Source organism: Pimephales promelas, chromosome 11 (genome assembly GCF_988280905.1).
Source record: "Pimephales promelas chromosome 11, fPimPro1.hap1.1, whole genome shotgun sequence".
NCBI lineage: Eukaryota > Metazoa > Chordata > Actinopteri > Cypriniformes > Leuciscidae > Pimephales > Pimephales promelas.
The window spans coordinates 18,153,130-18,214,077 of record NC_142779.1 but is presented as its reverse complement, the minus strand read 5'-3'; the positions used below and the strand labels follow the sequence as shown (position 1 = coordinate 18,214,077).

General features: G+C 39.4%; 1 long non-coding RNA gene across 1 annotated transcript; it reads left to right on the top strand.

The window, feature by feature from the left end:
* Window positions 1–5,448: 5,448 nt before the first annotated feature.
* Window positions 5,449–57,682, top strand: LOC148977161 (uncharacterized). Its single transcript, XR_016145650.1, has 4 exons — window positions 5,449–5,820; window positions 41,190–41,248; window positions 55,606–55,777; window positions 57,512–57,682. It is a non-coding gene; the product is annotated as an uncharacterized LOC148977161 (long non-coding RNA).
* Window positions 57,683–60,948: the final 3,266 nt, after the last annotated feature.

The following is a 60,948-nucleotide window of genomic DNA, read 5'->3' as shown; positions in this document are numbered from 1 at the left end:
AGAGAAGACAGATCTGCAGGTCATTGATGCTCACACTGTGCCTTTACTGCTGTTTCAGTGAAGGCGAGGAAGATGATGGCCTCAGAATCCAATATTTGCTTAATCAGCAGCTTGTGCTTGTTTATCTGAGTCAAAGATCAGAGAACAGCCAATCACAGCCAAACATCACAATGTCAGCCAATATCTGATAAGAAGAACATGGCAGAGGACACAGCAAAGAACCTACCGACACAACCACCCAAAAGCAGCCGTAGATGTGTGTATCAAATCAAACAGGAGTTCCTGAAGAGATCGACACAGGTAACTGAGCTAATTGCACCTCGTTTTAAAAAGTTACAATTGGTAAACTTGTGTCTGTGAGGCAACAGGCTGAACGCTTTCACACTTTAACTTTCAGTCTCCTTCAAAGAAAGATCCTGGAGTTTCGTTCATAACCTTCAGAGAAGGATTGTACAATGCAGAATGATGTTACAGTCTGGTCAGAAGAAAGAGAGGTAGGAAAAACAGGGCTATACTCCTGTAGATGGAGGTTAGGGTTCCCCAGTTTATTTCATTTCAAACAGGTAATGGGCTGTGAAATGAATACACAAGCATTTTTCTTCCATGCAAGCCTTTTCATTCAACATATGGACACGAGAATGAATGTGTATGGTCTTCTCTTGCATCTGTCAGCATGTGTGAGAGCGATATTATTAATCAATCACATTTAGTCCTTCACACACTCACAATAAGGCTGGAAGGGTGCACATTAAATGTCACGAGATTGATATAATTCTGCTAGTATATGAATATGTGAGTTAGGACAAAGTGTCATGGCCCTTTGGGCCAAATGTATACAGTATGCATCTCACAGCTCTCACTCTCTCTTTCCCTTGCCCTCTTTGGATCAATTCTCATTTAATTTGGGTCTGAAAGACCCCCACACTCACAATGAAATGCACACATGTGAAATGGTTACTGATGACTAACACTTTCTCTTTATGGCCTCGTCACTTCTGCAGCTGCTGGCATTATTGCAGCCTGCACGATCTACAGTGTGTGCGAGGTGTTTCATAATGCTATGTTACTCAGATGAATTGACTTGGATGGCTTTTTACACATGTGGATGCTTTAGGAAAGTCGTTTTCCTTCTGTAACAATTTTAAATATTCATTCCTGTTTGAACTGCAAAGAACTAAACATTCAGAACTTTAGAAGAACTCCCAGAAAAATGGTATATTGTTCGCTAACACTTTATTTCAATGGTCCATTTTAGACATTCTACTAACTCTTAGTAATTTTGCAACTACATGCCAACTAACTCTCATTAGAGTACATACTGTCTGCTAATATCTGCTTACACTTTATTTTGATTGTCCCCCAACAGACATTGTACTGACCATAATTATCGTAAAGCTGCAGTCTGTAGTTTTTCCTCTTTGTCGCCATCTCTGTTCGAAATCTGCAATTGCAGTTATTCGTGGAATTAGCAACTTTACGTGGGTTGTGCCTCGGTGTGTGGGCACATTCAACAGTGGGATGAATCCAATGTTTTGAGCAGAATGTGCTACTGTCAGTCAACGCGCCGATTTCTATAATACTCCTTCCTGGTTGTCACAAGTTTCGGAAAGTTTTTCAAAAATGGGCGCATATGGCGTCAGATGCGCCGGAATTTCCTTATACGGTCCTAAGGGCACTTCTCTCGAAAGGGCGTTCGCACAGCTGTAGAGCGATAGCCGTAACCTATGCCCATCAAATGCATTGCAATATGTCACCAAAGAAGTGTGTTTTCGGTTGTCAAGGCAAGACATCACTGCACAGATTCCCAAAGAATCAAGCGTTAAGGGACCAGTGGATGGAGTTTGTTTTTCCAGAACATCAACACAGTTGTGCAAGTGTTCTTGTTTGTTCCATGCATTTCGAGGATGATTTTTCAGTTTGAAGCCGGATTGCTAATCGTTTAGGATGGAGGATGTCCTCAAGGATGGAGCAGTCCCAACACTAAAGGTTAACAGTCTTGCATTGGAACCGCAGGCGGTGAGTAGAACTGCTTCAAATGTCTGTGTGTCTATCGGCGTGTAACTTAAGCACGGGAAGTAGGCTAAACAACATGATCATGTATAGTTAATGTATCTATGGAGCATGGGATGTATGGTGTTTGTTTAAATACATTTGTTTAGGTGGCTACTCTAGGTGTCTGTTTGTTTATTGTAAAACCAAATCATGTCTTCATAAACCATAAGTAGACACACACAAATGTTCTAAAACTCGCGCATGACATGGTGTTCTAAAAACACAGCGCTCAAGTTCAAATCATTTATAATTTTAAAAAACACTCGAGACCTTGTGTTTTCCTCCCATTTCACTGCTCATCTTACGTTTTTGTGAGCAAAAACGTGTTCTGTATGAACGCGCCCTTAGTATTGTTTAGGGTGTTTAGTATTGTTTTGGGTAGTCACAGCTTCCAGACGCTCTCAACGTAATCTTTGAGCGCTCGTGATTATTTAGCTCCGCCCACACGGCACGCCTCCATCTGCTCGGCTTTTTCCGGAAAGACTCGGTACAGCCTATCTTTCTTTTATAAATATAATAAAACTAAAGACTTTTTTGAGACATGGTGGATGGAATATTACTCTATACTCAAGATTAACATGATTGACTGAGTCTTTCACCCCCCTTTAATTATCAAGTGATGTGTGAAAAGTTCAAAACAGAGTATCTCCACTAATAAGTATGGAATTCCTTTCTGGAGCTTTTAAAGCATTGAATCAAATAATAAAAAGATGGATTTTTTATTGCCTAACTAAGAAACCAGAGTAGTCCTTCGGTTTTATCCACTTGATTGTGTATTTAGAAAAATCTAAGTGCTAAACCAGCGAAATTGTAACAATCATTATGGATAAATTATTGTAGTAAGCAAAGCTCTCTTTGAGTCTTTCATTCTACTCTGAATGAAATTGAAGGCTGTGCCACTTCAATCTCACATAAGTGTTACATCCCTTTGTCAGCGTGTTTTGTCTCTGTCTTTCCTGGTAGTCAGGATGATGCGGGCAATTGGTGGCTCAATCTAGATGCATCTCGGCTGTGTTGCGTTTGCATGTTTGAACTCAACACAGCAGATGCATTTGGATTGAGCCACCAATTAACCGTAACTCATCCTGTCTTCCAGGAAGGACAGAGACAAAAGTGATGAGGATATGAGAAGGTTAGTTGAGATGTCTTTAGGGCTTATGCATGCAAACAAATACACCCAAGCTAAGTGGATACTGTATGCCTCTAAATAAATTGGACTAAATAAGGCTAAATGACCTCCTGCCTGAGTGATGTTGTACTGGTGGTCCAGCAGCTCTATAAATCAGACTTTCACCTTTGGGAGCAAAAAAAAAATGCTGACTGCACACAAACCAGCTGCTCTGCACAGGCATGTTCTCTGCATAGAGCAGCACTGCATGTCCTTCAATATCACAACAAGATATTGTAATTTTCTTAATTGACATGCAGGAATTGCATGTTTGTTTTGCTGTTTGTGTTCAGTTTGTGTTTTTTAGATGTGATTTATTCTGATCAATAAGGATGAATATTGGAGGCTGGTGAAACTGTTGCTTGCAGTCATATCCACAAAGTTCAGAAGCAAAGGACACATTAAATAAAAATTAACATAAAGGTTGATGCACACCATCACGTTCGATTTCATTTTCTCTGTGTATTTTTGACGAGAAAAAAAAAAACTCACTTAGTGTGCCTTTTAAAATGTAGGTTTAGACAACTGTTGAGTTTTAGGGAAGAGCGGTTTATGGTGTGTGTTTGTAGTTTAGGATGTGTATTTTAAATCTCTCTCTAACACGCTTTCTTATGCGAGGGTGACTGATGTAATTGCTTGCTGTTCTGTTGTGTTTGTTCTGATGAGCACGAGTGAGATGGTCATCAGGAATTCAATTCTAAACCCTCAAGAGATCCGAAAACACACTCCGAAATTAGCATTTTCTGTCTTACACACTAACACAGCCCTCACTCAACGCCATTAGGATTCTGTCACTGAAACACTCACCGTCAAACTCTCAACCTCATTACCACACACTGCATGTACATTCGCGGGCCGACGAATAAACCTGCCTGAGCATACCATCTAGAACATGACTGGACTTAAAGGGACTGGATTAACACTGGATACAATCAGAGTGAACCCTAAACAGGAAGGGATCAGGCTCCTCTGTGTAAATAGCTACTTCTTGGACTTCAGATTAGGCCTCAATAAAGAAGACACTGGTGAAGGAAAATTGGCAGGACTATTATGCACACACACCTTTCAAATGGAGATAAAAGATTTCTTGTCTAGGCTTTGGCAGGAATTTGGGAGAAGTTTGTTTCAAGATATATGTCTGAGTTTTTCATTATTGAGTGGTTTGATAGTTAGCCAGTAAGCGATGTCAAAGTACCGAGGGGACAGACTAATCGATTTCTGCTTTATCAGCCGAATGAAGGTCCTGCCAAATCATTGGGCAGCAAATGTTGTCAGTTTCCTATGAATCTTCCTCAAGGGGGTGCAATTTTTCTTTTGGCTGCAAGTGACATTTGTACAAAAAAAGTGTGCTTGTTCAGATCTATTAAATGACTTGAGATACAAATGCCAGTCCGTCCATGCAATCTCAAGAGAATGATTAAGTAAAATGCTGTATCCTGTAATCACAAACGAAAATGATTGCTTTATCCGGTGTAAACCAATACTCCTGAAAGGGAAATTTCTCTCTGTAAGTATACAGTATGTTATCATAAACCCTTTGGCCAGGTGCCAGTGTCTCCTCAGCACTTCATACACACATTAGTGTTATTTCCTCTCACTGTTATAGGTCTATCAGACTCATATCTACTGCAGCTTGTGTAGGTGGATGCCATATTATATACCAAATATTTGTTTTATGTTTGATCACAAACTATCACAGGGCCTAGGACCATTTTCTTTTTATGTGGACCAATCAACACACTAGTGCTCAAAGTTTTGGGGTTGGTATAGGTTGTTTTAGAAAAAAAGGTGTCTTATAAAATAGTATATTGTGTTTACAATTTAAAATAACTTTTCAATTTTAATATATATTCAAATACATTTATTCCTGTGATGGCAACGCTGAATTTTCAGCATCATTAGTCTACATGTCACATGATCCTTCAGAAATCATTCTAATATGCTGATTTGCTGCCCAAGAAACATTTCTTATCATCAATGTTGCTTATTTTTTGGGTGGAAACCGATTTCTTTTTTTCCAGGATTCTTTTATGAATATACATTTCAAAATAAAAGTATTTATTTTTTGCGACATTGTGACAAGTGTTAATTTCTATCCAAAAAATTATATTCTTACTGACCAAAACAGGCATGTTTATTTTTATAATCTACTTGGTAAAGGCATACCAAGTAGATTTAAAGTTAAAACTATTGATACCTAGTTTCTTGCACATATTTTTTTTTCATAGTTCCCACATGACGTCACAACATACGGGCATTTGCCGACCCGGCGCCATTGCTGAGGGCAAAACATAAGAAGAAGCAATAGGAGTTAAACAAGTGAAATGAGTTTCGTGCTAAAAAGTGAAAATGGTCATCTCCTGCTGTGTCAATGGATATTAAAATCGTGCCGGAGGTTCAGTTAAATTGGGATATTACAGTATACCCGTCATTAGACTCCATGGATGTGAGAAGACTAAGCTTTTGTCAGAACAACGGCGGAGAAACAGGAAAGAAACGTCACCAAACCAACCCTCGGCAATCTGATTGTACGCCTCGAGTGATTTCCAGGCTCGGAATTACTCACATGTGTAAAACCTCCTAGCCAGTATCAGATAAAGGTAACGTTACACATGAAAATACTGTATCTGAGGCAAAGCTGCATAATCAGTGCTTCCTTCGTTACTGCATACGGATCCACACCATTTATGAATGACATTTTCGCATTGTATCTCTCTCTGTCTTGTGTTAATAGTCTCTTTATAATCTATTTCACTTTGTCTCTTCATGATTTGCGTAACATTATAAACAGACAAATATTTGTTTGTAAAACGACATTCTCTGATAAAACTTTGTAAACACCTATGGTAAACACAGCAACTTATGCCTCAAAGATGGCGGCTCCGGGGAGGTCACGTGACATTAATTCGCCTGTGGGAACTATGTATAGATCTTATCTAACAGGTTGATCACGTCCTGTGACGTCTAATCAAGTACAAGTTGAAATTGTTATTTGGATCGTGGTGTTACTTTGGTTATCTTGACTCCCAGTTCTGTGCAGGCTTGTGATTCGATAATGAATTTAGTTTGTTGTGGCACAATTTCCCCAATGTTTAGACTGAAATTCAATGCAAAGGACATCACTCAGAGAAATAATTTGTGTTTGAGCTTGCCAAGTGTAAAGAGTTGCACAGTATAGAATGCAATATAGTTGAGTGCTTTACGTTTCAAGATGCATTGCATTTTGTTCTGGCTTGAATTCAACATTGAATTGTATGGATTGTATGGATTGGATTGTATAAAACCAAATCCTGCACATTGTTTTTTTTTTTTTACTGACAAGATTTATAAACGGCATTAAATGTTGTTTATGACAGCTTTGCTTTTCATTGTGAACAGATTTTAACTGTTAATAATGATTATTTAGGTGTCGCACAAATTCTGTTCCATACTGCCCAGTTCATGTCAAAGATTGCAGATGTTGCAATGATGTAATCTTTTAAATATTTAATTGATAGTGTTAGCAGAAAATGGTTTGCTGAATAAACTGGTCTTGGATCAGCAATCTGCGCTGAAATACGGCTATTTGCCCAGTGGGGAATGAGCCTGTTTCTGAGTCAGCGAGGTGGAAGAGAGACTCTGCCTAGTGTAATTAGCAACTACTCATGTAATGTACTCCCATGAAGTTTAATGATGTTACTCAGCGTTTCAGCCGAACTGATGGGCTACACTTTCTCAGTAAAAGCTTTAGATTGTGATTGGTCAGTTATATTCAGGGATTGCTGCAATGCAGTGGTACAAGAGCAAAATGCGCACGCACACACATGCACTCACTATTCCCTCAGAGTGATCGCTTTTATGTTCATAGATGCTTCTGGGCCTCTGGCTGCTCTGTAATGATGAATGAATCCATTCTGAAGCCACAGAAAACTTTTAGATGTGGTTTAGTGTGGTTTCATAATAGATTATTGGATTTGTCCATAATGTATTGTCCTAAGAGTTGCTGTATTCAATCAAGAGCAATGTTATTGTATTTTAGCAAAGTAGAAATGCTGTTAGTTATCATGATGCAGCTCTAAAAGAACCTGTTTATGTCTTTATACAACTGCAACCCCTCCTTCATTTGACCAATGATGCCCAAGTCAATTCATAAAAAATGAAGCAGTAGCCACACAATTCAACATCAGTGACCTTCTACTTTATATAGAGTCCTTGTATTAAGACTGTAGATTTCAAATTAGGACTTAATTCTGACTTCGGCCATGTGGTACAAGTCTTAGCTCTCAGTTACACGTTGTAATTACAAGTTCTACAAACACGTGAAGGCTTTTTACAGTTCAGAATTGTTACGGTAATTACGCAAATACATCTTAAATCTGCAGCGGTCAGGGTGAACAGTGGTCATGTGGTACAGGTAGCAGCTGTCACAATGTCTGGGTTATGTTCCCTTTTGTCCACTAGAGGTCCTACCGCATTCCCCACAAGAACCGCATTCCCCACAATTCTTGTCTGCTAGGGATGTCACGATTCTCCAAATCCTCGATTCGATTCCATTTTCGATTCTTAGGTCACGATCCGATTCTCGATTTTTATCAATTAGCCAATCAGGATGCTCTCTTCATTACATGTGCTTTATGCCTATTTCACACATACTCTGTGTGCAGTGCGTATGTTGCGGTGTGTATGGTACAGGAGCAGCATGCGCTATAGTGCTTTCACATATGCTGCATCTGCTGTGCGTAACTGATCCACGGCTGTACCACAAACACATAGCCTACTCACTATTTTTATTTCAAATTCAGATATGCAGCAAATTTTATTTAAAAAAAAGTTGTGTCAGCATTGTGATTCTCTTTGTACACTTATACAAACTTGAATGGACGTATGCATGTTTAAACTCAATATACATAGGTCTATAATTACATGCATTTAGGGCTGTCGCGGTAACCGCAATACTGTAGTACCGCGCTTCTGACATGTCAACCGCAGAGGATTGCACGTAACCGCAGCAACTGCGATATTCACGTTTTTTTTTAATAAGGCTATACCCTTCTTGTTTTGAACTTAATGCATTTGTATTGAATATTAAACAAGTTCCTAATGATAACAAGACTGTTTATCATGGTGATGTGTAGCCTACAGGCTTCACATGAATGTGAAGAATGAGAGAGAATGAGAATGAGAGAGATCGGCAGAGAGAATGAGAGAGATCGGCAGAGCGTGTGCAATTACCTGCGTCTGTCTTTGAAGTCGTGAAAGCTTGTCATGTCAAAAGGGAAGCGAAATATTTGTCGCATCATCATTTTAACGTTCTCTTCACGGGTATTTTCCCATAAATGCGCGTCAGCAGCAGCGCTGGTCAGCATCCCACAGCACAAGGAAGCCACGGGGTAATAAAATCAGTGAGTCACGCATTGAATTAATGCTATATGGATCTCTAATAAGTGAAGCATCAGCTTCAGCGTTGCCCATGCGACGCATTGCTGCTCAGCTGAGCCTTGAAAAGTTGAACCTCAAAGTTAAAAATAATTAACATCTTGTTTCTTTACATCTCTTTTAATGAATCAGCTTTTTTAAACGTGTTCATTGAATGAACGGTTCAATGACTTGCTCAAAGTCCGTTGTCATAACAATATGCGCGCTGAGTCAAAGTCTTTCAATGCACATACGCTGTTTAGTTTCGGTTACATTGGTTACTGAAAATGTCCTCGTTTTTGTCCACATCGTAAACTTTATTTATATAGCAACATATGCATATAAATTAAATAAATAAATGGCGGTAATACCACATATCGCGCTATTGAGCCACTCAACATTACCGCAAGGGAAATTCCATAACCGTGACAGCCCTACATGCATTACTTATATTTATATATATAAAAACTTTTGCTGATAATTTACTCACCCCCATGTCATCCAAGATGTCCATGTCTTTCTTTCCTCAGTCGAAAAGAAATTAAGGTTTTTGATGAAAACGTTCCAGGATTTTTCTCCATATAATGGACTTACATGGGAACCAGACGGTCCGAGGTCCAAACGACAGTTAATAACAGTTTCAGATGCAGCTTCAAATGTCTTTAAACGACACCAGACGATGAATAAGGGTCTTATCATGCGTAGGGATGGGTATCGTTAAGGTTTTATCGGTATTACTACTCTTACCGATACCGCTTATCGATCCGGTACTTTAACGTTATTCTTATCGGTTCTTTTTGGTGTTTTTTTTTTTTTTTTTTTTTTTTAAGAATTAAGAACATAATTAAACTCTATATTTTGAAATGTAAAATAGAAAAAGCAAAACGAAGAAAAATATATTTTTGTTATGCAGCAATGTGCAGGCTTTTTTGTTTTATATATAAAAAGGACACATAAGAAAAAAAACAAGTACAAACACAAAAATAAAATCAATCAAAGATACAAATTATATACAAAAGTGCTTTAATTTCAGGAAGGTGTACTAACATATCTTTTCAGGTAATTGTTTCTGTCTGAAAAGAAACCTAATTTAGTAATCAAATATAAAATAGCACTAGTTTATCATAGATAGATTAATGCTTATTTAATCTAAAGTTACTTATTCAAAAGCTGTGAGTGATTTTCTCTGCCTTTTGTTGTTTGATTTGCATTAATGGCTGAATCGTCAGCAGGTAGGCTATTAGACTGCTGCCCCTTTAAGACCGAGAGCAAATCTAATCGGTAACCGGCAACTGAAGCACTATCAATTTCTCCCTATTATTTACGTCCATTTAAGACATAATTGTGTTTAAGTGAATAAACTGTGTTTAAGCGAATCTCAGAGCTGGTAATTTTGACATTTGTATGTATATTTGATAGTTAAGGAGGACACACGAAGCCCAAAGTATAGGCTACTTTTCTTGTCTCGTTGCAGTCCGTTTCGGAGCGCGCACCGCCTTGTGAACAGGCTCTTGCGCAGGCTTTTGTGTTTTTAATAGCCATTTTTTGATCTTGCAACAGTAGAAGACTGCAACAATCGCCGATCGTGCTGACGGTACGTTTGGGTTTTAGGAAGAACTGACAGCGCTCCGCAGTGCTGTGAAGTAAAGGAAGTTAAGCTGGACAGATCATGCGTCTTGTTTTTTAACGGTTTTATCTCAAATATCTTCTTTTTATAATCTTTGGAAGCCGAAATACAAAATATATTAGAATAATATCCCACATCTAAAGTGTAACCACGTTGAATGTTTAGTTCTGTCCTCATTGTCACTCATTAAATGGCTGTCGTGTTGCGCGTGCTGTGGCTTTGCGTGAGAGATCGCTCTCTCTCTCTTCTCTCTCTCTGCTGAACTGCGAATTTCAAATTTGCATCACAGACAAATGGTTTAATTAAAATATAGTTTATATATAGAAAAGGCTGGCGATATAAACATGTTCAAGATAACGTCTTTATAGGAATGATAAATAATTTCTCCAGTACCGACAGCAGAACCGATAACGTCCGAGCTTATCGATACAGCGCTCTTTCAAAATTCAGCACCGGGGCCCGTTTAATACCGGGTTTCGGTACCCATCCCTAATCATGCGAAACGATCAGTTATTTCAAAGCTTATTCCAAAAATATAACTTTTTTAAGGACAAATGCTAGCCTTGCTCTATTCTGTGAGGTGCGTTTGTAACGTTACGTAATACGTAATTACGTTCAAAAGGTCACGGGCGACTGGTGTGCAATACCTGGAGTTTTCCTAGACGTTGCGCAGTGCTGCGCTTCTCATACGGTATGCGACCACCTAGGGTCTAAGTCTATCAAGTTTATGTTATCAAGTTTATGACCAACTTCTTGGTCAAAAAAACACATTTAACCAGAGTTTTTGAAATGAACCTGTGAACCACAATCCCAAACTGGTAGTTTGATTTTAGTATTGAATTTTTTACCTAAAAGTAAACTTGTTTGACTTTAATTCACATCATGTCTTTTTTTTTTAAATATGACTTTTCCTAAAATTATAGTCCTACTTAAAAAAAAAAATCCCAATATATCGCCTTATGGACAGTATCGAAATATATTGCAATAAATTGAATCGTGACCCATGTATCGTGATGCGTATCGTATCGCCAGATTCTTGCCAATACTACACATCGAATGAGAATAGCGCATCAGGCGCGAGTGATTTCAGTGTTAAGTCAATCCAAAGACGCGTTAAGCGTGTAAAAAATTCCTGTGGCGCGAATGAGGCGTAGAGCTTGGCGCGGTAGATGCGAATACTCCTCATTTGTGTGTCAAGTTGGCGCCTGGCACGTTGAGTGCGAATGATTTAGTTAGTGCTATTTGTGCATTCACGTGTTTACGCAAATTTGCACCTGTTGAAAAATTTTAAAAATCTGTTGAAAAATCTGAACTTTGGCTTCAATTCGCACCACGTTAACCAATCAGGAGCCTAGCTGCTTGCTCACGTGGTGAAGTATCTAGATGCTTCAATAAATTATTTTGTAACATGACTAAATGCCTGGTGTGGTTCTAATGCACAACAAAGCAAATATTTTATCACTTAAAACTTTATTTCATTATACGAGACATGTTAATTTTGTATTGAATGTTATTTATTCCATATCTAGAATATATGAAATATTATTATAATGTAAAGACTAGGGCTGTCGCGGTTATGGAATTTCCCTTGCGGTAATGTTGAGTGGCTCAATAGCGCGATATGCGGTATTACCGCCATTTATTTATTTATTTATTTAATTTATAAGTATTTGTTGCTATATAAATAAAGTTTACGATATGGACAAAAACGAGGTAATTTAACCAATAACCGAAACTAAACAGCGTCTATATGCGCATTGAAAGCATGATTGAAAGGCTTTCACTTCACTCAGCACGCATATTGTTATGACAACGGACTTTGAACCGTTCATTCAACGAACACGTTCAAAGAAGCTGATTCGTTAAAAGAGATGTAACGTTAATGAAACAAGATGTTAATTATTTTTAACTTTGAGTTCCACTTTTCAAGGCTCAGCTGATCAGACAGCAATGCGTCGCATGGGTAACGCGGAAGCTGATGCTTCACTTATTAGAGACCAACATGGCATTGATTCAATGCGTGACTCGGTGATATTATTTTCCGCAGCTTCCTTGTGCTGTGGGATGTTGACCAGCGCTGCTGCTGACGCGCATTAAAATACCCGTGACGTGAAGGTTAAAATGATGATACGAATATTTCGCTTTCCTTTGACACGGCAACCTTTTCACGACTTCATATACAGACGCAGGTAATCGCACGCGCTCTGCAGATCTCTCTGTGAAGCCTCTGTAGGCTACACATCACCAAGATAAACAGTCTTGTTGTTATCATTATGAACTTGTTTAACATTCAATACACATGCATGAAGTTCAAAACAAGAAGAAGCCTTATAAAAAAAACGTGAATATCGCGGTTGCTGCGGTTACGTGCAATCCTCTGCGGTTGACATGTCAGAAGCGCGGTACTGCAATATTGCGGTTACCGCGACAGCCCTAGTAAAGACAACCAACATACATGTGGCTCTATTTATCATCAAAACAAAAATAAATGAAATCCTCGCTCCGTTGCGGGACAACGGGTCATATAACTGGACGCGGAACAGGCGAAATTATCACTGACAGCGGCAGTCATCCATTGCTTATTTGTGCTGGAGGGATTACTGTCTGACATCATCTAGTGCGGTCATTGTTCCAACGTGGCTTGTCATCCAGGAGTTAATCGCACTAGCTTCTTAGTTGAGCAACGATTCTGGTGGATACCTGATGGTAACCATTTGTGCCACTGGTAAGACCTCCAATCGACCCCCAGATGGGTTACTCCAACTGCTGCCTGTCCCTTCGAGAACCTGGTCCCATATCGCTCTAGATTTTATTACCGCCCTTCCAGGGTAAAACAGTCGTTTTGACCGTGGTGGATCGGTTTTCGAAAGTGGCTCACTTTATTACCTTACCCAAATTACCCTCATCTAAGGAGACAGCATTGACAGTCGCAGATCCCGTCTTTCACATATATGACCTTCGCTAGACGTGGTCTATGACAGGGGACCCCAGTTTGTGTGCAAATTTTGACAAGAGTTTTGTAAATTACTGGGAGCGACGGTTAGTCTGTCCTCAGGGTTTCATCCCCAGAGTAATGGCAAACCGAGAGAGCCAGACAGGATCTGGAAAGGGTGTTGCGATGTTCAGTTTCCAAGAATCCCTCCTCATGAAGCCAACAACTGTCCATCGTGGAGTACGCCCACAACACGTTACCAGTGTCAGCCACGGGCCTATCTCTGTTTGAGTATAGTTTTGGTTACCACTTACCAGCCACCTATTTTTCCCAGTCTGGAATCCGAGGTCGTGGCACCCTCCGCTCACGCCTTCGTCCACAGGTGTCGCCGCACTTGGACTGGAGCCCATGAGACTCTACACCAGGTAGGGGCCAAGGCCAAGGCCGATCGCCACCAGTCAAATCCTCCATATGTCATTGGTCAAAAGGGGGGCTTTCCACAAGGAACAATCCTCTCTGCTCCGTTTCTAATAAACTTCAATTCATTGGCCCGTTCACTGTCACCAAGATCATTAGTCCGGTTTTACTCTTTACGATGGATGAAGGGAATTTGGTCTTTGTGTTTCCTAATACTTATACTTCTGTGAAACAAGAAGTCATAGCTAGACAATATCTGTATTAGTAACTCTGTATCCCAACTGTCTGCATACTAAGACATTGCTTCTTTATGAGATTACTTTATCAAATGTGACCTGTGACAGGGTTTCACTTAACACTAAAACCTGAGGTGTGTCTGGTGTGAATTTAAATTGTTTTGTCTTCCTGCTGTACTACAGGACAGCAGGACCATATAAAGATAAGATCCTGGGGCAGTGGAACTGGTCAAATGTTGAATGACCTGGATTGCTGGATCCTGGATCCATAATATTGAAACAGTGCACTGTAAATAAAACCAACACACCAAAGCACTGGCCAGAATCATCCGCAGTGCAGTGAATCCAACATCACATTTTGATAAAAAAAAAAAAGGTTTATATTTACGTTTAGGGCTTCGGAGTGGCTTTAATTCAAGATGTGGAAATAAAAGACACATTAATTCTCTCCCTGAGGGTTGATAATTAAGACGTGTTTGATCAGAGTTATGGATCTTATTTATGAGCAATATCTGGGAATCACCAAAACAAACACTAATTAGTTGGATTAATTGGCTGTTATGGTTGAGTCTGTCAGATTTATACTGATGAGAGTTTTATATTTCAGCTTCGTTTGATTCTTCAAGTATATTTTTATGGCATGTGAATGATAATGCATGCAGAAAAACTGGATCACACAGAATGTTTGATAACTATCTATTATCAGGGTTGAACAATTCCACAAATGAAACCATAATCAAATATTGGTTCGAAACATTGGTTCAACAACTGTTGCTTTGTTGGGTTCAGGGGGTCAAAGTTTTTGGCTGGGTGATTTGAGAGTGATTTAACATTGAAATAACTGCACATCAGCTTAAACACTTTTTGGCTGAATTGTTAATTTATGTCAGAAGCAACAGATTAGGTTGCATTGACTTTTTGCAAGAAATATGAATCATATATTCTGTCGGTAAGTGAAGTGGAAATGCTGCTCAGCAATCATGTCCTCCTATCATCCCCTGCGTTCCTCATTATCCGCAGAGTAAACAGCACCCATGAATAGAGAATATAATTCATTATTCAGAAGAAGCTTCTCTTTGCCAGTGATGCTGATGAATTTGGTGACAGGATCAGCATAATTCATCATATCCAGTATTAAATTACTCCACTAACAAATGCAAGATTGCTGAAGATTTTAAATGTTAGAATTACTCTTAAAATGGACAGTGTGTTGCAAAATAGACATTAAAGGGATAGTTCTCACAGAAATATAGTTTAGTCATGAAACTTTATATGCGATCTACCAGCAATCTCATCACCATAGCACAAGCTGATTGGCCTCTGTTGTGTCTGCAGCCAACGAGATTGCTTTCTCAACATTTAAATAGTCTGGTTCATTGTTTACTGTAAGCTAGTCCTGCAGCTCTATCAGAGTTCATCTATATAGCCCTATTCGGACAAGACTAGTTAAACATGAAGAGGTGTGGTAAAGTAATAATTACCAGAGCTTCTCTCTGATTTTAGTCCCGTCTGAATGTGCCATCTCAGTAATCATTACGGACAATGTCAGTAAAGATTAAGGCGACTTTTACCTTCAGTAAAAAGGTCTGGTAAAATAATCTAAGGTAATACTAATCCCTTGCAAATAGGGGTTTCACCAACTAGTCGACTAGTCGACTGTCACAACCACTAGTTGGCACTGTTGGCCTTAGTCGACTAGTCGGAAACAAAATGATGACCCATATATATATATATATATATATATATATATATATATGTGTGTGTGTGTGTGTGTGTGTGAACTATCCCTTTAGACATAGCCAATTCTGTTTATGTAAACATTGTGTGTATTTAACAGTATTAGCACAATAAGACTCGAAAGATAACTTAGTCCAGTATTCAGGCGCTGTTTGACAGGCTTCTAGTGCCTCTGAGCGTCGGGCACGTTAGAACAGCGCGTGAACTAATGTTTACCTGGCAAGGCTTATGCAAATAATGAACTTTTGTGAATTGCAGTGTCCCGTACCTATTCATTAACGTGTGATGTGTAGGCTACGTCGCGTTGTACAGTTGAGACCGAGGCGCCAGAACTGAACTGATAGAATGCACTGTAACACGATACTACGATATTTCTTCAAAAGCAGATCGTGGAGACATTTACTATTTGTGATATCGCACACCCCTAGAATAAACCATTTAACGACTAGTCGACTAGTCATTGACTGTTATGCAGAACTAATCGACTTGCAAAAATTAGTAGTTGTGAAACCCCTACTTGCGAATAGACCCACTGAAAATATGTACTTAAATATTTGGTAATTTCCTGTTTAAAAGTAGTTTTCGCATTTTTTTCAAGTACGGAGATGCTAGAAAAAGTATTCAGTTGCGTTCTAGATGCTGGGACAAGTCTGTGGTAAAACACAAATGTTTTCCACATACCATTCAGATCATAAAGAAGATCAAAATCACTTGTTAGAGGCACGAAACAGCTTTTAGCATTAGGTTAGTGCCTATTACCAACACAATCCAATTTTAAGTTAATTAATACATCATTTGACCGAACATTACTCTTTTATATATTTATATATGTGTGTTTGTGCACGTGATATCAGGAAGCAAAGTAATATGTACATGAAGAGTTACCCCACCCACTTCTACTAGTTTTACTGATATCTTATCCTGTGCGAATTGGCCATTAATATTACAGACGTCCTGTGGTAAAATTACATTACTCCATACCCTTGTATATTTAATCCCATCCGAATTAAAACCCTCCACCTCCCCCAGCTCCTCCTGCTCAGATCTGCAACTGGATTTATGGATTAATAGACCTGGACTATTTATGGAGAAGCAATGTCTCTTATGGAAGTCCATATTAGCAGTAGCAAGTCCATATTTGCTCTGCAGCAGCAGCGAAACAGATCTAGTCTGCCAACACCAAATATATTAACGTCACGTGCATATTCAATAACATGCTAAAATTATTTGAGAGTTGTCATTATGTAGAAAGGAAAGTTCTGTCATCAATAAATAACCTTCATGTTGTTTCAAACTTGCATGACTTCGGTGAAACACAAAAGGAAGAGGAGATTTTTAGGAACTCCTTTCCATTCAATTACAGTATGTAGACTGAGACTTTCAAGCTTCACAAAGGAAGTTGATCACATTTTATGTTGGAGACTATTACATACTCGTTGTAACCATCTTTACATCACCTGCACGGTAATGCTGCACTAATTTAAAAATTATTTTTATTTGCTGCTGGTGATGTTTAGCTTGAGAGAAAAAGAGACCGTCATTGCCTGTCATAATTAATCTTACACAGGTGTGCGCACTGATGAAGAGCAACACTGAAATGATTGTTTGAAATTGAGATAAAGCTTTTACTTGAGTTGTTAAAAATGTGTGAGAGAGACAAAAAGAGAGGAACTAGTAGTTGTCTACTGCTGTATTTTAAAACCATTGTCAAATACACTCTGAATACCTTTCCACCTCTGAATAAGGGGCCGTACACACTGGGACGAATATCAGCGCACGTTATTCGCCAGCGTTTTTCAACGCATTTTTTTGTGTTCACACCCAAGCAATTTTTGCCGACGATGAGCCGAGTAAACATGCAAATTCATTCACTGACATTAGATGGTGCCCATTTGCTCTGCAATACCACTCCATAACAGTTCTCTTTTATCAAGATTTTTGTAGTCGCTGTTGCGTTTGTCATATAGTTCTTTATGTTCTAACACCAACGAGACCAGCAGCTCTACATTCATCTTGCATCTTCCTCTTATTTCTTCCTGGCAGTGTAGACGGCCACGCTACTTGGTGTAGATCTTCTTCACCGTTACGTACAGTATGTGTACTCGGCAAGACCGTTTTGTGTTTTAGCGCCCCCAAGTTGTGTTTTACTGTAACTTCAAAAGCTCCAAACACTTGAGCAAAAGCGGCAATCTCATTGGTCGGATAGTTTGTGACGCGGCGTGTCAAACTAAAAAACAAACCAAGGCGTTTAAAAAAAAAAACTAAAAAACGCTTTTACGTGTGGTGTTTTGTTTCCGCGTCGGTGTGCACACTCACATTGGCGCCCTTTGTTTAGTCCCGAGGCGTTAAACGTTGGGGTGTGAACAGGCCTTAAGGTTCCACCTCTGCTGAATAAGTTCATAAATATAAATTCTGTAATGGCTTTTATTTCATACATCTAAATGTGTGCTGTGGCCTGTTTCACATTATATGTATAAATTGGGCATGTTTGTTTATTTTGCCAGATTCATGTGTTAAGTAGTCTCGGAGAGCCAGTGTAAATTCTGATGCACATTATAGTGTATTTTGATCAGAACATTTATGGCAGGTAAATGTGAAATTGATAACACGTAGCTGTATTCAAAGATCTGCGTGCAAGAAAATTGTAGTTGGTTCACATAATAGAGGAGTGCAGTCCCAGGCTGTACAGACAATACAGTGGAAATTAAGTGAAACACGTACAGTATTTTACTCTAAAATTTCCCAAGCAAAAATATGGGTACAGTACAGTATTAAAATCTGCTGTGTTTAAAAATGCTTATTTAATTAAAGCTGTGTTCTATTAGTTTAAAACCAGCATCAGATTTATAAACCTCTGCAGTTTTATGACACTTGATCCAGACAGAGGCCAATTAAAGCAGAGCTCACAGAAAAATCAGCCTATTCTGTCTGAATACCTGAAACTGAAAACTGTAACCAGAGTGTGCTGTTTGACTTAAGCTGCACTTTTACTGGAAATGATATTGTGGAAGAAAGAGGTATACATTGCATAGGCTGTAAATGTTTCAGTCAAATCAGTCAGGCAGTCAAACAAACAAAAAAATATGTTTTGAGAATGTTTTGCTAACACTCCCATTAAGTTGTGAAAACATTATTTCTGAATGTTCTTAGAAAATGTTTTGGTTACACTTTACTTTGATGGTTTAGACATTCTATCTACACTACAGTAGTATAAGTAACTTTGCAACTACAAGTCAACTAACTGTCAGTTTATTAGTAGGCTGGTGTTCTCTTACGAGAGGTTCTCTCATACTGCGTAATATCTTACGCTAGGGGGAAAACCTCTTTTCCACGGGATATTAAAGCCAAAAATTATCCTTCCATTATCCTTCCTTCAAGAGCTACTGGATAGGGGTGCACGATATTGACAAAAATGTGATATTGCGATATCGATAATGAATATTGCGATATCGATATTAATTTCGATATTTTTAAACGGATTTAAAACTATAAAAGTTATTGGAAAATGCATCAAAAAATATTAATAAATAAAACAAGTTCTTACAACATAAGATTTATTTCAACTGACAGACATATTGGACTGGTACAGCATTAATAAATAGGCCTAAATAATCTGTCTACAGAACAGGACATGTTAGTTATGTACACTACAGTGTAAAAGATAATAAATAAATAAATAACAAGTCTACAGAACACACTATGCAACATAAACGACACTATATGCGTTTTCTTTGACCGGATAGCTATGATCGTGAAAAGACCAGGTGTAATGCCCTGTGAAACGCATTTGTGACGTACTTGAATATAATCGCTCAAACCACTTCAGGAGGAGGTCTGGGCCGCATTTCAGTTGAAACTGGACAAATGTAAATGAATCTCGTTATTGAATAAACCACATATGTAAATTGTACTCCTTCCAAAAACGCTAAAAATGAGAACGTTGCAGGCTTGTCATGTTATGGCCAGTTATGACGACGCGCGTGACTGCAACACGCATCACCGCAGATGAGCAGCTGCTGAACATTTCCTTTTCATCAAGCCAACGCGCAAACTATCGCAAATCAAAGTGAAAGTAAGTCGCAGACGCTTTTCACAGTTATCTTCATTAAAAGTAAATAAACGAACTGATCTTATTTTACCTGATGATCATAAAACGCAGCTCATAACTGTTGCTTTCGGTGACGTGCACTCCATTAAATCTGTTAAATATATAGCGCGATAATTGAAGATCGTATTTTGATAAATCAGATAGCTACCCGATCAGTGAAGTTGCCAGGTGGACCGCGGCCTGATGTTTATACTTGTGCGCTGGTGTGCGCGTCGAGCCGGGGCAAGTGTGTGTGTGTGTGGGACTGTGTGGTTGGAGAGCAAGGGAGAAGTGAGAGAGTGACAGCGGTTAGCTTTGGAGCGAGTAGCGACTTTATATTGAGAAAAACAAAGTGTCTCCCCTGTTCTTTCGGACCACTGTGGGAAATCTGTAGCATGAAAAGTTAAACCTCTCTTGATTTAATATTGTTCATGGAGAAGGAGAATCAGGAAATGAGTCGGGGGGAAATGCAACGGTGCATGTCGGACCAGACGCATCATAAACAAAATAATGCATAAATATCGCGACACTTTCGATATGGATATCGAGCAACGTGATATCGCGATAACGATATTGATTCGATATATCGTGCACCCCTACTACTGGATAAGGGCAGAACCCCATCCACACTCAAAGTTTATGTGCCAGCTATAGCAGTGTTTACAAAACCCCCGACTGGTCAGTTCCCAAAAAGAGTTTAACGTGCATTCAAGGAAAAAAAACACTTTATTTGTCTTATAATATGCATTTATTTTGAACTGATTTGCTCAACGACTCCCAAATGATTCGTTCGACGATTCATTTTCCCAAACACCTCCTTTGAGTGACGCGCATTTGCGGCGATTGGTCAAATGACCCAGTCAGTTGTTATTGGTAAACCGTAGGCAGAGATTGTCGGCAACGGAACGCCCATAATCAGGATTATAGCTTGTCAAGTGTTGAAAATTGTATATAGTGTTTGAACAAACGTGTCAGAAAAAGTGCACTTTCCACATGGTCCACATGGCTCTCTCTCTCTCTCTCTCTCTCTCTCTCTCTCTCTCTCTGTGTGTGTGCGCGCATGTGCGGGCATCTGAGGAGTGTGTGAGCGTCTGAGTGCGGCGTGGTTGAGTGAGTTGTTATTTTTTTCCTTTTCCTTTTATTTAGTTTAGGTATTTTGGGTTAGTGTTCATTTAATTGTCGCAGGGTTTTTCACCCAAGGGTGGAAAATGGGGACAAATTCAGATGGTTGCGTTTCTTTAACCGCTCAACACGGGTGCAAATGTTTACCTGATGAGTCCATTACAGTTGAGGATTGTCTAGTTGCGATCAGCAGCGAAATTGGTGCTTGTAATATTGTGTCCGCGTCAAGGATGAACAAGGCTGTCGTTGTCTTTTTGAAAGAGGTCTCTTTGGTTCAGCATTTAGTTGAATTTGGTTTATCCGTTAGAGATACTTTTTTATCAGTTTTGCCATTGTCGAGTCCTTCTAAGAAGGTTATCCTTTCGAATGTGCCCCCATTCATTTCTAAAGAATCACTCGAGCGTTTGTTAGGACGCTATGGTAAACTAGTTGGGCCGATTAAAATGATTCCTTTAGGAACAAAAAATCCAGACCTCAAACATGTGATGTCATTTAGACGTCAGACTTTCATGATCCTGAATTCGGAATTTAAGTCCTTGAATACGTCAGCGAAAACCACAGTGCTGGGTAAAGATTACACCATTTATATCAGTACTGAATCAATGAGGTGTTTTACTTGTGGGAAGTACGGTCATACAAAACTGGTATGTTCAATGAATGATGAGGCTAACCCTAATGTGAATGAGCGAAATAGTTCTATGGAACAATTGCTTTCTGCCACAGTAAGTAATGATGGTGTCAGTGACAGAATTGACCAGGTTGTAGCGCCTTCTCTCTCTGTAGATAGAGAAGGCGTAGATGAGCCTTTAACGAACGATCATGTTGATGATTTGATAATTTTTTCCGTGAATACCGTTGAAAGTGTGAGTGACAGCACAGTGCGGGCTGAAGTTGCGCGCACTGAGGTTGAGCGCGTTGGGGTTGGGAGTGCTGAGTTTGCGCGCGCTGGGGTTGAGCGCTTTGGGGTTGGGAGCGCTGAAGTTGAGCGCGCTGACGCAGATCCCGCCGGTGAAATCGGTAAATCGGAGAGAGCAGTAGAGAGGGCTGAGTTCGTGATGCCTGGTGGAGAATTGGTCGATTCGCAGGCATCGGAATTTAGCCTGTCTCAGGGTGATCCTGGTGTGTTAGAAGGAAGTGAGATGGATTCTGATAGTGACACTTCTGAGATAGCAGAACCTTTTACTTTTGCAAATTCTCAGGGAGGGCCTGCAGAGAATGTTTATGATTTTAAATTAAAACATCCTTATTACACTGTCAGTCAAATTAATCATTTCTTGGACAATACCTTTAACCAGCGAAAACCAAAACTTGAGAAATACTTCCCAGATTTACAGCTCTTTGTTGATTCATGTACGATGGTAATGAGAAAGGCAACACTGGAGGAGCTTGATCAGCCTAAACGTTACAGGCTCAAAAAATACCTGAGCACTGTTAAAAAAAAGATTAAAAGCTCGGCTCAAAGATAACAAGGATCATGATTGTCAGTTTATTTTTTTGGGTTTTTGGATACCCTATAATTTATTTTTCCATGGCATCCCTAAATATTGGATCTTTTAACATCAATGGATGTCGGGACACAACAAAGAGACTTGCTTTGTTTAATTATTTACAACTTAAAAAGGCAGACATTATTATGCTCCAAGAGACTCATTCTGATTTACAGAATCAGACACAGTGGAAGTGTGATTGGAAGGGAAATATTATAATGAGTCATGGAACTAATCTTAGTGCTGGTGTCGCTATACTTTTTTCTTCATGTATCTTAAATCAACCAGTTATGTTCGAGATAATACCTGGTCGACTTTTAAGAGCAGATATTATGGTTGGACAAATAGGGTTTTCTTTTTTTAATGTTTATGCTCCAAATGTTGGGCAAGAGCGTAAGCTGTTTTTTGAAAAACTATCAGATGCCTTGTCACAGTGCCCACAGGATAATGTTGTGGTAGTTGGAGGTGATTTTAACTGTACTGTAAACCCTGATTTAGATAGGAATCATGATGAGCCTCACTCAAGTTCTGCAAAAGCTTTAAAAAATGTTATTGGTTATCATGATCTTGTTGATATATGGAGAGATAATTTCCCTGGGGTCAAGCAGTATACTTGGTTAAAAGTAAACTCAAATTCTTTGTCTGGAGCGAGACTTGACCGGTTTTACGTTGCCAGGAGTAATAGTGGTAGATTTTATAATAGCCTAATAGTACCATCTTTTCTATCTGACCACCATTATATCTCCGTCGCTGTCTCTGTCCTGTCTTCTAAAAATCACAAATCACACTGGCATTTTAACAACAGATTACTACAGGATCACTCTTTCATTCACTCTTTTGGCCTTTTTTGGCAATCTTGGAGAGAGGAGAGATGTAGTTTTCCTTTATTAAGTCAGTGGTGGGACATAGGCAAAGTGCATATTAAGTTGTTTTGCCAACAATATACTGCTCATAACACCAGAACTCTCAAAGAAAAAATGAGATCTCTTGAAGAGGACATTCTGAGACAAAGTAACCATGGTGACTCTGCTGATTCTATTGAGAGGAATAAGTTCCTACTAAAGACTTTGTTGGAGGAGCAAGGAAGAGCAGCCCTCTTAAGGACCAGATATTCTCAATTAAATGAAATGGACACTCCCTCTGCATTCTTCTTTGCTCTGGAAAAAAAACCAAGAGAACATAAGTACTTCCATAAACTGAATTTACCACAAGGAGGTGTGACAACTGACCAACAGGACATCCGCACTCATGCACTTTCCTTTTATGAGGACCTATACTCTGCTGAACCATGTGATAGATCAGCAGCAGAACAACTTTTATGTGATCTACCACAGTTATCAGAGGAAGATCAACTTATCCTTGAGAGCCCTATATCTTTTGCTGAACTTTCTCTTGCCGTCCAGGAGCTGAGCCCTGGGAAGTCGCCTGGTCTGGACGGTCTTTCATCTGAATTCTATCGTGGCTGCTGGAATTTGATTGGAGAGGACTTGTATGCAGTCTTCCTGGAAAGTTTTAATCGTGGGAAACTTCCATTAAGTTGTCGGAGGGCAATCATAACATTGATCCCAAAAAAAGGAGATCTTGGGTTCCTTAAAAACTGGAGACCAGTGTCACTGATCTGTGTTGATTTTAAAATTTTATCCAAAACACTAACTAATAGGCTTAAAAAATATATGTCTGAGGTAATCCATGAAGATCAGTCATTTTGTGTCCCTAAACGCACAATTTTTGATAATCTTTTTCTCGTAAGAGATATTATTTCAGTTGCACAAAGGCACAAACTGGACATTGGATTCCTTTCCTTGGATCAGGAAAAAGCTTTCGACAGGGTGGACCATCATTATTTGTTCAAGACCCTTGAAGCTTTTGGTTTTGGTGTAAATTTTATTTCTCTTGTCAAGCTCCTGTACAGTGACATTTACAGTATGTTGCGTATTAATGGGTCTTTAACTAGACCTTTCTCTGTGACTAGGGGAATAAGACAAGGATGCCCTTTGTCTGGTCTTCTGTACTCTATTTCCATTGAACCTCTGCTAGTTATGCTGAGGAAGCAGCTGTGTGGTATCGGTATCCCAGGTTTCCCAGAAGAGGCCCCAGTGGCACTTACAGCTTACGCGGACGATGTTACAGTAATAATCAAGAGCACTAATGATGTTACTAATCTTATTTCTTGTTTGAATAAGTTCCAGAAAGCTACATCTGCTCGTATTAATTGGGATAAATGTACATCCTTCTTGTTGGGAGACTGGGTGGATATAGGACCACCTCAATTGCCACAACAGTGTAAATGGGTTCAAGATGGATTTAGAGTACTTGGTGTTTTTTTTGGGACGGCCCAATATACTGAAAAGAATTGGGAGGGATTGGCAAATCGGGTGATCGGCAGATTGCAGAAGTGGCGTTGGCTTCTACCACACCTTTCTTTCAGGGGGAGGTGCTTGATTATCAATAATCTGGCTGCCTCAATGCTGTGGCACAGAGTAACTGTTTTAAATCCTCCTAAAGAGTTGCTTATTACCATTCAAAAAGCTTTTGTGGATTTTTTTTGGAACGGTTATCATTGGCTTATTCCTGGTATACTTTATCTTCCGGTGGCTGAGGGAGGTCAAGGACTAATACACATAGAGTCAAAAATATTAGCAATGAGATTACAAACATTACAGAGGCTTTTGTATTGTTCTACTCCTTTACGATGGGTAACATTTGGGCTATCTATACTATCAGATTTAGGTGGGATAGGCCTAGATAAACAGTTGTTCTTAATGGAAAAGCCTTTTGAGGAAAAAACACACGGTTTCTTCCCTAATTTTTACATGTCAGTAATTAAATCATGGAAGTATTTCAATTTTTCAAGAACAGAAGAGGTGCATTATGGGATTTCAGAGCCCTTGTTTTTTAATCCTCTTATAGAGCTACCATCTAATGTGTCTTGTTTTGTTCCACTTTTTTTAAATGCTGGAATTAGTAAAGTTATGGATTTAATTGATTTGACACAATGTCAGTGGCGAACTGTTATGTCACTTGCTGCACAGGTTAAATTAAAATCTCTAAGAACTGTGGATAGGATAATTAAGTGTATTAGAGATGCTTTGCCCCCTACATTAATGTCCTGTGTAAACTCAACCCTGGTAGATGGTTTTACACCTCAGAACTTCCCTGAGCTGAAGGTGACCCCCAAAGATGGAGGAGTTGGGGGTAATTTAAACCAGACTACATTGTTGAAGGGATATGGGGATTCTTTTTTTCATAATGTGGCAAAGAAAAATCTTTATTATATTTGTGTTAAATCTGTGCATGTTGGACATTTGCAAGGAAAAACAGATACCAAATGGAGGGATAAGATCTCTATTTGTGACAAAGTACATCCATCATGGAGAGTATTGTATAAACCTCCTATCTCCAAGAGATGTGGAGATCTTCAGTGGAGAGTACTCCATTGTGCTATAGCCTCAAATAGTTTGGTATCAAAGTTCAATAAGATTGTTCTGTCATGTCCCTTCTGTAATGCTCATGATACTGTCTTTCATATGTTTTTTGAATGTCCAAGGCTTGGTCCTTTATTTGCAGTACTCGAAAAATTGATTACAAAATTAGGGTTTTTATATAATAAAACCTTGTTTATATTAGGGTATCAATATAGAAAGTCATGGCAACAACAATGTGTTCTTGCCAATTTTTTAATTGGCCAAGCTAAGTTAGCCATTTTGAAATCCCACCAGTGTAAAAATACAGGAAAAGAAGTTGATATGAAAGCTATGTTTAAGTCTTTAATAGAATCTCGTGTGACCATTGAGTATACATATTATAAATACACTGATAATGTTGCTATGTTTGAATGGAGATGGGGTGTAAGAGAGGCATTGGTGAATGTGAGTGAGTATGGAAGTTTAGTTTTTAATTGGTAAAATGGCTGTTGTTTTATAATGTAATTTGTGTAAAAAAAAAAAATGTTTTTCTTAAAACCCTAAATTGTTTTAAATAAAAGGGGTTTAAAAGTAAAGTCTCTCTCTCTCTCTCTCTCTCTCTCTCTCTCTCTCTCTCTCTCTCTCTCTCTCTCTCTCTCTCTCTCTCTCTCTCTCTCTCTCTCTCTCTCTCTCTCTCTTCTCAGACTCTAGCTGTTTGGTAGGTATTCTAAAGTCAGAGCTGCTGTGCTGCTCTGTATTGCAGTGCATCTCAGGTCAGGTCCCTAGCAGGGAATGTATCGACCAGTCAAACATTACTGTCAGAGCTTTGAGGGGAACCTCATCTGATCTCTAATGGCTAAATATTGTGATTCCAGCCTCAGTGTCATATAAAAATGGCGCAATGTAACTTCTCTGTTCCCTGGATGTAAACTGTTCTAAAGTGTTTTAGAGCAGGGGGCAATGGCAAATATACTGTGGATGTTTTAATACTTTTATTTATATCATTTTTGGTTGTTAAATGGGGTTACACAATACTTTGTATGTTATTATTTTGTGCAGTTGCAAAGTATTACTGTGGTAAATGTAAGAAGAAATGAAATTGACGTCGACGATCTCAAAAATGTTTATTACAGCATTGCAGTGGCAAGGTACACGAAGCACCTTGGGTTCACCGGCGTTCAAAATAAACCCCAAAATAATCTCAGCTCAAAAATTTTATAATGTATTCCATTCGCCTTCCCCCTCAGCATGAAGTACAGGAGTCAGCCCGTTTCCACAGCCCTGATCTCATGAGCATAACAGTCTCATTCACATCTTGAATCAGCCCAACTGATTCATTTAACTTAAAATAGAGAAAAGAGGACTGGCAGAACTCTCATGCTTAACAGGTGACATCATCATCATCACAACTCCAAAGTGTAAAACATAATGTACATCACTTCAATGTAGAACGGTCAAATGTCAAGGTGATAACATGAATTTGAAGTCCCTATAATCAAGATGGTTCTTGATTGCTTTCTGTCACTCTCATGGTATTGGTGATACTGATAACCATGACTCGTCTCTATGATAAATAAGCTTTTTTAGTGAAGGAACGTTTACATATATGTATATATTGGAGTGGAACTTGGATCGGAGCAGACTATAATTTCTTACATAAATTATATATTATTATTATATGTTTAGTGAAAATCATTGTGTAATGTAAACAATTATGCATAGAAGACTTATAAAAAATTGTTTAAATGAAAGGAAAGCTAAAAAAAGTCAAAGAAGCAAGAGAAGCTCAATTACTAAAAAACAATGCAAACACGCCTGATGCTAACAACAATGTTCCTTCTGCTGCTTCAAGTGGATTGCGCTAGCACAAGTAACCATGATAGTGGTGATACTGAGGTGGCTTGTGATAACCAAAACGGGTCGCCACATAACCAAAGCTCAAAATATACATTTTCCTTAAGGGATAGCAGTCTGGGTGGTAAGGTCCACCCCCTTACCAATGATTTATGACACACCCACTTATACCAAAAGGTCATATTGTTTCATGAGGGTGGCTTTTGTACTCTCCATCAAACGGGACCGGAGTTCTGCTTTTCATGCAAACTTTTATCTTAGATGGATTTAGTGACTGAAAGCACACAGAATAGATTTCTGAACATGAGACGATCCCATATTGATCTCATATTGACTAATTAACATTCATCTTCAGATTTGTCAGAAAGGGAATTTAGAGTGATTTGTAGTTTTCTAGCCCATTTCCTGTCACACAGATGAGAGTTTGTGTGATTAGCATATGTCATCACAATGGACACATTCAACTGTAGAGGCAGTGTTAAGAAGGTTTCAGCCAATCAGAGAGTCGTTTATTGAATGACGTCAGTCAGTGCCTAGTCAGTAGAGACGAACGAAATATGAATGCTGATGCAGAAGACTAATAGCTCAATCGTTCCTTCAGAAGTGGTTTATGTGAGTGAGTTAATGACAAAATACCACTTACTGTTACCACTCACTGTTCCTATTCAACTTGAATCAAGAGTAAACTACAAACTTTGCTGCAAACTCTGAGTCGTATGTGTTCTTACCGACACACCAGTGCGGATACAAATCCACCTACTCCAGTAATATACAGTCCTTAATTAAACCTCAAAATATTTGGTCCTTCGAGCCGGATTGTGTGTTTACACTGGACTAATGATGTCAGAGGACCAGAATGCAGAGTATCAAGTTGAAGGAGCACGCCCTAGACGTATAGTTCGTCAACCAGCCTACTTACAAGATTTCGAATTACAGTATGCTGGACTGCCTAGAGCTAATGTCCTTCTGCCTCAGTCAACACCGCGACCACATGGGTCATATGACTTTCAAGAGGATGACGAAGACAGAGATATTCCTATGGCCCATCCACAAGCATCTATTTCTTATCATGATCAAAGAGAATGGGATGTTGGATCACCTGATTCGTTAGAAACACCACACTTGGCTTCAGAGGCCTGGTACCTTACCACAGATCATTGGAGTGAGAGAGATGAACACAGCCCTGACCGGTATGGACATTCTTTACCACTTGATATCCAAAGCACAGTGCATGATCTGGAAAAAGAGAATAGACGTCTCCGTACTACTCAACTTTCCATGAGGGAAGAGATTAGTCAACTGATAGAGATCCAGAAAAGTATGCAGAAGATGCTGATAAACCAGTCGCAAAGCCAGAGGTCAAGTCCTAAGCCTAAGTCACCGTTCCAAGTATTAACCCCTCCAGTTCCTCTGCCTAGAGTTGCAAGCAGACAGCCTTCACCAGCTCCTAGAGCCTTTCCAGTCCCAGCACCACGCCACCTTTCTACATCTAAGAATACAGACCCTTATGCAGATACAGTTAGCCATGCGCAGAATGCTCCTCCAATGCAGCCTTATACAAATCCCATTGTTCCGGATAATGTGGGAGCTCAGATTTCCTCAGGCACGGTTGACAATCACAGAGATGTGTGGAGCACAAGGCAGCCAACAACAGTAAGAAGAACTTCTATTAACTACACACCTCCTTCAGCTTACTCCAGTCAGCCGCTTGTAGCACCAGCTAACTTTCCACTGATCCAGACTAATGCTGCAAGACAGGAGATAGTTTATAGAGGTCCGCAGCCAACCATCCCAGATTTTACCCGTCGAGATCCTGGTGAATTTGCCCGTCTCAAACTTGCCTTGAATAACCTACTACCTGATGAAGCTACAGAGCTATTCAAGTACCAAATTCTGGTAGATCACCTAAAGTTAACAGATGCTCGCCTCATCGCTGATTCCTTTTTAAATTCATCCACTCCCTACTCCGATACCATGGCATCCCTCACTGAACGGTTCGGTCGACCTCATCAGCTTGCCCTGAGCAAAATTGCTGCCATTATGGATGCATCAGATATTCAGTCTGGCGACACTGTAGGCTTTGAACACTTCGCTCTTCAGATACAAGCCTTAGTAGGATTCCTTAAGACATTAGGAACAGAAGGAGACATTGAATTGCATTGTGGATCCCATGTGGCTCGACTTTTGTCCAAGCTCCCTCCAGAACAAAGAGCGTCGGCACATGAGTTATGAATAGTTATTATTTCCGCCGGCACATGAGTTATGAACCTGGCTCAGTGTACACGCTTCTTGATCTAGCTAAATGGCTTAATTTCGAATCCTGGTGCCAGGATCCAGAGAGCTTTGGTGGATATAAGCCTCAGAAAGATAGAGCCCGTTCCCGAGTGGATCAACAGAAGGAAACTAAAGCCAAGGTCAGACAGACTACCATCCTTCATGGCTCAAATGAATTATCTTCCTCAGTACCACCAGTGCCAACCAAGAGTCAAGATAAACCCTTTGCCTTCTGTCCATACTGTGACAGTAAAGAACATTACCTTAGTCAATGTGCCACATTCCAGTCCTTAACCAAAGACCAAGTGATCGACTGGATTAAGACTAATAACAGATGCTGGAAGTGTGGACGCAATCATAGAGCTGCACAGTGTACCCTAAAGAAACTCTGCCATCTGTGCAAGGGAAAGCACCTCCAGATCCTTCACGAGGTCAACTTTAAGCCAATGAAAGAAGGGACATGTTTAGTCAGCTCGACTAGCAAAATGCTGTACCTTGACCGCCCTCAAGGACTCAGCAGCGTCCTTCTGAAAGTGGTCAGAGTCATTCTGAAGCATAAGGGACAAAGCCTAGATACTTACGCTGTGCTTGATGATGGTTCTGAACGGACTATGCTGTTACCAGCAGCAGCCCGGAGACTGGGACTTACTGGCCAGGCAGAGGACTTAGCCTTAAGAACTATAAGGCAAGACATTACTAAGCTTTGCGGTACTTCAGTGTCCTTTCAAATTTCAACTCCATCCCAACCTGGCAGGAGTTATAAAATAACGGGAGCCTTCACAGCAGAACCACTTAGCTTAGCTGAACATTCCTACCCTGTTGCAGACCTTCAACAAAGATACCGGCATTTGAAAGGCTTACCATTACAGCCTATTCACAAAGCCTGTCCCCTGTTACTGATTGGAGCAGATCATCCTCACCTTATCACTCCGATTGAACCAGTCCGTCTCGGTCCACCTGGAGGTCCGGCAGCTGTCAGGACAAGACTGGGTTGGTCTTTACAAGGCCCAGCAAGAGTATTTGGAGATAATGTTGAATCCCAGCAGTGTCTGCACATTGCCACTAATCCCTCAATGACAGAGTTGTTCCAGAATGTTGAGAGACTCTGGCAAGCAGACGTGATTCCCAACAGAAATGAGAAATCTGTCACTCGGTCTAAGCAGGACCAAGCAGCCCTTGACTTGCTTCAGTCACAGACTGTCAGAGTAATGATCGATGGTGTAAATCGCTATGCCACTCCTCTCCTGCGTAAGAAGGATATGCCCATACTTCATGCTCCTATGGAGGCAGTTCTTCCGAACCTTAAGAACATAGAGAAACGTCTGGAGAAAGACCCCAGTAAAGCAGCCGCCTACCAACAAGAGATACAAAAATTAGAGACCTCAGGCTATGTTGTCAAACTCCCACCTGAAGCAGTTAATTCACAAAGTGAGTCATGGTTCATCCCTCACCACCTCGTGCAGCACAACGGTAAGAACCGTGTGGTTTTTAACTGTTCATTTGACTTTGAAGGCCATAACCTGAATAACTATCTGCTGCCAGGACCAGCCTTGGGTCCATCATTGCTTGGTGTATTCCTGCGCTTTCGTGAGCATCCAGTGGCAATAAGCGGGGATATAAAAGGGATGTTCCACCAAGTTCGTCTCCTCCCTGAAGATAGGCATCTCCTCTGTTTCTTATGGCGAGACATGGACAGATCTAAACCACCAGACATTTACGAATGGCAAGTGCTACCTTTTGGCACTACTTGCAGTCCGTGTTGTGCCATTTATGCTGTCCAGCGACATGTTGCAGATCATTGCACTCCTGATGACAATATCAGAACTACGGTAGAAAGGAATTTCTACGTGGACAATTGCTTGAAGAGCCTACCATCAGCTCAAGAGGCAAGGCCGCTTGTAGACAGACTCTGCACCCTCTTTGCCAGTGGTGGGTTCGAACTTCGCCAGTGGGCAAGTAATGATCCCAGTGTGGTGGACCACCTTCCAACAGAAGCGAGATCCAGTAGTACTGAATTGTGGCTATCTCAAGATCGTTCCGATGCTCAAGAATCTGCACTAGGTTTGAGGTGGCACTGCAAATCAGACCTTCTTGGGTATAAAACCCGTCCTGTTAAGCCTGGACCATGTACTCTTCGACATGTTTACAAGGTACTTGCAACCCAGTATGACCCTTTAGGCTTCATACTCCCCTTCACCACCCGAGCCAAGAGTTTAGTTCAGAGATTATGGGACAAGCAACGAGACTGGGATGACCCAAACCTACCTGACGACCTTTTGAGATCCTGGAGAGAATGGGAGGCGGAACTTCCTATGGTAGCAAGTATTTCACTACCCCGCTGTGTCACATCTTCAGACATTAATCATTCCCACAACACCAGACAGATTCACATCTTTTGCGATGCTTCCGAGCAAGCTTATGGATCTGTCGCCTACCTACGTACTAATGATGACAGTGGTCATATTCAATTAGCCTTTGTACTAGCAAGGTCCAAGGTTGCCCCAAAACGACGTCTGACAATTCCTCGACTAGAGCTTTGTGCTGCCCTGAATGGTGCCCAATTAGCCAAACTGTTGAAAACTGAGCTCACCCTTGAGATAAATACAGTGACGCTATGGACCGATTCCACCACTGTTCTAGCCTGGCTCAAATCTGAATCATACCGATTCAAGGTGTTTGTTGGAACCAGGATAGCCGAAATTCAAGAGCTGACAACTGAATGTTCCTGGCGATTGGTGGATTCCAGCAGTAACCCAGCTGATGACCTGACCCGAGGTAAAACTCTTCTTCAGCTGTCAGTGCCCAACAGATGGAGCCAAGGACCATCATTCCTGCTTGAGTCTGAGTCAGTATGGCCTGTCTGTCCTTCTATTCAACCACCAGAAATCAAAACAGAGCAGCGCAAAGGAATCTTCTGTGGACTCATGACGGAAGTAGATGTTCCTGACATTCCCGATCCTATCACACACAACACCTGGAGCGAGTTAGTGGAGGCCACAGTTCAAGGTCTAATTGATACAGGACCACCTTCAGCAGTGGACTACCAAACTGCAGAATGGCATATCCTGCAGAAATCTCAAATGGATAGTTTTCCAGATGAATACAAACTCCTAAGAGCTGGTAAATCAGTACCTTCGACTAGTCGACTACTTGCTCTTGCCCCAGAATTCGACGACTCTTGTCAGCTTATAAGAGTTGGTGGTCGTTTACGCCGAGCTGAAGGATTAGAGCTGTCAGTTATACATCCTGTAGTTCTTGACCCACATCACTGGGTTACCAAGTTACTGATCCGAGACTATGATCGTAAACTCTGCCATCCAGGACCTGAAAGAGTCTTCGGAGAGATAAGGAGAAGCTTTTGGATACTGAGAGGACGAGAAGCTATACGGAAACAACAACATTTGTGCAAAGACTGCCAAACATGGAAGAACAAACCAGTTATTCCCCGAATGGCAGATCTACCTCCAGCTCGACTCAGACTGCTCAAACCCCCATTCTACAGTACAGGCATGGACTGTTTCGGGCCATTCCAAATTAAGATTGGCAGACGATGTGAGAAAAGGTGGGGAATCATCTTTAAGTGCCTCACGACACGAAGTGTTCATCTAGACCTTCTTACAGCTATTGATACTGATTCCTTTCTGATGGCTTTGAGGAGGTTTATAGCTCGCCGTGGAACACCTCGTGAGTTATATTCAGACAACGGCACTAACTTTCACGGAGGACAGAAAGAGTTGCAAGAAGCCTTTGCATCGCTTGCTCCACAGATCCAGCTGCATTTAGCTAAACAAAAGATTTCTTTCCACTTTAACCCACCTGGAGCCCCACACTTTGGTGGTGTGTGGGAAAGAGAAATTAGGTCAGTCAAGACTGCTCTTCGCATCACAGTCAGCTCCCAAGTCGTAACTGAGGAAGTTCTCCAAACAGTCCTCATTGAGGTGGAGGGAATGCTTAATAGCAAGCCCTTGGGTTACACTTCCAGCAATGTAGCTGACCTTGACCCTGTTACACCAAATTATTTGCTGATGGGGCGGCCAGATAGCTCACTGCCACTCGTAGTGTATCCTGCTACAGAGCTCATGGGTCGAAGAAGGTGGAAGCAGAGTCAAGTTCTGGCCGATCAGTTCTGGTCAAGTTTCACCCAGCATTACCTGCCTACGCTACAGACCCGCAACAAGTGGCACACAGATGCCGGTGACATTTCTATCGGAACAGTGGTAATGCTCATCGATCCACAACTACCACGAGCATTGTGGTTGGTAGGCAAAGTTGCGAAGACCTTCCCAAGTTCGGATGGCTGTACCAGATCTGCTGAGATTCAAGTTAAGGATTAGACCTACATCCGGCCCGTTTCTCGCTTGATCCCCCTTCCTGCATTTACAGATCAAAAGGAACTTGTCTTAGCCCCACATAGTGATTAATTTATAGAGCTCAAATATGCTTGGCATATTTGGGGGCGGCAATGTTAAGAAGGTTTCAGCCAATCAGAGAGTCGTTTATTGAATGACGTCAGTCAGTGCCTAGTCAGTAGAGACGAACGAAATATGAATGCTGATGCAGAAGACTAATAGCTCAATCGTTCCTTCAGAAGTGGTTTATGTGAGTGAGTTAATGACAAAATACCACTTACTGTTACCACTCACTGTTCCTATTCAACTTGAATCAAGAGTAAACTACAAACTTTGCTGCAAACTCTGAGTCGTATGTGTTCTTACCGACACACCAGTGCGGATACAAATCCACCTACTCCAGTAATATACAGTCCTTAATTAAACCTCAAAACAGGCAGATTGTACGATATTGCGAAAAAAAAGTTGGGCAGAGACAATGGACTGCAGTCTCACTTAAAACAGAAAAAAACTTGAAAAGAAAAAGAATTGATCCATTTACATACATTTTGCTGCTCACTCATTAAATTTAGGTGTAAGCCGTATACACAGCAGCCCAAAGGTCAGTCAGTACTTCAGTCTGTTACAGTCATTATATAAATTGTTTCTACTTGCCAATGGGGAACAGTATTTGAATAGGCAAATTTAACACATAAAGCTGCAGTCCGTAGCTTTTGGGGGGTTAAAAATTATCCAGAATACATATTTGAGAAAATACATAACCAGCCAGTGTTCAAAACTAACTGCTTGCCGTAGTTCAATTCATAATTACCATTGTTTATTCAGATGCCATACACTTCCAATGAAGCAAAAAAATACATCATTATGTTGATATCCTATATTTTTACAATAAAATTAACAACAAACATGGCTATAATATCCTCAGTTGTTGCGTATACTGAGCTGCATCGAAAACGTATAAAATATTTTCTTTGAAGCCGTTGTGCGCGTTCACTTTAATACTTTAATAACACTTTAATACCACTTTTTGACATTCATTTTTGAAGCCGTTCAGTTAAGCTGAAATAACGGCATAGGATCCCTTTGAATGAACAAGTAAAGTCTGGGGCAACCAGACACTGGTGTGTTGGTCAGCAACATCTTAAAGCCATCAAAAGCCTGCTGACAATTCTCAGTCCATTTCCATATCCTCTTGGACTCAACAAATCTATTAGAGATAAAGAGACAACAGACAAGTTACAACAAAAATTGCGGTAATATCCAGCCATCCTTAGAAATGTCCGCAGTTCACGTCGCGTAGGAGGAAGTGGATAATCTGCTACAACTGCATATTTTGCACTGACTGGTCGAACATGGCCTTGACCCACCTCCTTTCCAAGATAAGTAATTGTTGCTTTACCAAACTGACATTGCGCCAAATTTCAAGGTCAAATGAGCTTTAGTTAGATGTGCAAACAGTTCTAAGCAAATTAAGTGTTCAAGTGTTGGTCATCCAGAAATGCATATATATATATATAGCTGCAAGCAGCGATGGAGGGCCCAAGCTGGTGCCACTGTATACTAAATATATCAGAAATATATTTAAAAGCTGGTGAAACTTAGGTGATGCAGTTCACAAAGTCTCACACAGTATCCACATCAGCTGCCCTAGCCATCTCCACACTGGATGGGAAGTGTGTTGAAAAATGTTTCATCTTGGTCTGTGGATTGATGAAAAGCTAACCTTTAAAGTTCATATTGATAAATTAGTGAGCTGAGAGAAAGCTTGTTTTTTTATTTTAGAAATAAATCCTGTTTTACTCTCCAAGCTAGGAGGAAATTGATCAGTGCCACTTTCTTACCAGTCTTGGACTATGGGGATGATATAAATATGCATGCTGCCTCTACCATGCGGCACACGCTTGACACAGTCTACCATGGTGCATTACGGTTTATTACGAATGCCAATGCATGTACTCATCACTGTCGTCTTTATGAGGCGACTGGTTTTAGCTCTTTAGGCCTGCGTAGATGGTTTCACTGGCACATTTTTATTTATAAAGTCGTTAACAGGTAATTTACCCAGCTATCTTACTAGTCTGTTGACCTGGAAACACTCCATTTACAATATCCGCTCCATTAACATTCTGGCTCTTCATATCCCACGCATAACAACTGAATTCGGCAATACTGCTTTTAGTTTTACTGCTCCTTGGTGTTGGAATTTGCTCAAAAAAGTATTGAAGTTTTCTGTTTTTATTCCACTTGAACATTTTAAACAATTACTTAAATGTTCCAAATTTGAACAATGCACATGTTTTCAATTTAAGTCATTCTTAAATTGTTTTACATATAAATCTGTTTGGTTTATTGTGTTGTTTATGTGATTTTGTGTAACTCATGTAATTGTTGCCCCAGGGCTCCCTTTTAAAAGAGATTTGAATATATCAATGGGACATCGAAAGTTGTTCGACCCAATAATATCTACAGTATGTACCTAGTTTCAAATTATGACATGCAATTGTGTTTGATATATATATATATATATATATATATATATATATATATATATATATATATATATATGTATGTGTGTGTGTGTGTGTGTGTGTATAATATATTTTATATAAATATAGGGCTTGGGCCAATGGCAAACGTCCCATCTGTGGGACGTTGACAGTTAATGAACCTTATTGTAAAGTGTTACTGAGACATGCATGCCCGGGGCACATCGACGTCTAAATCTGTCCCTGTGTTAGGCCCTATTGTTAGGGTCACAACATGGTTAAAAAGGTCCTAGTAATTCCTAAGTGTAAAAACGCTCCAGAGGCTGAGTTGGTGGACAGGTGTCCAGTGAGGCATTTAATGGGATGGCACATTTCTTTACTATCCGGCAGTTTCACTCTTGGTTGGGGGGCCATTTTAACAATTTATAGTTTTAATTTGATTCCTCAGGTTTTGTCCACGGGGAGGATTTTTTTTTTTTTTTAAACAGACAACTGAGGGTTTGTTTCATTGGTTTGTTTGATCATGCCTTTACCTATAAATTAAAATCCATATTTCAAATATAATATAATCAACTGATAATCCACGCAGATATAATATGCACACATACATAAATCTGTTAGACCTGCTTCAAAGGATTAAAATGTTCAAAGCTATGCTGCTTTGAGACTTTCTCTCTTTCCGACTCTTTCTCCTTTTCATTTTACACAACTTTCATTAGAGGAGCTCCTGCCCTTTGTTTTGGAGTGCAAATGAACATTGTTTTTGTCCCCCCTGGCCCTAAAGGGAAAATTTTCTGACAGGTTATTACGTTCTTTCTTCGTAGGAAACAAAAACTCATAACACTGTGTACTGTAGGTCACAATGTTTTAGAGGGCTCATTTAGAGAGAAGTGAATGTATGTATGTATATTTATCTATGGTGGTATGTATTAGGGGTGGAACGGTACACAGAAGTCACGGTTCGGTTCATACGTCGGTTCAGACCTCGGTACGATTTCGGTACAATGGAGGGAAAAGCAAAACAAAAATACAGAAGGCATTGTATTTTTTCAAAAACAAAAACAAAACTAACTTTACCCCGCTTAGAAGCTGCGCGGAGTGTACACAACACACACAACACAATATAACTATATTGTGCATGCTGCAGAAAACATAACAGCAAACATTATTAATATTACTTACAGATTGTGATTCGGAGGAGGAAGAAACTGATCCATATACACTGGATACTGAGCCCTCCTTCAGGAACAACCGGCTTGCGAATGATTCGTCATTAAAATGATGAGAACACAAGGTTCGGGCTATACTGTTGTGGTATCATTGCAAATATGAACTCTGACCACTGATTCTTTACATGCTCGTCCCTGGACAATGGAAACAAGTGGCTGAACTGTCTTTGCAATGTAGAACACAGCGTCTTCTCGACATGATGCGATTCAGCTGAAGTATTTGAATGTGTTCTAGAACTTCTAGACGTCACTTCAAGTTTACACATCCGTCTGCGCGCGCTGTTGTTGGGAGCGGTTGTAATGTTTGTTCACATGAAACGCGTGACATCCATGCATTTAGAAAATAGATTGGGTGAAATTTCATTTTGTGCCGTGTTTAAATAGCCTAATATGTAAGTGTATTGTCCAATATGAATGCATGGGAATGGATTTTACTTATGGAGAATAATATAATATATCTGTGTTTATACTCAGGACCCATAGCATACAAATTTTCTTCTTTGTTGCCTTTCCGTTCTCTTCTGAATACTATCTGATATTGTCACGTCTGAGGCTCTCTCTCTTTATCTCAATATCTCAGCCCTTCTCTATCTCCCCCCGCTCTCTCTATCTGTCGCTCTCTGTGTGTGTGATGGAGTGTAAGCCGTAAGACTTATGAGGTGGAGATAATGGGAGATGAATCAGATGTGTGAAGGTCTTTGGGTCGTTTCTTTGATAGAAGTGTAAGCTCTTGCATGTCGATACAAGTCAAGCTCTTAAACACACGCACATGCACACATTTCCCCCGTACTGCTCTTTTGCTCTGTTCTAACACACATTATGTATTCACATGATAGACCATCCCTTCAATGACAGAGGCAATAACAGAAATGAGATGGACCCAATGGACCAGAATGAAACCGAGACGGCTTTTTGACTCCATGGCCGTTTCAGGTGCGAAAAAAGAGTGTGAATAGTGTGTGATATTCCAGTGTGGGGGAAAAGGGCATTGACATTCCATATACAAGCTCTTCATCCTGTCGTTATTAGAAGAGTTGGTCCAGGAAATTCCCTCTCAGCCCATTAAACTTTACATGTGTACGGCACACAATGTCTCAGCATTTCCCCATGCGCACATAACTGCTTAAAAATGGAATAAAATCACCTACGCGAGAACCTAATTTCACTTACTCTGGCTGTTGAGTCCCCAGTGTCTCTTCATTTCAGAAATTTTCATCAGAGAAAGAAGGAGCAGTTGTTTTCTTTAAAATGCTGTACATCTTAAAAAATATCCCCAATGGTTTTAGAGGGACACAGGGAATATAGGTATACAGTACACTACTTGATTCTGTGTGTGCATGGAACAGATTTTCAGCCAGAGATGATACTTTTTGTATGAGCTTCATCCTTGATTAAAGTCTTGCTCTATACATTCCCCATTGAGTCTTATAATATTTCTGTCTGGACCACTATCGTCAAATATGATTGACAATTAGCATACAGTTTGGATCGGTGTTCTGTTCTGGACAAGAACTCCCTGCGCATCCATGCAGCCTAGCATGGATAAAAGCAAGGAGAACAGCAATAACTCTCCCTAAATATAACCAACATGATTGTATTGCAGATATCATTAATTCAAGATTTTAAAGTACAACATAATTCAAGAATTTATTCTGATTCAAGGGGTAGAAGAATGCCAAATCCTGACTGGGCGAGAGGATGAGCTGGGGATGGAAGAGGGTAATTAGCTCCTGGGGAATTTGATAGCTGCTGATAATACTGTTGGAGCTTATGTATACAGTTATAGGCGTTGTATTCCTATAGGTGGATCAGCTGAGAGTCACTGATGAGAGCTTGACTTACCTACCAGAACTGACGCTACACTTGATATATGATGTATACTTTTCAGATAGCCCTGCATCTAAATGGCTCTCTTTAGTGGTCTTTTTAGTGAACAGTCAAGCAGAATCAGCTGAAATGAGGACCAGATGAAGAGTCTGACCTCTGAATTCACCAGTGTTGTAGTACTCAAGACTCGGACTCGTCTCGGACTCGGTCTCGAGACCATATTTTAATGGTCTTGGTCTTGTCATGGACTCGTGTGCATTTGGACTCGGAATTGACTCGTACTCGAACATTTTTTTTTAGGACTCGGACTTATTCCCGAGTCCACTCGAGTTCAATTCAAAATATTTTTCATGATTATTAATGTATGTTAATAAAATATTTCTTTAAATTGATTGACATGCCCAGTGATTGGTGATTTTCTAGTGCGCATCTGCGCATGACAAATTGTAATAAAATTACTTTCAACACACTACTATGTGGCCTTTTTACCCTAAACTGATCATATTTTTTAAACTCTAAGTAAATTCATAAAAAAAAAAAGAATTTCTCTAAGTAAATAAAAGTAAATTAGGTAATCAACCCTCACTGGTCTCGGTCTCGACTCGACCGTCTCTGGTCTCGGACTCGACTCGGGCTCGACTCTCTATGGACTCGGTCTTGACTCGGACTCGACTCTCTTGTGAGGTGGTCTCGACCACGAGTGAGGTGGTCTCGACTACAACACTGGAATTCACTCTCTCTTTGAAATATATAGTTGCTAAATTCGTGCTATGCGCTAAACTGAACCCATTTCAAACCAAGTAAGTCTCAGGTCCCTCTCTATGTCTTTACCTTTGCCTTAGCTGAAGTGCTGTTTCATTTCTCTCTCAGAGGCAACAAGGTATCTCCATTTTACAAGTATACCACACATTATAGCTGCGTTAATCTTCAGTGTAATTGTCTATGCAGTCTGAAAACACAGCCGTATATATATTTTTTCAGCAAGGTGGAAATGAGAGGTGTTGGAGGATAATTTGGGTATAAAGGTGGTTTAGTTCCAGTTACGCAATTCCTTTAAATCTGTTTTATTTGGCTTCTGAGGTCAGACATAATTAACACTGATTTTTATGTAGTTCTGGTCTAAGTACAGAAGTATCCTCTGTAAAAGTTAATCATTATGTTATGGATCTGATAAAATCTGTGTGTGTATGTGTGTGTGCTGGTGTGTTGAATGATGGTTGTATTGAAACAGTCTCTTCATTATCTCTGAACAAAAACGTCTTTCTGTACAGAGCAAAGATAAGAGGATGTCTGTCAGTCATCCTGTGTAAATCTCAGTCAGCAGCACACAGCAAAATCTCTATCCTTATTCAAGCTTGACAACCTCCCCACTGGTGAAAACCGGCAGATGTAGATTTATTCAATGTTAATTACTTCCATGTTTGATGAAGTGTGCAATATAAATCAGAAAATGTTGAGTACATTGAGTAGTTATTAACTGTACAAATGTTTTTACCCCCTCTTTTAGGAACATTAAGTGCTCAGTACCATCCTGCAACACAAGCAACCACTGGCTTTCTGCAAGAGGTAAGTTAATGAGACACCGCTGAGGAACCACTCTAGTTTTCTTATTATTCTGTGACTTTTTCCATTATAAAATCATTTTATAGTTTTTACCAGGCATTAAGCATTAGTTTTGGTCATTTGGCTTTTGAAGTTTTTGCCCTGAAAAGATTTTGCTCTGAAATTTGAACCATGTGAAAAACAAACTTTTTTTTTTTTTTTTGTAAGTAGAAATAAGCCATCATATTGTACAGCAGGGTAAGTTAAAAGACTAACTTAAAAGCGAAATTTGTCCTGTCATACATATGAAGTATAAAGATGAAAGAAATCATCCTAAGCTTGGAGTCTATAGTAAAGTTCATGATAATTGGCCAAATATCCACTGCCAAGACAAGTGCTTGAAGTAGGTCAGGGGCGGACGGGCGGTTCTAGGAATTCATCCTCAGGGGTGCTTAACCCTCAGTGAACCCTTTTAAAATCGCCACCACTATATAACTATAAGGTAAGTCAGCCTACCGGTACTTAAATGGGTACCGAGTAAAGATAAAAATTGTATGAATTATATTATAATATCAGTCTTTCTGCAGTACAGTTCAACACAGGTTCAGTACAAGTGTAGGCTACTGTTTGACTAACAGAAAATTGCCATCATTTAATAATAATAGTAATTCATTATATTTATGTAGCGCTTTTCTCGGCACTCAAAGCGCTTTTACATGGAAGGCAGGACTCTCTCAACCACCACCAATATCATTATTATTAACAATTACTGTTCAACTAATCCTGGCCAAATCCTGACTGACGAGGGGAGGAGCTGGGGATGGAGGAAGACAATTAGCTCCTGAGAAACGCGATAGCTGCTGATAACATATCATATAGAGACTAGATAACAAAAAAAATGAAAAATGACGGCTCTTTCGGTTAGTTTTTTACAATGGTGGAGTTCACTCTCTCTCTCTATATATATATATATATATATTTGTCACGGTTTAGTGTGGGTTGAATGAGGACTCAAGGCAAAAGGCTCCAATTCAAACATTTATTAAAAATGAAAATAAAGAAAACTGGTACAAGCAGGTTTACGGGCAGAAGATCCACAATACACAGAAAATATAGACATCAGCATTAACATGTGCTAACATTCACAACGACCAACAAAGACTGAATGAACAGAGGCGAACTAAATACTAAATATGTATGAACTAAATATGTCCCAGGTGCGCATAGTGTTGTCACATTTTTCAATTTCACATTGCTGATTGCTCACTAACTGAACTGAAACTTTTGGAAAACGCTTAAAAATGCTAGTCAAGAACAGTAAAGAACTTATTTGAAGCAGCAGAGAGGAGCAGCGAACATTTTCTGGCTGGCTGTGTACAGGCCACCACGCTACGGTTTCATAGAATTCTTGAAAAACTCGAAGAGTCTGTTAGTAATAGTAATTACAGTTATTACGTTCCTGTGTATATATTGCGTGAATGAGGGTTGGTGTTTGGGCAGATATTGTATTTGTGGTAGGTAGTATGCCATACGGAACAGTTGCCACTGAACCTACTTTAACGAAGACAGTGGAGATCGACAGCCTTAAGCCGCCTTTCCACTGCACACGACATTCGCATACGAGGCCACCCTTAAAAATATTCTTGTTTGCCGTAACCCGACCGACCCTGTCAATTTAGGGCCGACCCAATTTTTTATTTTTTTTCCTTTTAGTCCGACCGACTTGCCGGTTGTAACTTGCGTTCAGACCGACCGATTTTTTTTACTCTTCAAACGACTAATTCAAATTCAATAAAATAATATTAATTATATTTTAGTTAGTATTGTGAAAGTTGCTTGTGTCTACATAGCCTACAAACGTAGGCTACGTTCTTTCTTAAATAAAAACCCGTGGCGTCATATTCATCAGATTATGTTTACACCATTGGTTTAACGTTACGCGTGTCACTATGGCTTGTACGTTCGCTCGTTTCACTGTTCCCGCTTGGTACCCGGTATTAAAAGGGCAACGCGGGGCTGAATATCAACCATTTCTATATATAATAAAAATATTAAACTATTTGTCTGTGATGCAATTTTGCTATTCGCAGTCCAGAAGAGAGAGCGATCTCTCACCCGGAGCCACAGCGCGCACAGCACGACAGCCCTGCTTAATGAGTGACAATGAGGACAGAACGTGGTTACACTTTAGATCTGGGATATTATTCTAATTGTATTTTAGATTTCCGCTGTCAAAGATTATAAAAAGAAGATATTTGAGATGAAACCATTAGTCTAGCGCAACTTCCTTCCCTTCACAGCGTTGCGCTGTCATTTCTTCCTAAAACCCAAACGTACCTTCAGAATCAGCACGATCGGTGATTGTTGTAAAATGCAGTCTGTACTGTTGCTAAACTGCGGACGCGTTCAATCATTAAAAGAGCTATTAAAAGCACAAAAGTCTGCGCAAGAGACGTTGTTCACGACGCGCGCTCCGAAATGCACTAAAACGAGACAAGAAAAGTAGGCTATAGCCTCATTTTGGGCTTCATGTGCGCATCTAAACCATCAAATATACATAAAATATAAAATGACCTGCTCTGAGATTCATTTAAACACAGTTTATGTCTTAATTGGACGTAAGTTGGGAGAAAATGATGGTGCATCAGTCATCTATTACAGAGTTCTGCATTCGGTCTTAAAGGGGCAGTCTAATAAACGTGACGATTGAGCCAATGCGAATCAAAAACAAAAGGCAGATAAAAATCACTCACAGCTCTTGAATGAATAACTTAAACTTTAATAAGCATTAATCTAACTATGATAAACTATGCAGTGTCATTTTACATTTGATTACTAGCTAAATTAAATTTCTTTTCAGACAGCGCGACACACTTAACTGAAAAGTAGCTAATTTTAGACCTTCCTGAAATTAAAGTACTGTGTATATAGGCTAATTTGTATCTTTGTTTAAATTTATTCTTTGTTTGACCATGTGTTTGTACTTGTTTTTGCTTATCTCATGTATATATGCATAACAAATAGATATATTATACATTTTGTGACTAGCCTAAAATGTAACTGGTCGTATTTTGCATTAACACCTAGCGGTGGATGCACAGTTTGTAGACCCAGTCAGTGACGTCACAATATGCATTTTTTTTTTTAAATTCACGATCACCATCTCCAAAATTTTACCTTTTTTTTTTACACTGAATCTTGGAAAAAAAAATATAGACCTACCTACCGACCCTTTTTTTAAAAAAAATTGCTGTTACTGCAAACCAAAATATTTTTAAGGATGGCCCGATTGTCGCATTTCGTCCCCTAGTGTCAGTCGCACAGAACTTTGAAATTGGTCGTGAAGCAACCGTTACCCTAGGATATTCACAATGGTAAAATTAATGATTTTAATAAATGTAATGCATGCATGAATATATCTACACAAAACAAATGACCCTCAATTCATCTCAAATAAAAATATAGTAGTATAAATATTGGTTTAATAATTATAAAATATATTTTCTGCTATAGTTAATTATAACCAACATTTTACAGAGTGAGCGTTTACAGAAAAACATTAAAGAGTTAAAATATTGGTAATTCTAGCCTCGCGCTCATAGTTTTTATTAGAATACATCACTTCCGGTTGGCCGGTCGCATACGGTCAGGCCACAGACGTTCAGATATTTCAACGGATCCAAAGCTCAAAACGGATCCGAATTTTCCGCATACGCATATGATCGGAACTCCCCACAGCTCCCGTACGACTCTCCATTGGAAATGAATGACTTCCGGTCCGACGGCGGTCGTTTGTCGTGTGCAGTGGAAAGGCGGCTTTAGTCAAACGGGTTAGCGCATATGGTTGGGTACGGAGAGATTGTGAGATTGTGGTTAGGTCACATGTGAACTACGAGGAAGGAGCGACCTCAGCAGCAGGAGGGATGTAGAGGTCAGTAAGCTGGGCTGAGTTGAGTGGGGGACGGAGGGGGGTGACTCTGGGACACCTGTCGAGCCCTCTTGAGGTGTTGTGGGCTAGTTGGCCAAACACCGAGGACAGAAGGTGCCCACTTGAAGACCCTAGAGATGTCCTCAACTCTGCTCAATCCAGACGGTTGTCGTGCTGGTCCACTGGGGAGGCCACACAGTAGTTGCAGTTGTTGTGTGTGCTGACGCGGCAAGTACACTGCAGCCGTAAACGCCGGACAGAAGGAGATTCACATCACCATATGGAAAGAAGCGTGGAGAAGCATAGGTTACTGTAAAGCTACGTCTTAGTTTGTGCTTATCTTGGCGAAAACCGAGTACACATCAGCATGAAGTTTTAACATCTACTCTCATGTAATGGAAATCTACATCAACCGCCATTTGATGACTGAATTAACCTATGGTCTATTTAAAGAACAAATGTCATAGAAGAGCTTACAAATCTCACACTGCAAAACGGTGTGCCTGCAGAGTGCATTAAGCCTGATTAAGTCATTAAATTAAGTACAGATATGTTCAGAGATAATTCCAGAGAAATTGTAAAAGTTGTTATAAGGCCATTGCCCCCCACAATAGGCGCCACGTGATTACTAGATCAGATTTTAAAGCATTTCAGAGCTCTTCAGTCCTGCAGGGTCAATAAGAACAGCTTTTAGTGGCGCAAGTGAACATTGGAGGCTGTAAATGTGACCGATGTGGCGCCTCTGTGCTACACAATATTAGAGAGAGAAAAGGAAGATTCAGTATTGGCTACCCTCATTGAGATTAGAGAGGTAATACTTTACCAGAGGAGATAAATATGGGAAGGAGTCTCACGCTCGGACCCATGCATGAGCTCTCCATAATTAAAAAAAAAAAAAAAATAGATTTGTTTAGCTAGATTTCAGCTCTCCACACCAGTGTTGCCCAAGCCCAACACACAGGTGAATGTGATGACAATATATTAAATAGCTGTGTGATGATTAAGTTTTCTTAATATTTAACCCATGTGCTGTGTTAAATATTGTCCTAATTTGGCATTCTCAGTCAAAACACAGCCTGCCTTTTATAGGGCCTTGTAAATCTCTCATTATGCTATTATCATTAGAAATAGGATTCCTTTTTTTTTGGCAACTTGTTTTCTTTCAGTAAGCAGAGTTTGCATTTTGTTTTGGAACCGACTGATCATAGGATCATTATGCACCTCAGGTTTTGAGTTGCATAATGATCCTACGACTGGCACTGCACTGAAGTGCATAAGCACAACAAAAGATTTATAAGCTGTATTTTTTTTTTTTTTTTGTAGGCTGGTCACACAAACACCGCAAGAGTAATAAGATGGACAGTAAAGAGTTAGTTCACCCAAAAAATAAAAGTTCTGTAATCATTTATTCACCCTTTCCAACCCTGTATGCGTTTATTTCTTCTGCTGAACAGAAAAGAAGAGTGGTTGTTGAGTGGGTGAAAGTCAGTTGATGAACTCCACTGACAGGAGGTCCCATTTACTGTTTGGTTACTGACATTCTTCAAAATATCAGAAGAATGAAATCCAAATACGGTTTAGAACAACAGTAGATGATGACAGAATTAAATTTTTGGGGGGTGAACTATCCATTTTACTAACTTTTTCAGGAAAAAGAAAATTTTCAGGCACAAAATGTCTGGAACACAACGTGAGGGCTAGGATACTTTTGTCAGGATATATATATGTGTGATATTGCAGAAAATCTCGTAACAAAATTGTCAATTGCACAGTGCAAATTGCATTCGATGCAGATTATATCGACACATTTGCACATCTGTTTCCTAATTAGCTTAATTACTTTACTGAACTGGCCAGTAAAATGATGCACAATGCATGCAAATAAATGGCGCAATTCAGTCTTGTGGAATCTTACCCAAATGTGAACATTATTTTTTTTTTAGCCTGGATTTAACCTGATGAATCCCTTTATACTAACAATTTGACCTGTTTGTGCAACAAACTTGCATAAAGATTTGCTGATTCAGCTCTCAGAGGGGGCTTGAGAGGAGATCTGATATGGGCTACTGTAGTTACAGAACTGTTTGGAAGAGCTCTTGGATGCAGATCAGCAGGCTGGATTGATTAGCTCTGCACTGCTACTAATGAAACATTATGGATTTTCAATGGCCCGCTTGAAAAGCGCTCCGAGAACAATGTTCAGAAGTAAAGGCACGCCTTTTTCTAGGGATACGTTCCCATATGTCCTTTACTATTATACAGTAGTACTATTAACTATGAACTGAGGTCAGATAAACAATGTCTTCTGTAAAGTATATATGTGCATGTTTTTTTAAAATAATAAATATAATTTTTTATGAATTATTGCAATATAGCATTTATAATTAATAAATTATGGACATTATTGTATATTAGTACCTAATTTAGCGTTTAAATAGTTCTTACATTTGATACTTATTTTATTTCATTCCTTACAGGAGGAACAGCATGCGTTAAGTTGTAAATGCACTAAGGGAAAAAATGTCAAATCAGAGGCAATTTCTTTTATTTTACTTGCTAAAAATGCTTGCTTTATGTTCTGGATTCTTTTGGAGCTGTTTTACATAATTTGGCAGAAAGAAAATGAACAAACTGGTCAAATTTGCATTCAGACATAAGTTACTCGATATAAACTTTTGTAAAAAGTAATACTTCTGAATTACATGTGCTAGTACTCATTACAACAGCACTGTTGCAATGAGTGTGATATTGCTTAATTGGGCGATACATGTCAGAGAAGATGCTTTGAATTAATTTAGTGATTTATGACTTGCATTATGAAACCTTAATAGGCTGAGAAACTCAAGTCTAGTCTTGTTGCTGAAAGCTGTTTCCTCTTCTCATTGTTTGGTAACCATGGTAACAGCATGTGCAGATGCCCTCATTGTTTTTGTCTGCCAGAGCTTCAAGTGCCCAAAAGTAGAATGAATATGATCATCTCTCCTTCCTGTAAACATTTACACTTTATTGAAGACAGTTACTCAAGTCGTATTGAAATCGATGACTTGTAACTTGTAATGGAGTAATTTTCACTGGAAGGTATCTGTACTTTCACTCAAGCATGGTTTTCAGATACTCTTTACACCTCTGGTTTGAGTGTGTTGAAAGTTATGTTAATGTAACTCGGTGAGTTCGCTCGGTGGCTGGTTTGAGACACTTGTAGCAAGATCGATATTAGAATATCATATAAATAAATGCTGGATGACTTACTAAATGGCATGCAATTAATTTTAAAACATTGTATGGTGGAGAAAATGCTTTATTACTGTTACTAAAGCTCTTGCTGATTGTGCTATGCTAGCCGCTTGACAAAGTAGTGTTGTCTTTTTTTAACTATTTACTTTTTGCATATAAAAACATGTTACTCGCGATAAGACTAACCGCGTTGAGCTATACAAAAATTATTCGTTTCTGTCTATAAATGTATCCCAACAGTTGCTCACTTGTCTAAAACACAGAATATATCAAAGTATATTTGATGTTTCCATGGTTTCTCTGGATTTAAACATTGTTGTAAACATTTGGGATAATGCAAGTACATAAGTCTGCAAAATATATAACACTGTTCTAGAATTCAAAAATCTTATTTTGTGCATTTTTTTTAATCAGTTTTCCGTAAGTATCTCATAAATGTAATGGTAAATGATCTCAAATCTAGACATAAGCAAAAATGAATCTGCTTTAGTCAAAGGTGCGTCTCTGTTCTCTCCTCTCCCTTCCCACCTTCCTTTCCTGACACTTTATTTACTTCCTTTTAAAAAGCATATTCATGTATATTCTCTGTGCGAGCCGTCAACTGTGACTTAATCGATTTTTCGTGCATTAAAATACAGTTGGGTTGAGCTGCTACTCTATGGACACAATGCGACATTCACAAACCATTTTGGCAAGTTTTGAAAAAAGTTTATCAATTAATTTAGATCCACACATTTTCTCAGGCTTAAAATATACAGATCCACCTGTCACTTAATATGAATGTTCTGATCTAATCTGACTTCTGACCTGTAATGCTGCCTGAATCATAATCATACACTGAATCATAATCATACACTGTTCGTTGGCCAGAGGAGAACTGCCCCCCAACTGAGCCTAGTTTCTCCCAAGGTTTTTTTTCTTCTCCATTCTGTCACCTGTTGGAGTTAAGATTCCTAGCCTTAAGGTGAGAAACTACAAGTGAATAAAATTTTAAAATAATAGATATCACCATGAAACTTCCTCAGACTCACACAATAGATGTAACAGGAAACAATACTTGACAAAGACACTCGGCAAACATGAGGGCTTAAATAAACAGACTTGACAAGGGACACCTCCTGTGAACAATGAACAGACGATTAACCAATGAGAAGACGCATGTCAGGATCACATGACAAACAGTGTGTGATGATGTGGGGATATTTTAATTCCAAAGGCCAAGGGAACTTAATCAGGATGCATATTATCCTGGATCCATGAAATAACTGGCTTTTAAAAATAAAAATCTGCCTGACTAGGGCTGAAACGATTCCTCGAGTTACTCGAGTTATTCGATTACAAAAATTCCTCGAGGCAAAAAATCTGCCTCGAAGCCTCGTTAAATTCCTATGACGCGCACTTTACGCGCACGCAGGGATCTGATTGTTTCACATGGACCGTTATTCAGGAAGCACACCACAGCGCATGATACTTTTGACTTAATAAATGGCAGAGAATGTCTAAAGTTTGGGATCATTATATGTTTATAAAGGGAAAGAAAAAGGTGCAATGTGTCTGCAAAGTATACCTGGCAGGGCTGCCAACTCTCACGCATTCAGCGTGAGACTCGTGCAATTTGATTTCTCACGCTGAAGTGTCAATCCCTTCGGTCAAATGCCTGAAAGATGAGTTCGTCTATAGATCTACCTGTTGAGCCACTCGCGATCGACTAGTTTTAGGACGCATATTAATTCGCAAGTTAAAATATCCTGTAATCTAGTAGTGCGAGCGCGCATGCGAGATGTTGAGCTCCTAACCGCGGCTCGCGCACGACGGCAGAGAGGTAAGCGAGTGCGTGCACCCATGTCTCTCTCATGCGCCAGTCAGACCAATTGCGGCAATTCATCATATGCTTAGACTTTTATGTAGCCATGCAACAAAAATTTCAGCATACATTCACCGGGACGTGATGGAGGAACAAATATTGTGAGACACACAGACACACACACTCTGATGTTTGTCTTGAGATTACAGTTGAAAAAGTCTGATTGTTATGTATAATTGTTTTATTTCCATTTATTTATTTTTTTATAAATTGTACACATTTGTGTACCTGTTTGGGTTGATATTTTATATTAATTTATTTTTGTTTCCAGGTGGGTAATTTGCAGAAGGTGCAATCCTTTTTTTGTAATGTTGTATTAAGAAGACAAAACTAAGGCCAAATGGGCTTTACTATTTAAGTTTGTATTCAAAGTTTTACATGTTATGGGCTACATGTAACATGTTTTACAGTAAATTGTTTTAACTGTATTGTTATATAATTGTTGTTGGCACTGGCACTTATAAACACTAAATGGCTAAAAATTGCAATAATTAGTTGTGGAGCCAAATGTTGGAGTTGGAATAAATACCTCTATTTTTTTAAAGAAATAAAAGCCAAACACCTTATCATTTTCGTAATTATTTGTTTTGGTTGCTTAAAAACACACATAAACAAATTATCCGATTACTCGATTAATCGATCGATTAAGTACTAGATTAATCGATTACAAAAAGAATCGATAGCTGCAGCCCTATGCCTGACTCTATGGGAATTTAACATAGGGGTGCCCTGACTTATGCACCCTGTATTTTAAGGAAAAACATTTATTTCTTTATGATACATTATTCATTCACAAAGAAAATTGGTGTCCTTAAAGGTTGGACTTTTCATCATTTTTCTAATTAAGGCATTAAGATCAATATCCAAAAGATGATTTTTTATTCCTCTTTTTAGGCAACTTTAGCATGGGTGCCAAAACTTATTCATACCACTGTATATCATCTCTACACTAACTACCTATTACATTCCGTATCATTTACAAATTATTACTACTGACCTATAAAGCCCTAAATGGTCTTTCACCTGTGTATTTAATGGACCTTTCTATTGCCCTGCAATCCATCGCGTTCTTTAAGATCACTAAATTTGAGGCTTCTGGTCATTCCTAGGATATCCAAGTCCACTGAATGAGGGAGGGCGTTCTCACATTTAGCTCCTAAACTCTGGAATATCCTACCTGATATTGTTCGACTGACAGGAAGAATGAAAGACTCGAACCCGGCCGAACTCGAGACTCCAGAGGTGAACTAATCATTTCTCTTTCTGGTACTGACAGTATAGTCTATATGGGACTGACAGGACGAACGAAAGCCTCGGACTCACCCCGAACCCGAAGACTCAGAGATGAACTAATCATTTCTGTTTCCAGTAGTACAGATTCAGAACCCATATGTTGCGCAATGCTCACGTGCGGTTAACACAAAATGAACGAATCACTCGCTGAGACAACTCGGTAGTCCCGAGTCATATTAAAGATTCAAAACGTTCATGAACGACACATCACTAAACGTGACAACATAACACGTCATGAATATGAAGGTTGCATGTTTATGACAACTGTCACAGTGTCATTCGCTCAATTATGACCTTATTAATGCAAATAAGACATTGTTTGTGATGTCTTGGTAATGACACCTTGACATAAACCAATACATCATAACCTGTCAGTGTCTTTGTCATGACCCTCATGTTGCTCCAAACCTCTGACATTTTCTACCATGGAAGAAATTATCAGATGGCAGGTAAATGGTAGAACTGTCACAACGAATTGTCATGTTTTGGTGAAATATTTTTTTACCATTAAGCGATTTACCTGCTCGTTTGGGGAAATACTCTGTTGTAAAATAATAAATGGCATAAGTTAAGTTGATCTTAAGAGTGTGTTTTTCAATGTGAAAACCTCATGTATGCTTTTACCCAAGCATTTAATGTAATTTCCCTGAGGGATCGATGAGATGACGTGTAAAGTTATTTAAGACACATTTATGGCATGTCTTTAAAGGTCTTTTCCATGGTTAGGGGCCATATTGGGAGAATGATGAAGTGACAAGACTAATTCACCAGTTAATGGTGTAATGTATTATGCTTTTGGCAAAATTAAAGACATATAAACTGTAATATGCTTAGGGGGAGGGGCGGGTTAGGACAATCTGTCCCTGAGTTAGATGGATTGAGAATAGTGCTGGAATTTTTAGCAAAAGGGCACAACAATCCTCATCTGTCTTGTTTCATCTCACAGTAAAATGTATAATTCATCCATATCGTTCTACCCAAACGTATAATAAACATGCACCCCACACCACTACTAAACCTACCTTATCCAACCCATGCGTATCGTAAAAATCCACTTTAGCGTATAAACTACACGACAATACACATGCGTGCTATACAGATGCATTTAGTGTGATCAGGTTGCATAAGATGCCTCAAGTCATGTCATAGTAGTCCAGTTGCATAAACATATAGCAAATTAGACCAGTCTAAATGTAACTGACTTTAAAAATGTATGACTAGAATTGAGGACATTTATTACAGTAGATAGCTAACTTTTAATACTAAGCATTTTATTCAACTGGCCCCAGCTCTCTGCCCTCTTGTCACCAGAAACTGAAATCTGTTTGTTTAATTGATTTTGACAGGAATAGTGTCCAGTTTTGTAACCAATCCAAGTTCACCGAACTGTCCATCTAAGCAGAAAAACAAACAGAACTTTCTATAAGAAACATCAATTTGATCTGCTCTCTAATCTTACTCTGTTAAAACGGTTTGTTTTCTTTCATAAAAAAATAAATAAAAATTCAGTAGTTGTTCAGGGGAGAGGGAGTGTGGTTTAGACAGCTGCTGGGTTCCTCTTGCCCTCAAATACCTCAAATTATTAGCATAGAGCTCTTCTGCCCTTACTGATGCCTCATGGGGGTTCAAGCATCCTCAAAAGAACAGTAGGCTCTTTTTGAGGGATGTCTCATCTTTGCTTCTCTTTCCAGTGCTTTGTCTTCTTCACTCAAAAGCCAATTAAAGGGGAAAATTGTGCATCTGCCATGGTCTATTACATCAGTTAACTTTGGCTTCATAGCATTATAATGCCCTTTAAATGCATTTCTCCTCTCTAAACTATCTGCATGTTCATATAGCCTAAATGTTGTTGATGTTGAATATCAATGTACAACCATGCATATTTTCAGAAAAAAAGAGAGTTGTATACCACCAGTCTTTTTTTCTTCTTCAATCAGCATTGAAAATAACGTAGAGTAAGACACTGCTAAATTAAGCATTGACCAATAGGGTTCTTGGTAGAGAACTGATGAGTCTTGCATGATGTTGAACTTTTAATGATTGCAAGATTTCCATTTCAATTACATTTAGTCATTTAGGAGAACCTTGAGTGACTTGAGAAACATAATGAGCTAGGCTATTCATCATACAAGAGCCAACAATATTTGCAGTATATTATTAATATTTGCAACAATATTTTCTGATTTGATGCAGGAGGCTAGTTGACTGAAACAAAACTTACAAAACAGGTGGAGTTTAAAAAAATATGGAGTCAAAGTCTAAGATACATGAACATCATTGACTTATATATATTACCCTTTTTTAATCTGTCATATTAAGATATTTGGGGTTATAATGATATTTTTCAGGTATGGTATGAAAGTCGAGAGAGAGAGACATGAGAGGAGAGGAGAAGAGGGGGGTGGAGGGTGTTGAGAGTGATGAGTTGATCCTTGCAGATCTCAGCAAAAAGTCACTGAGATGGTCGATCTCTAAAAATAATGGCAGTGCATTATTCATGTGGAAACCTGCACGATCATCAAAACGCACGCACTGTGTTGATTTTACTTCCTATAAAAGGAAACAGTCAGGGTCCCTGCTTTCTTATCTCCTTTCCTATCCCTATATGAGAAGATGAAGATGATTGACTGCTGTTAATTTCCTCGCGCAGATCACGCGCAACAGCTTGCAGTAAATCTAATCAACACACGTGCGGCGGGAAAATAAAAGCGTGTGTGTGCCGGCAGCATATCCGCACACTTCTGACTCAAACTCAATCTGCAAACGACGCTCACTGTCACGACTCCATCGACCTCCCCGCCTAAATGAATTCCCGCTTGTCGCATCCGTTTAGCGCACTTTACACAGCACTTACAATGCAGTTTGTCTCAATCGTGGCGTATTTCATCATAAAGTACCTATCCCCCTGCTCGCGCTATAAACTCTTATTTATGTATCGAGAAAAAATAATGCTGCGCTTCTCATTGGCAGGCGGCTCGGATCAAATCAAGATCTGGATTGATAGTTAAAGAAGGTGATGATAAAACTCTCATATTTACATCCAAGCTATGTTTCATGCGAAGATAATTTCATGGTGTTGTTATGTTAAATTAGAGAGGTCGTTTATTTCAGAGAACTGCAATTCTGTAGTGTTTAGTGGTGTAGTGAATTTTGAGACATGCCATTTATTATAGGAACATGTGAAAATAATCTAGGTGATCACTAAATCAGAATGTTTAAATTTAGTTAAATAAAGCAACTAATTAACTAAATAACATTTGTTAAACCTTTTAAATTCCAACATTGTTTGTGAAAGTTGGTGGCTTAGTTTTAACACTGTGCTACAACTAACCCTGCTGAATAAAACATATTATAAAAGTTGCTAGGAGTTGCTGACATGTTTAAAAACGGTGCTATATTTTAAGAAACAAGACAGTGATTAAGGCAATAAATTTCGATTTGGAAACATGCACACTCAACTCAGAAACCGAAAAAACAAAAACAACAACAACAAAAAAATCATTAACATATCCACACAAAACAAATGACCCTTAAAATAACTACACTGAAAGAATGAAATGGACCAGATTATTTTCATGTCACAAGTGGCTAGTATTATCCTATGAAATTAAAGGAAATGTAATAATTATGGATAAAATAATTAAATATAAATTATTTAGTTGCAGATATAAATTGATTGAAAAAAACAATGAAATCATATTAGCCTATACTTTTTAAATGTTAATTTTTATTTTTATTAAATGCACTTTGTTTGAGGTGGAAATGTGCTTTGAATGTGTTGCATTATCAGTACCTCGACAGTGCATTGGTTACACCATAAATCTCAACATTTTTAAGGTTTGAGTTTGCTTAAATGGTCTTGTTTGTCAAAATACTGTTGTCAAACTCTGACAAGCCAGTTAGTCATTAAATTGTGCCACATTATATACAATCTTTTCCTGTATAAAATGCAACCAAAGCAAACTTTTTTTAATTTGTTACCTACATTTATTTACAGGTGGATGAATGTTTGTGCATGTATTCATTAATTTTGTATGATTCATTTAGTATTTTGTCTTTTAGCTGCTGGGAGAAAAAAAAAATGTCTGACACAACATGCCACCGATCAGGAGATAGAAGCACCAATCCAATACAAAGATGGCTTCAGTTTGCTCCTGATAGAGAGCGAGGAAGGGGAGAGCACATGAGGAGAAAAGAGGGGCTGCAGAGCTGTAACGTTACTTCACTTCCTGAGGTCAGTCCTAAATAGGATCACTTTCTTCCTCACACGTACAAACATTTTGATGTGTAAATTTGTTTTAAGTAATTGTTTTAATTTGCTCTATGTTTGTTGAGAGTAAAATTTCATTATAATGTGTTTAAATTTCAATTGCTAGATTAATTCATATATTCATTTAGTTAGAATTTAAGCTACTGTAAGCTAAATTAGCTACTGTCCAGGCAACTAAAATTGCATTCACACAGTTTTTTATTTATTATTATTATTATTATTATTATTATTATTAATTTTTTGGCTTGTGCATTACTACAATAACTAAGCTACTGTTTAAGACATAGTTAATAAAATATTGGTAATAAAATAGACAAAACTAGATGTAGTTTTGTTTTTGGCTTGTGCATTATTGTTAAATAAACTAATTTTGAGAATAGAATTTTCCTGTGACTTATTTGTTCACATGGTTTGGGTAAGATTAGCCTGGGTTATGACTCAGTTTTGGGGTTTCTGGTTAAATGGTGGCATTGATATGTGTTTAACTTATGGCTGAGAATTGGTACCAATAATAAAACCTGTTTTGGCCCAATTCAGGGCCAGTTAAGGGTGATTAACTGGCTGAGATTCAGCAAAAGTGATTGTGTGGCCCGGAACTGGGCCAGAAAACATTTGCTATGTGAGTTGTGCCCCGTGCTCCCCTATATATCAACATCTCACAATTGATATCTCAAAAAGAAAAGACAAGAAAAGAAGGCCATTTGAACTACTAGTGACCCTTAGTGTCACTAAATAACTCCACAATAATTTCAAACTATCTTCATAATAGTGATGCTGAACAGTCATATTATGTGTTAATGTTGAAGAATGAATGTCCCACCTACTCGAGGGCAATAGATTACTAATTAAGATCAAAGAGGATTCCACTGAGTGTATGTGTGTGATTATGCCATGACGGTATATTAAAATGGAAATGTAATTTTACACCAGAGGGCATCTTAGACAATGACACAGAGAGGATATGGTCATATTAAAGGTGTGTTGAATGGTTTAATGCATTTTTGCTCTGATTGATTAAAGTGTCCTTGACCTTCACAGCCCACAGAGCAATTGCTTAAGAGACTATGGTATGTGTGTTTGCAGGACATACATTAATGCACAGTAGTATGGCACCTTAAAGACGACTATCGTCTAATGAGTGTTTCACATTGATCGATACGGGGATGACAGTACTGCCTTCATGGCCAATATAATATATAATCTTTATAGTGTTCTTGGAAGATATCTTGACAGGACTGTGAGTGCAGATATATCAACGATATCTCACAAATAATTCGTATAAATGAGTATGAGGTGGCTAATTCAGACGACCTCACTCTGACGATTTGTCTAAACCCCATTGGGTTTAGGGGTGGGGTCATTCGTCCAAATTCATACGCATTGGGCAACTCATAATATATACGATTTAGCAAAAATCTTATGAGAAAGGTCGTATGAATTCATACGAATTAGCCACCTCGGGAAATTCGTACTAAAACGAATTTTATGTAGAATACATGTACAATAATGTAGCTATTGTAACCCCCATAAAGGGTTAAAAGCATTGAAATAAAACTTCCTAATGCTGGTGAAAAAAAAAAAACTCTGATTTTCTCTTTTGTGTCTTCTTCGGGCTCTTTTACTAAATCTCATTTAGTTGAACGTTACGTGAACAATCATAACCAGAAAGCTTTGCATCATATGTCACTTTCCTTTCAGAGCAGTACCCTCAGGATCTCAGCTGAAGGGAAAGAAGGGTGAAGAAAAGAGGGAGAGATGAAAGAGGGGAATTGATTGAGAGAGTTAAAGGGGAGTCATGGAATATGACGAGATGAATGAAAAGAGAGAAGAGGGTTCTAAAAAGAAGTATGTAAGAAGGAGAGGGGCTGAATGAGGTGTGCATAACTGTATGAAGATCTATGTGAACGCAACCCTAGACTAGAGCACATGTACATTATGGATTAAAGGGATGGAATAAGTAGAATCTTTCTCTTTCTCCATCAATTTCTCTTATGCTGATAGTAGGGATGTCCCGATACCACTTTTTCACTTCCGATACCGATACCGATGCCGCACCTTTGGCTTTTGCCGATACCGATATTAGTCCGATATTTTTTTTTTCGTGGTCCGACGTGCCGTATACGGCCCACAGGGTGGTTTATAGGTTTAACTTTGTGAAAGACAAAACAAAACAAACACAAAAGTAAACATAATACATATCTTTGGAAAGCTGAGAAACTCGTGATTCGAACGACGTAAACCATTTTAAGATACAATCAACACAGCGGGCACAATCTGTCTCTTTGTCAGACCACCAACAGCCAAAACAAACCAACACAAACTGGAAGAAACTCACCAATTAGCCATCTGTTAGTCCACATTCCAACAAAAATGGTTTGGTTTCACTGTAAAGCGTCCATACAATCCAATTTGAAGAAGTTTTTAGTCCAAAACAATTGTATATATGAATAAACATCCATGGAATGTAAATAGTAGCATTTCGCGTTAGCCGACAGCGCTATCACAACTTCGACGCACTAATGCTACGTTCACACCGGACGCGAATAGGGCGTCAGGCGCGAATGATTTCAATGTTAAGTCAATGCAAGAAAAATTCCTGCGGCGCAAAGGCGTGGAGCGCGGCGCGGAAGACGCGAATACGCCTCATTCGCGCGTCAAGTTGGCTGAACTTTGGCGTGAATTCGCGCCGCGTTAACCAATCAGGAGCCTAGCTGCTTGCTCACGTGGTGAAGTGTCTGGATGCTTCAATAAATTATTTTGTTAATATGACTAAATGCATGGTGGGATTATGCACAACAAAGCAAATGTTTCATCACTTAAAACATTATTTCTATATGGAGACATGTTCATTTTGTATTGAATGTTATTCATTCCATATCTAGAAATAGTATTATGTTGTAAAGACAATCAACATATGTGCATAAATTCGTGTCTGGACGTGAGAGAGAGAAAAAAATCACAGGACAGGTTAATAACTTTTGAAGGCTGGCTCTATTTATTATCAAAACAAAAATAAATGACAGCTAGATTAGATGGATGAGGGGCCGGGCGAGGGTGATCCTCGCTCAGATGCGGGACAACAGGTCATCAAACTGGGCGCGTGACAGGCGGAAGTACCGCTGACAGCGGCCGTCATCCAGCGCAGCTCCTGGAGCGAGCAAATGGTGAAACTCGCCAAACGGTTCGGCTCCGAAGGGTCCGGTGGACACAAATATACGGCGACGATGATCCCCACGCCGCTGTTCTGCTATCCAGAGTAAATACAGAGCGGTAACTCTCTTGATGAATGCTCGGTCGACATAAAAACAATGACCGCCAACGGATTTTGATTCTGACGCGCGTCACGCGCGTAAATTTCGCTTCAAACTTGAAAGGAAGCGCGTCGCTAGCGTCACTCGCGTTGCTTTCTCGCGTAGCTCGCGTTGACTATGTAACGGCCCTTACGCGCGCCAGTTTCGCTCTTGACACGCAAAGCGAGAGTGATTCTCTGCGCGCGTGTGCGTAAACACAACAATCATCACGTGACAGGCTGCGCCGCTAAACTGGATATCGCTCATATTTTTTTCTCCCCTCCGATCTCCGATCTAGCGTTCTGGGCCGGTATCGGCGCGATACCGATGCCGTGGATCGGATCGGGACATCCCTAGCTGATAGACAAATAGGAGCTCATAAGATGAACACACACTCAGTTTTAGAAAAAGGCTGCTGTCTCTCAGTGTATCTATAATGTAATCTTTAAATTACATTTAATTATCATAAACAGCATTGTTGTTCTCCTATAGATGCCTATTTTCCTCTGAGTTTAATATAGTCATGCTGCGTGAGCCCTGGAGCTACTTTAAAGGGATGAGTTGATCTCTGTGGTGTGTTCTCATTCAAAAGATATTTTATAGACATGCTGAGTCTACACTTCATGCTGTAGTGCAGGTGACTGACTCTGGATGCCTTTAGAGAACCGCTTAACATACTAACCACCATAAAAAAAAGATTACAGCAGTGGAGAGAGGGGATAAAGAGAAAGGAAAAGTAGATTAGAAACTGTAACTTACCCGATCCCAGAGAGAAAGTGAAAAAGAGAAGAAAACTGGGAAGCAGGGTAGGTTAGGGGAAGAATAAACTTTCAGATTTAAGTAAATTATAGAATCCTAAAGTTTGTGTATGTTTACTTGGCTACTTAAGTTATCAGAAGTTAAAAACTTACTTAGTAGAGTATACTGTCACGGTATACAAGGCATTGCTACGCCTGTGACCCCCAGGGGGCACTTTGAATATTTGGTCATGCTGTTTGGGCTGTCCAACTCCCCAGCAGTCTTCCAGGCACTTGTCAATGTCGTGTTGCGAGACATGATAGATCAGTTCATATATGTCTACCTGGATGACATTGATTTTTTTTTTTTTTCCCTCTTCTCTTCAGGAACATGCAACATGTCCGACAAGTGCTTTAGAGGTTGCTAGAGGATGGGCTTTTTGTCCCAGAGAAATGTAGAGAGAAATGTGATTTTCATGCACAGTCTGTTCCTTTCCATGGTTCATCATCTTGCCTTAGGGAGTGTGTATTGGCCCTGAGAAGGTTAAGGCTGTGGCCAAGTCCAGATTACCATAAGTCCCTACAGAGGTTTCTGGGGTTCGCTATTTCTATTGGCGTTTTATTTGCAACTTCAACCAACTAGCTGCGCTTCTGACTGCCTTGACCTTTCCCAGAACTACGTTCAGGTGGTCAGACACAGCTGAGGCTGTGGGGTACCTTTTATCATCTGGACCAATCACAAGAATCTAGAGTATAGACCTTATTCAGAGCAGCGCCATGACAGGTATGAAAGTGAGGCTGTGAGGGATAAACTTACCGTGTTTCCAATGGCATCCGCTGTAAAAAGCTGAATAAAGCTCCTAGATTACTTACAATTTTCCACATCTTACATTTTCGAGTTTTTTTGTCAACTGACATTTCTTGGAAATATATTTTTCCAGTGTTTCATGAGCAGAACAATCCGAAAACACATTAAATAACAGTACAGCCCATTAAAGAGATGCATGACTATCCCTCACAGCCACGCTTTCATTCTCATTAAAAATCAAAGATGGCGCTGCCGTGAATAAGGCGTATATCAGAACCACCAAGAGATTGAACTCCAGGT